The sequence below is a fragment of the Zingiber officinale genome, chromosome 2B, assembly GCF_018446385.1.
Source record: "Zingiber officinale cultivar Zhangliang chromosome 2B, Zo_v1.1, whole genome shotgun sequence".
Lineage (NCBI taxonomy): Eukaryota > Viridiplantae > Streptophyta > Magnoliopsida > Zingiberales > Zingiberaceae > Zingiber > Zingiber officinale.
Genome location: NC_055989.1, coordinates 114,257,375 through 114,329,463, shown reverse-complemented (window position 1 = coordinate 114,329,463; position 72,089 = coordinate 114,257,375). Strand labels below are relative to the sequence as shown.

The 72,089-nt window shown below is 39.4% G+C and overlaps 2 protein-coding genes across 6 annotated transcripts; one reads left to right on the top strand and one right to left on the bottom strand.

The window, feature by feature from the left end:
• The first annotated feature begins 16,086 nt into the window (after positions 1–16,086).
• LOC122046855 (actin-related protein 3) lies at positions 16,087–53,710 on the top strand. 4 transcript variants are annotated; one of them, XM_042607761.1, is made up of 10 exons: positions 16,087–16,398; positions 41,706–41,940; positions 42,018–42,242; positions 42,499–42,645; positions 44,270–44,362; positions 44,872–44,991; positions 51,748–51,858; positions 51,920–52,042; positions 52,113–52,211; positions 53,389–53,710. In XM_042607761.1, exons 1-10 carry the CDS (start codon positions 16,112–16,114, stop codon positions 53,467–53,469), a joined length of 1,521 nt encoding a protein of 506 aa, XP_042463695.1. In that variant the 5' UTR covers positions 16,087–16,111; the 3' UTR covers positions 53,470–53,710. The 4 variants fall into 4 exon arrangements, 3 of the variants coding, with proteins under 3 accessions (XP_042463695.1, XP_042463696.1, XP_042463697.1); XM_042607762.1 differs by having other exon boundaries at positions 16,302–16,408; XM_042607763.1 differs by lacking the exon at positions 16,087–16,398 and adding an exon at positions 41,126–41,266.
• On the bottom strand, positions 53,660–67,780 carry LOC122046856 (mitochondrial inner membrane protease ATP23-like). 2 transcript variants are annotated; one of them, XM_042607765.1, is made up of 6 exons: positions 67,595–67,780; positions 67,361–67,487; positions 67,133–67,257; positions 64,841–64,978; positions 64,556–64,639; positions 53,660–54,086 (listed from the first exon to the last, which is right to left on the bottom strand). In XM_042607765.1, exons 2-6 carry the CDS (start codon positions 67,452–67,454, stop codon positions 53,952–53,954), a joined length of 576 nt encoding a protein of 191 aa, XP_042463699.1. In that variant the 5' UTR covers positions 67,455–67,487; positions 67,595–67,780; the 3' UTR covers positions 53,660–53,951. The 2 variants fall into 2 exon arrangements, with proteins under 2 accessions (XP_042463699.1, XP_042463698.1); XM_042607764.1 differs by having other exon boundaries at positions 67,590–67,779.
• Positions 67,781–72,089: the final 4,309 nt, after the last annotated feature.

The following is a 72,089-nucleotide window of genomic DNA, read 5'->3' as shown; positions in this document are numbered from 1 at the left end:
CCTTTCTTCCACATAATAGCTCTATTGATGTCATTATCATCACATAATTCAGTCCCTACAACAAAGAAAAATCAAATAACAAATGTGAAATAATTTAATGTGAATCAATTAGAGGGTTCTTAGAGGAAATATATTTTAAAAATACTTACAGGAGGAAAGAAGGCACTACAAATTAGCTTAAGGGGATCACACTCTGGTTTAAATTAGCTCCTTATTTTATCATGTTAGAAGCAAGCTTATTAACTGAGCTTGATTAATGAGTATACCTATGCCCCTGACCCTGAATGAGGGGAATATTACAATATAGAGAAAGGATAGGCATGGAGTATGACAGGTTGTGTGGCTAGATTGATGCTTATTGAGCATGTGCATGCTTTAAATGTTTGTGCCACTAGCTAAAAGAGTAAATTTTATTGCTTAAAAGAATAACAAAATGTAAAATTGAATAGTAAAAATTCCTAGTACCAACCAAGAATAAAGGTATATATGAAGCATTAAATATAATCCTAAGTTAGGTTCAAATGCGCAAGAAATCACAAAGATTATGCTGAAAAACAGATCATTTTTAAGCAGGACATAATTTTGGAAGTCTAATTAAATCCGATATGTAATTATACACTAAAGCATTATATTTGCCCATGTAGAAAATCGCATGCAAAAATTGTAATCTGCAAACTAAATTGATAAGATTTTAACAACAAGATAAAACTTCATTATTGGAAAAAAGAAAGAAAGAAAGAAAGTTCGTTCTTTTGTTGTTAATTCCAACAAAGGAAAAATGAAATGAAAGGCAACGATGAGAACAACACTTGTTAGATGTTACCCCCAACCAGAACCAGCTAGCCAACCAGATGAGATCGTTGGAACATTAAAACTCTGGTCAACTCCAAGATCCAGCAGCTCTATTCTCTCTACAATGAAAGCAGGACCCTTTGCCGACCTAATATAACAACGAACAGAGGTAAGTAACTACTGCTTTCTAACATTACTTTCTGTCAAAAATTGACCAACCAGATCAGCAAGAAGGGTGTTGAAGAGAAGGAAATGGTTGAGAGGTTTACCTTGGCTTAGTTTACGAATTGGGATGGAAGTCTCTGCCCTGTGCAAAACCCTAGCAGGAAGGCCTGCACGGTACAAAATTATTTATGATAGATAGGTTACAAAATCGAAAATGGGGCCAGCACAAAAAGGTAGACCACGCTCGTCCCCCCGTGCGATCCCTTTACTACACCATAACTGATCCCATCTCTCTCGACTTGGAGGAGTTGGGCCGGCGTGAGGAGTTTTGCGTGAGGAGTTTGGGTCGAGATTAGGGTTCAGAGGAGATCACGCGGCAAGGAGAGGAGAAGGCGCTCGTGGAGAGGAGAAGGCGCTCGTGGAGAGGAGTGGAGAGGAGAAGGCGCTCGTGGAGAGGAGAAGGCGCTCGTGGAGAGGAGAAGGAGAGGAGAAGGCACTCGTGGAGAGGAGAACTCGTGGAGAGGAGTGGTGAGGAGAAGGCGCGCGCGCATTGAGGGTTTAGAGTTTAGCAAAGCGAGGGCTGCGAATTTATTTTAAGTGAGTTTAGGGGAAACATACACAACACTTTAAAAAACGTTTTTTAAAAAAATGTTGTCTTTGACCATAAACAACAACACTAAAGACAACACTTCATTAAAAACCGTTGTCTTTAGTAAAAAGTAAATACCATAGACAACGCTTTTCACTAAAAGCGTTGTAAAACAAAGAACGACAACGTTTTTATTAAAAAGCGTTGTCTATTGGGTGTTGTTGAATGCAAAAATTCTTGTAGCATGTTCTTAAGAGTCTTTTCCAAAGTATCAAGTCTTGACTTCAAGACTTGATTCTCCTTCTCTAATACCTCAATTTTTGATTTATCACTCTTCCTTGAGGTATTCTTAGGCATATGTCTAGTTGATTTAGGATTCCTACCTAGGTTATCCTTAGCCTTAGATGGGTTGATCCTAGGGTTAGCCTTTCTAGAATTATCCTTATCTAGACTCACATGTTTAGCTCCTAAGCACATGTATTGATTCCTAAGGTTAACATGCTTGTTATCATCGACAAGTGCAATAAAATTCCTAGCATGCATTTTATTAGAATTGCAAAAATGAACCTTAGAGGTTACCTTAGGGTTTGCCTTAACTCCCCCTATCGATGTGCCCGGTCTCTTGCCCTTGTGAGGTTGCCTCCCCCTCGGACAATGGCTCCTATAGTGTCCCCTTTGCTTGCATTGGAAGCACACGATGTGCTCCTTGCCCTTGCGTTTCGGGACTCCGGCTTCCTTGACCTTTGGCGCCGGTGGAGTCTTTCTTACCCTCTTCGGACACTTACTCTTGTAATGTCCATGTTCCCTACACTCAAAGCACATAATGTGTAATTTAATTGAACTTAAATTGCTTGAGTTACCTAGGGTTGAGGGTGGATGCGAGCTCTCTTCTTCATCCCTTTCGGAGGTAGAAGCTTCTTCTTCTTGCTCCGAACTTGAAGAAGAACTCTCCTTCTCTTCGTCCTTAGATGTTGAGTAACCCTCAACTTCTAATTCCTCTCCTCCATGATGTGAGCTACTTGATGACTCACTTGTCTCCTCTTCATGATTTGAAGTGGAGCTCTCCTCATGGTACTTGGCCAAGTTATCCCATAATTCCTTGGCATTGTTGTAACCTATCTTACACAAGATGTTAGTAGGCAATGAAAATTCAATTATTCTCGTTACCTCTTCGTTGATTTCGGATTTGTGAATTTGTTCTCTGGTCCACTCCTTCTTCTCAAGAGGTTTTCCTTCCTTATCCACCGGAGGAGTAAAACCTTCTTGTACACAAAACCAATTCATTATGTTAGTCATAAGAAAGTACTTCATCCTTACCTTCAAATACACGAAGTCACCGCATTCGTAGAAGGGTGGAATGGTGACATCTTCTCCGAGTAGATCAATCCTCTAGCTCGTGCTCCCCGGGTGTTAATCCGATGAAGAGCAAACCTTTGCTCTGATACCACTTGTTAGGATCTCTTCGTACGGCTAGAGAGGGGGGGGTGTGAATAGCCGACCCCAATTGCTCGCGTTTCTTTCTACAAACTAGGGTTAGCGCAGCGGAAACTAAATGCAGAAAGAAAACATGAGAAGAAATCAAACCTCTACGCAAGGATGTAACGAGGTTCGGAGATGAAACTCCTACTCCTCGGCGTGTCCGTAAGGTGGACGAAGCCTATCAATCCGTCGGTGGATGAGTCCCCGGAAAACCGGCTAAATCAAACTCCTTGTGGGTGGAGAAACCTCGCCACAATCACTTGCAACAGCAAGCTAAGAGTACAAGAGAATAGCAAGAACAAAATACAACAGGAATGTAAACACAGTAGCTTGCCTTCTCGTCGACTGGGGTCCCGGATGAAGTAGCAACTTCACGGACAGATGCAACAAGCAACTCAGCAGCAGCTGATCCAGTCGTGGAATGAAGCTCACGCGAAGCTTCGACAAGGAGGAGCTCAACAAAGCTCAAGCACAACAGCACTTCGCAACAGGAAGGAAGAAGAAGAAGTAGAAGGAGAGTGTTCACCGAAGTCCTGTAGCCCTCTTTTATACCTGCGAAGAAGAAGAGCAGAGAACTAGCCGTTGCGTCGCAACGGCTAGATTCCTGATCGGTCTGTGGACCGATCAGGGAACCTCCTGATCGGTCCATAGACCGATCAGGGACTTCCTGATCTTCTCGCGAGGTTGCGTTGCCTCCTGATCGGTCTCCAGACCGATCATATTACAATCAGTGAGCCACTGGTCTGATTCTGATCGGTCACCAGACCGATCAGGGCAAATGCAGTATCACTGGATCGGTCACCAGACCGATCAGGGCAAACGCAGTATCACTGGATCGGTCACCAGACCGATCCAAACTTCTCAGCCCTAAACCTATGGCTTCCACACCAGCATCCGGTCAACCTTGACCTGTTGGTACATCATCCCTAGCATCTGGTCACTCCCTTGACCTGCTAGCACTCCCCGCTAAGTGTCCGGTCAATCCCTTTGACCCACTTAGACTTTTCCACACCAGATGTCCAATCATCTCTGATCCATCTGGATTTTCCCTTGCCCGGCTTCACTCACCAGGACTTTCCACACTGCCTAACATCCCAGTTAGGACTTTCTCACTGCCTGGCTTCACTCACCAGGACTTTCCAACTGCCTAACATCCCAGTTAGGACTTTCCCTCGTGCCAAGCTCCCTGCTTGGACTTCTCCGTGCCAAGTCTCCATACTTGGACTTTTCCAGTGCCAAGTCTCCATACTTGGACTTTTCCAGTGCCAAGTCTCCATACTTGGACTTTTCCCGTGCCAAGTCTCCATACTTGGACTTTTCGCGTGCCAAGCTCCCTGCTTGGACTTTTCCAGTGCCAAGTCTCCATACTTGGACTTTTCCAAGGCCAAGCTTTTTTTTGCCAAGTCTCCATACTTGGACTTTTCCAGCAAGTCTCCATACTTGGACTTTTCGTGTCCAAGCTCCCTGCGACTTTTCCGTGCTAAGTCTCCATACTTGGACTTTTCCACAAGTCTCCATATTTGACTTTTCGCGCCAAGCTCCCTGCTTGACTTTTCCACCAAGTCTCCATACTTGGACTTTTCCAGTGCCAAGCTCCTTGCTTCGTTGCCAAGTCTCCATACTTGGACTTTTTCCCGAATCAGGTCAACCAGGTCAACCTTGACCTACGGTTGCACCAATAATCTCCCAAACATCTATTCTTGTCCCATATCAAGAATACAACTCTTCCACGAGTGTCAAACATCAAAATACAACTCAACTAGGTCAACCTTGACCTAAGGTTGCACCAACAATCTTCCTAAGTCAAACATCAAAATACAACTCGAGTCAGGTCAACTCGAGTCAGGTCAACCAGGTCAACCTTGACATAAGGTTGCACCGACAGTCTTCTGATGTGACATGGGGACTGACAGGCAGGATACTCCAAGCGACTCCATAAATAACCTGGTACCTGAAAAATATAGTGTCCACGGGGGTGAGTTCAACAACTCAGCAGATACCTAGTTGACATGTATAGTAAACTATAACAAATAGAAATAACTATGGAGTACAGTTTCCTAGACAAAAGCTGGAAATGCACAATAGGAAAGGGCTGAAGAGAACTGTACTCACCAGGGCCTCCTATCAGAATGGTCAGGTCGTCAGACCGAGAGTATCATAAATCCGGTATGCATGTCAAACATATGCATCCATCCAAATGCAGCATATAAGTGCAGCAAACACAATCAGTAAATGCATAAATGCATATGATGCCAATGACATGGTCACCTAACTCTAGTCAGCCATCTCACACACAACGGTGAGACCGAGTGGGTAGGGCTGTGACAACCGTGCACTCTGCCGTCCCTACTCCTGATGAGTGACCGAGTGGACGGGATGCTGTCGGAGTACACCTATCCTCCTATCCCAAATCATAAATGGGGGAGCTCAATGCTCTCATCTCCCGGTACACGATGACGGGGAGGAATATCTGCCGGCTACCACGCTACGTCACACTACCCATGAGCGGACCAACGGAGCCAAACAAAGTCCAACCGCCTGCCGACTACCACGCTGCTACACTAAACCAGCGGAGCCAAACAGAGCAGAACTGTCTGCCGGCTACCACGCTGAGCCACCAGACCAACGGAGCCAAACAGCAGAACTGCCACACACCTGTCTGATATACCACTAACCCATGAGTGGTGGTGTGTGCAGATACATGTAACTGGCGATGTGCTCGACAATAATGGAGCAAACTATCGCACAGCATGCAATCATGCGAGATGATGCATGACACTAAACATGTCAATATCCTGAACAACATAGCAACATCCATATATAAATATAAAATGTATACCATAAGACAATGAATCAAATCAAAGGTACACAGATCAGATAAGGTATCAAAAACCTAGGTCCTGAGCACAATAAGGCATGGTATGTCACTACCTCTATGAGCATATATACAATCATGTGGGTACTAACATAAAATGCATAACAGGGGAGCAAACAAGCATGTAACAGATCAGGTAGTGACCAATCGAAGCAAAGACAAACATAATCATTACTAAAGGTTATAACCTACTAAATATATCAACATAACTTTATCAAAGATAAGTCAAGGTACACGCCTCCAATAGGAAGGTCCAAATCCGACGTCGAGATGCTCGTCTCGTGTCAAAGTCCTGTGATACATGATATCTAGATTTAGCTAATTACATATAAATAAATTAGCTAAATCAAATCCTCGAGAAGCTAACATAAATCCAGATCCAATCATAAACCCTAATTGGATCACCTAACTCCTCCAAATCAACTCCAACGTATAAATGAAATCACCTCTAAACTTACCTAATTTACCCTCCTCTGTTGAATCACAGTCGGAGTAGTTGTTGCCAGAATGATGCCCGGAGCTAGGTGGAGCCGCTAACCTCCAAATCCACACCAAAATTCCCAAACCCTGCTGTATAGGTCAATATCCATCATATAGCTTACAATTCCAATACAGGTCACGAAATCAAATCCTGCTAATCCAATACCTTGCAAGCTTCACTCCAAATCCAGATTCACAGCTTTCTCTCAGGCGAACTCCACTTGCTACTGTGGGGGTGAACCAGCAGAGGACAACAATGGTATTAGGGCATCGGGTCAGAGGGGCGGCGACTGAGGAGGATTGCAAACTAGGGCACGAGAAAGACACTAGGACCTGATTCCTTTCTCCTGGCCGGAAGCAACCTTAGTAGAGATGCGCCGGCGAAGAACCTAGGGCACCGGCGGCGCGAGGAAGATGAGGATCAGTGAGGCGATGCCGCGAAAGGCTAGGGCACGGTGGGAGCTCGGCCGGGGAGTCTCGGTGGCTGGCACAGAGGAGATCGGAGAGGGTGTCGGCGTCGTCGGTACCTAGGGCAAAGGATCGCTCGACTGAGGAGAGGGAACCTAGAGCACCGGCAGGGGAGGAGAAGAAAGGGGAATAGGAGAAGGCACTGCGCGCCGCGTGAGGGAGAAGGAAGAGGAAGGGGAATCGGGCTCGGGAGTAAGGAGAAAGGGGGAGAGCTCGGCGTCGAGAGGAAGGGGAAGAGGCGTCGGGTTAGGGGAAGAATCGGGCGGGTGAGGAGAGAAAACGACGTTTAAGGGAGAAAGAAAAGAAAATAAAAATAAATAAGATAAATAAACTTTTCCTCACTTAAATGGGGTAGCCTAAACAGGCTTTCCCGGGGCCCAGTTTAATCCCCGTAAATTCGTCCATACGATCTTCGAAAAATTTCGGAAAAATTTCTAAAAATTTCAGAAAATTCCCTTATCACATCAATGACAACCAATCGTTTTCTCTAAGTTAGCACACTTGATAACCTCTTCCCATGAATTCTCAAATTCATTAAGTGTTAGCCCCAAAACTTAGCTAAGTTGGTCACCACATGGTAGAATTGTAAATCAAACAATAGTTGATTCTTGGCGAAGCCGGGAGAAATACCCTCCAATGTGATGGTATGCTTAGTTTTTTGATTTACGTCTCTACAGATGGTTGTGGGGCCAACCGTGTGGGGTCCCCGGGGTCAGCGTATGACTTTTTCCAAATCAAATTCATTATGTGTTGTAGAATTTCTAAAGCATGCCTTGGTAGTAGTCACAAAAATCAAATGGTTTAATTTATCTAGGAATTTATTCAGTATGTGCCATAAATAATATCGATACACTGTCTGAGGGAAAACTTGGGCAATGACTTTCGTCATAGCAGGATCCTGATATGTGATGATCATGTTTGATGCATCTTTAGGCATGATTTCTATGAACTTGTTAAGCAAACAAACAAAAGACTCAGTTTTCTCATCACTTATAAAGTCACAACCAAAAACAATGTTAATGATGATAATTAACTCTTACAAATGGTGCAAAGATCAACTCATATTTGTTGGTGATATATGTCTTATCAAATACAACTACATCGTCAAATACACTATATGCCATCCTTGATACATGATCCACTCAAAAACATTATATGAATCAATCTTGTAATTACAAAAAAAAAATTAAATTCTTCTCTTTCTCAGATGTAAATAACTCGACGGTATCGATATCCTTTTGTTAATCTCTTAGCTCTTTCTCAAAATTTCTAATCTTTTTTTGTGCGACCTATCCGCTCAGGTCATCCATACTCTATCTCCAATAATCGCATTTGTTGACAAGTTGACACATTGGCCTATGAAAATAATTGAGTCAATGCTTTCTTTGCTGCCGAAACATTATGATATGAGAGCGCCAAATGCACTTTTGAAGGAGTGAGAGTGGATGATTATGACTTTCCATAAAGTTAGGAACAACCCAATTAGGTTCAGTTTGTTCTTTGACAAGTGAAATCTTTGACATACAATCAGTTCTAACTTTGTTATATGCTCTTTCCCTTATCCATTGATTAGCTTTTGCATGTTTATTCCATTGCATTTGATATGTATGTCTTTTTTTAAAATACGATATTTTTATGTTGCAGACTTACGTTCGCGATAGAGAGGTTAGCTTTTTTTTTATTTTTTTTATTTATTTTTTTACATTGCAATTATGTCATTTAGAATTTTACTTTTAAAGTTTAGAGATTGGGTTAAAGTATAAAGCGAAAAAAAAACATTTTCAAATTAAAAAAAAAATTAAGCAGGCAAGGTATATATATATATATATATATATATATATATATATATATATAATAAACCTACATTATAGTTGATCATCCATATATTATTTTAAATTAACATAAAACTTAACTTATATATTTTTTATAAATAAAATCAAAGTCATTTTTTTCCAAAAAGATGTTGCTAGAAATTAAACAGAAGTCAATCCTAGACAAAGTAAATTATTAAATTTGTAACTTGACACTATGAGTTGTAGAACTGATATAGCATTTTATGTACTCATTCTATTATTTGTTATTATCTAAACCTTCCATCAACTATTATATTTGAAAATGAATTTTTTTTCATATAAATCAAATAAATAAAAATTTAATTTATAGAATAATTAAATTTTATAGCAAACTCTAAGTTTAAATTATTAAAGCATTGGTATTAGAATCCTCATTCAAAATTTAAAATTTAGGGTATAAGAACTATTTTATTAAATTTAGATATCTATTTTTTACTGCATAATACATAGATTCCTTAAAATTTATCGTATATTTATTTATTTTTTATTATTTGTTCTCTTTCCTTCCTATGTTTTATTATTAAAGGGAGGAAAGTGAACTTTTTTTATTATCAAGAGAGGAGAGAGAAATATTATTTAATATTTAGGAATGAAATTTATTTTTTAAATTCAGAGAACTATTATTTATAAAATATATTCAAAGAATTGGTACGACAATTGATGTAGATTTTTTTTATACAAAATATAAATTTTAAATAAAAATTTTGTTTTGAATAATTAATATGGACACTCTTACACCTTCAATTCATTATAAGTTGTTAACACTCTAAATAGAAACTTTATCCCTTTGTTTAAAAGGTTCATTTTAATAAAATTAATTTGGTCAAAGAGTATTTAATAAATTAGTATGTAATAACAAATCAGATCTTCTGTCCAAGATTCTCGTATCTCCGTATTTTCTCGTCAATCAGATGATCATAACATCCTCGTGATATGTACTGCATCTTTGAGATATGATTTAATTCGTCTGATCAATGAGGAAATACGGAGATACAGGAATCTTGGGACAGATGATCTAATCTTTACATGTGTCAATTTTTAAAATATATAAATTGATTTACAAATTATATTTTGCATTCAAATTTTTTTTAAAAAATAACCAACTACAAAAATGTCCTAACTTAAATATCAAAATTTTTAGCCCAAAAGAGTTTATTTTACTTAAAATATGATGGTAACCTATTTTATAAATTAATTAGTGATAATTTATTCTTATTTTTAAATTGCAATTTAATTTATAAATTGACACGCTAATTACTCTTTCAAAAAAAAAAAAACAAAAGAATTTGACCATTATAAATTCCTGAACACATTAAGTGATGTTGATATTTTTTAAGCCTAAAAGAATTATTTTAATAAAAAATTACCTCTAGCAGTTACGATTATTTATAAATTATAAAATATTTTGATCATGTCCGAATCGATGAATCAACGGACGCTGGGCACGTGGCGCTCTCCTTCTCGCTGACGTAGATCTCCGACCGGACGTATGGAGTTCCGGCGAACCTGCACAGAAGTCGGACCGGGAAGTGGTTCCCGGCGACGACCCTCCGACGCTCAAGTCAGGCAAGTGGATAGCAAAGAAATGGCTCCGAATATGCCAGAGTGCGTACCTCCGGTGAAGTGTGAGGCTCCTTATATAGAGCTGGGAAGGAGCTCATGCACATATACCGAGGCGAATACGTGTCCCTAGCCCATACCTCAGTAAGGGTTTGTCAGAAAGCTTACCTAACACCATACTGCTACAGTCCAAGCACGTCTTCGATGGGACAGCGGAACCCCTTGTCGTAAGATTTGAAGTATGGCCTGGTCATAGAGCATGCCCGCTGTCAGAAGATGTTCCTTGTCCTTTTCTCTGCTTACTCCATGCCGGGCGTTCGGCCGGCCAGCACTCGCCTTACGTCCGGCCGGTCATATATAGTGGTCTACTTGGGAGATTCTCGGTAATGTGCTCTGTGGAGACTGTTCGCAGTATTCTACCTTATGTCTTCGGCCGAGCGTGTCATCCGCTCGGCCCTACGATCCTGTTCAACGAGCGCCGGAACCCCGACTCCCGTCGGGGCGCCTTTTGCCATCAGTTAGACACCGGTCGGCCGGCCGGGCGGTCGGCCGGCCCACCCTTCCCCGGTCGGTCCACGTATCCAACCTTTTCTCGATCGTTCGGTCGGTCCATCCTTGTCCGATCGACCACCTGGCCCTTTGACTTCCACGTGGCGTTGACTCCCCGGAACGTCGGCGTCTATAAACCCCCCGAGCGGAAGACCGTCGAGCTCCGACGTTAAAAATCGAGAGACGAGCCGGCGTCTATAAACCCTCCGAGCGGAAGACCGTCGAGCTCCGACGTTAAAAATCGAGAGACGAGCCGGCGTCTATAAACCCCCGAGCGGAAGACCGTCGAGCTCCGACGTTAAAAATCGAGAGACGAGCCGGCGTCTATAAACCCCCCGAGCGGAAGACCGTCGAGCTCCGACGTTAAAAATCGAGAGACGAGCCGGCGTCTATAAACCCCCCGAGCGGAAGACCGTCGAGCTCCGACGTTAAAAATCGAGAGACGAGCCGGCGTCTATAAACCCTCCGAGCGGAAGACCGTCGAGCTCCGACGTTAAAAATCGAGAGACGAGCCGGCGTCTATAAACCCTCCGAGCGGAAGACCGTCGAGCTCCGACGTTAAAAATCGAGAGACGAGCCGGCGTCTATAAACCCTCCGAGCGGAAGAAGGCGATCGAGAGGACTTGTACTCGCCGTCAATATCGTTTGACCACCTATGCGTTCTGCTCAGCCCAGTACCCAAAGGTACTTCATCAATATCCAGTGAATAACCTCTTTTGTCGAATCAGAATATATTCGTCCGAGCGGAACTGGTACGCAAAATACTTTGTAAAAATACCTTTCGAGCACGAGAGGTGTGATAAGAGGCGAGCGGACAACACACATATTAACTAGCGAAAGGACAAAACAAGCGAAAGGATAGCATATTAAAAAGACTGGCCGAGTGGCCAAATTACAAAAAAGGAGTGTCTTTTGCCGAGCGGCCAAATTACATGTAAAACTTCTACTCTAGGTAATCATAGAGGTCCTTCGGGATGTTGTCGAGGAGCGCCACCTGATCTGCGGCCGGGATGACGGCGACTCGGGAAGTTGCCCCTTGGACTTCAAGTATGTGGTGGTGGCGGTCATGGCGAGGTCGAAAGCAGTGTACATCCGCTCGCAAACTTTCTCCGAAAATTCGGGTGAGCGAATGTAATTCTGTCTCAGGGCGGTGACTCGGCTTGGCTCGACCTCTTGGTATTCTTTGAAGGCCAATTGGGACGTGGCAAGGGACTCCTGCAGAGTTTTCAGCTCGTCTATATACTTGAGTGAGTCAGCCGAGCGGCCCGCTTTCTCGCCATCGAGCTGCTCCATCAGCTCCTTTACTTTTTGCTCTAGGCCCCGAGCCTCCACATTCTTTTTCTCCAGGTCAGAGATAGCCGTGTTCTTCCGCTCGGTCGCCAAGCTTATCTTGTGATCCAGAGATTTATTCACTCGCTCGAGCTCGGCCAGATTGTGAGCCTGGTCGGCTGTCTTCTTTTGCTTGGCCGCCAGTAAATCCTGAGCCTTTTTAAGCTCTTTCTTCAGCTCGGCATATGAAGGGCCTTGAGAGCCGGACGGACCGCTTGCAGCCTTTAGTTGCCTCAATTCTGCGTCCACCATCGCCAGACGATTGCAAACGGCAATCTCCTCCACCCATCTCTGTCACGAGCAAGGTGTTAGAAGCCGATCGGAAATATTGCGTAATGGACTATATGAAATAAACTTACCCCCGTAGCCTGTTGTATATGACTGTCAGCCAGATTACTGAGGGGGATCAGGGCGACGCGAGCCCGAGCGTCGGCCCACATTTCGGCTAAGGGCCCTTTCATGGTAATCAGGTGCTCGGGCGTTGTTGGCCGATCGGTTTCAGGCATTAATTCCTCAGTCGGGAGATGTAGGGAGACCCGGATGGTTCGGCGCCGATCGAGAGTTGTCTGAGCAGAGGTCGGAGAAGGATCAGAGGCCGGTGCCGAGAATTGGGATAAGATGGTTGAACGCTGGACTCGTTGGGGAGCGGGCGGAAGGATGCTGACGGGAACAACCTCAATAGGGTCTGCCGACGCGTCCAAGTGAGAGGGGGTCCGGTCGGACGAAATGGCCTCGACCTCTGGAGCCTTGCCGTGGGCGCTTGCAGTGGCCCGGGCGGAAGGCTGAACCACAGATGTGGCTGATCGGAGTGGAGTCTCCACTTGGCGCCTCTTTTGTTGGAGGGGCCGCTCTCCTTCCGGAGCGGAGCCTTCATCCCGAGCGGAAGGCTCTTGGCTAACCGTTGCTCCAGCCGCGGGCTCTGGGAGAGAAGCCTGAGCGGCCGACTCCCCAGCATTTGTCCCGCTCTCTTCTTCATTAGAGCCGACCGGCTGGATGCCAAGCGTCTCCATTTCTCAGGCAGCCGCGGCCTCGAGCGCCGCCGCTCTCTTCTTGAGAATGCCAGCCATCACCGACTCCATGATAATATTCGCTGCAAAGGGAAAAAGGACAAAATCAATTAGCAAGCAAGGCAAATGTACAAAGTGAAAATCTTACCGAAGCCGCTCGGAAGAGGTGTTCTGATCGGACTCAGCCCGAATATGTACATAACACCTTCTAGGAGAAATTTGTTGATATCAAAACGGGTCTTGAACCTTTTGAGCTCTGGGGAGAGAGGAAGGCCGACCTGCCACTGGGTTCGGAAGGTAGGCCGTTCGGGAAGGCGAATGTAGAAGTAGAATTCCTTCCAATGCTTATTGGAGGAAGGCGGTTTATTGAAGAAGACCAAGCCGGGCCGAGCTTGGAACATATAGGTGCCCGGCTCAGATTGCTTGGGGTAATAGAAGTAATAGAAGACCTCCGGCCAGAGGGGAATGTTATGGATTTTGAAGAGGACGACTACACCGCATAAAAGGCGGAAAGTATTGGGGACTAGGCTTCCGAGCGGAATGCCGAAAAAGTTGCAAACTTCTACAAAGAAGGGATGAATGGGGAGTCGCAGACCGGCTGTGAACTGGTCACGGAAAACACAAAACGCTCCGCGCGGCGGTTTGTGTGGCCGAGCAGAGTCTGTGGGTATGATGATTTCAAGGTTGGAGGGGATCTCAAAAGTATTAATCAGAAGGTCGGCGTCGCGCCGATCGAAGCGCGACTCCATGGTAGTATACCATGGGCCGAGGGTTTGGTCTTGGGATTGAGAAGATTGGGCCATTTGTCCGAGCGGAAGAAAACAAAAAAGACGATAAAAGAGGATGACAACGAAATAGTACCCCAAGGATGAAAACTTGGGAAAGAAATGCAAAGAAAACACCGGAAATAAAGAAGGAAAGAAATAGAACCTTACAACGAAGAGGAGGATCGAAAAAGGAGCACCGGGGATCGCCGAAACCAGAGGAGCGAGATCGCCGGAAAGCTGGAACGCGAGAAACTGGAAGGAACGCAAGAGTAAGGGTGCATCGAAGGAAGAAAACGGAGCTTTTATAGGGGGGAGCCCGAGCGGCCTCCACCGTTGGATCCAGGTCGCGAGAATCGGAGTGCGCATCGCGCCATTCATTTCGAACCACCTCGATCCCATCAGAGCACCATGCCGCCGCCGTACAATGACGGCAGCATCGCCACGTGGTAGCCAGCCACTGGAACGCATTTAATGGGCGCATGCTCGACCTTAATGATAGAGATTTGGCGAGAACTTCGAAGAGATGCTGAGGAATGTGGCCGTTGACTGGCGTTTTGGCTACCCCCTTTGATTCCGAGCGGATGTTAGCTGAAGGACGCCGTTCGGCTAAACAATCGTCCAGTCAGTCGGACTAAGCGCCTCCTTCGACTAGACTTGAAGGGGAGGCAAGTGATCCGGCGGTAAGAACAGGGGAACCCCGTTCCGGGAAGTCAACGCCACGTGGAAGTCAAAGGGCTAGGTGGTCGATCGGACAAGGATGGACCGACCGAGAAAAGGTTGGATACGTGGACCGACCGGGGAAGGGTGGGCCGACCGACCGGGGAAGGGTGGGCCGACCGCCCGGCCGACCGACCGGTGTCTAACTGATGGCAAAAGGCGCCCCGGCGGGAGTCGGGGTTCCGGCGCTCGTTGAACAGGATCGTAGGGCCGAGCGAATGGCACGCTCGGTCGAAGACATAAGATAGAATACTGCGAACAGTCTCCACAGAGCACATTACCGAGAATCTCCCAAGTAGATCACTATATATGACCGGCCGGACGTAAGGCGAGTGCTGGCCGGCCGGACTCCCGGCATGGAGTAAGCAGAGAAAAGGACAAGGAACATCTTCTGACAGCGGGCATGCTCTATGACCAGGCCATACTTCAAATCTTACGACAAGGGGTTCCGCTGTCCCATCGAAGACGTGCTTGGACTGTAGCAGTATGGTGTTAGGTAAGCTTTCTGATAAGCCCTTACTGAGGTATGGGCTGGGGACACGTATTCGCCTCGGTATGTGTGCATGAGCTCCTTCCCAGCTCTATATAAGGAGCCTCGCACTTCACCGGAGGTACGCACTCTGACATATTCGGAGCCATTTCTTTGTTATCCACTTGCCTGACTTGAGCGTCGGAGGGTCGTCGCAGGGAACTACTTCCCGGCCCTGACTTCTATGCAGGTTCGCCGGAACTCCGTACGTCCGGCCGGAGATCTACGTCAGTGAGAAGGAGAGCGCCACGTGCCTAGCGTCTGTTGATTCATCGATTCGGACAAGATCATATTTTATACCTTGTAAATAATAATTAGAATATAGTAGATTTAGTAAAAAATAATTAGAATCATCTTAATTAATTTTAATTACTAAAATTATATATTTGTCCAACTATCTTATATGTATAAAAATTATTTATTAATAATTTAATTAATTATTCAAATTCTAATAAATGATCAAATTAATAAACTTGTAATTTATCAATGACTTTTTATTTTGTGATAATATATTCATGTGCTCATAAATGTGCAACATCTTTCATGTTCAATCTTATTCATTTAATTTATTTAATTATTTAAATTTATTTATTTATTTAATTGATGAATATAAATAAGTTTCTAGTAAATTAAACATCAAACCTATTTATGATGATACAAGATGAATATATTCTTCCCAACGTTCTATTAATTTGTCACAAAATTAACACGGAGAATATAAATTACAGATGACTATTAATCTTTAAAATAATGATTAATACATTTTGAAGATATTTGTTTAAATCTCAAAATTCATAAGGATAACATTACTAATCATTAAATCGTCCGAGAAGACATCAAATTTATTTATGAATTTGTGATTCATTTACCGGCCTAGTTAAATCAAATGCCATATTTTGCTGACGTTGTTTGTTTTTATCCGTAGCGTCTAGATTCAACCGACCAGGGAAGAATGGAAGATGCGACAAAACGACGCAAGAGAAAGCGAGAGAAGTGTGAGTCAAGTAGTGGACTGTCGGTGAGGCGGTGCCCACCTTTGTCGGTAATTCTGCACCTCCGCCTCCCAAGGCAGCTCGGCCACGGCGAAGCACAAACCCAGGGCTCTTCCACTGTTCCGGCCGATGGCGCCACTACTGTGAGCGATCTCCCTCTCGCCGAATCCCCACGGCTGATTCTTTGTCCCCCTTCCTCCATGGACGCTGCTTCTCGGCCCGCAGTGATCGTTGACAACGGCACCGGGTATGGGCATGTACAGCTGTATCCCTTTCATCTCCGTTCTCGCATGATTTATATTCTCTGTCAGTTTTGTGTCGCCTTGCATCGGTTTGGTTATTTAGTTCCCTCGGATGCGTCACATGGAGTTGAGTTTTGCAGTTGAAAATTCAGAGAATTTTAATTAGTTTTTTCGATCGTAGATTCATCGAGGGGCTAGAAAGATGTGGAATTTACGAAGTGATTACTCGCAATAAGAAGCCCACTGCTGATATGCTAGACAAAAGACGACTTTAGTTATATAAAGAATATTGGATGATTGTTCTGCTAAAAGAGAAATTTGTCACTCTACTTGACTATGGCTGGTAACCCCACAACCATGAATCATGAAGCCCAAGATTCAAACTCCTCTGTCCGCCCACCATCTAATTATCCACTATTTGGAAATTTGGGGAATATTGTCCCTCCTGCGAGTAGTAGGTTAATTGACACAGTTGCTTAATATTTATAAGTATCGTTTATTGCTAATTGATGCGGCAACAGGAGGCCCACTTGGCACGGGGTCAACCGTCAAGGTGGAGGTCAAAGTCAAGATGGTCAACGCCCAAGTGTCAAAGGGCCGAACGGAGGATAAACACAATGGCCGGTTGGGACAGGTAGGACTCGATCGGCGGGAGACATGTTTGAGCGGACAATCCTTCTAACTCGGAGAATGGCATACGTAGACGCTCAAGTCATATTATCAAGACGCTGTGGGAGACCGGATATTTTGTTCGTACAGAGGAGGGCAGGTTACTACATAGACACCGCACGGAAAGACAACTGAAGTTAACAGAGCGGAGGACTCTTAGCTAAGCGGCTACTCGTCCAACCAAGCAGCGGGACCTGACCGCGAGCAGAGCGGAGTCTTGGCTGAGCGACTGATCCGCTCGGCCAAACAGCAGGACTGTGGTCCTCGCGACATCCTTTCATAGGACATAGTGGAGGACATGGCCCCGAACATGTTGGAGAACGTGGTCACGAATGTGTTGGAAAACATGGCCACAAATATATCGAAGAACGTGCCCACGCCTCAAGGAGTGTGTTCGTCGCCCACCAGGGCTCTATATAAAGGGAGATCCATCACTAGCGGAGGTACACGTAATCTACTGTTTGAGCATAATTCTGCTACTGTTATACTTCTCTGCATTTCGATGACTGACTTGAGCGTCGGAGGGCCAACGCCGAGCGTACCCTTCCCTGGCTCGACACTGACGCCATTTGTTTTGCAGAGCGGAGAGGAATCCACATCCGATCAGCGAAATCTCCACCTCCCAGCTTTCCACTCGCTCGCTTTCAGACAGGATTAGTAATGTTCAAATAATAATAAACAAATTAGACTAATATTAAAGCAATAATAAATTTTACATCCCTATTTGAAGATGTGGACAACCCATGTAATCTATCAATTTCCCTAAAAATCAGTTCATCTTTGAAAACTAACATACCCTATTAAAATAGAGTTAATGTTTGACAATAATAACAGCAGCAAATAAGTCTTATCCAACTAGGTGGGGTTGGTTATATGGATCCTCCTAGATTATTGGGATCTATCCCCTATTCTATCATTATTTATATTTAAATAAATTTTATCATATTTTATTATTGCTAATCAAGTTTTTTTAGTCTCTCGTTCTCGACTAATATGCGTATTTATCATAGTTACATATTGCCTAACTGTGACATTTATTGGTCACTTAAGTGTATGTTCATATCATCTTAAACGCATATTGGAGCTTTCCCCTCAATAGGCGTCACCCCTGACTTTCTATCTAATGATCTCATTTTCTATCTTGTCCATCCTCGTATAATTGAACATTCATCTTAACATCTTCATCTTTGCGACTCTCATCTTCTATTTGTGTACTCAATTCATAATCTAACATTCAACTTCATATAACATAGCATATCTTAATGTCGTTTTATAAAATTTTCCTTTAAGCTTTAGAAATACCTTATGAGTAATAAAACACTTAACGCTCTCTTCTATTTTAACTATCTTGCTTTTATGTTATGTAAAACATCTTTATCAACTCCGTCCTTTTGAAAAAATGATCCTAGATGCTTAAAACTCTTAGATTCATCATCTCCTATCCTAACAATTTTCCTAGTATGTTAATGCTACTAAATGTAAACTCTATATATTTAGTGTTTACTAAGTCTAAAAACTTCTACTATTTTTCACCAATATTTGAGTTTGACATTTATTCCTTAACATGTCTTAGCGACCATAATAATATCATTTGTAAACAACACGCACTATGGTAATGTGTCTTGAATGTGTCTATAGAGTTCTATGATTAATGTAAAAAGATATGAACTTATAGTTGATCCTGGATTAACTTTATCTTTATAGGAAACGCTTTGGTTAATTCATCTAGAGTCTTTACTCTTATTGTTACATCTTCATATACTTAGTTGTTTCAATATACACTATGCTAATACCTTTCTTTTTAAATTTTTTTATATAATTTCCCTCAAGATTCTATTATAAACTTTTTCTAGGTTAATGAATACTATGTAAGTCTTGCTTCTTTCTAAATACTTTTCAATCAATTATTTGAGAATAAGTATAACTTCTATTATTGACGTTTCGTCATAAATTCAATTTGATTTTCGGTCACCTCAGTCACCTTCTTTAATTTTATTCTCTTTTTTAAAATTTCATGATATAGCTCATTAGCATAATGTTCATATAATTTACATAATTGTGTACATCTCTTTTGTTTATATAGAGAATACTAGAGTTCTTAATCGTTATTGAAAATACATTTTCTATGTTTTCAATATCGATTTGAATAACTTTATAAGTCATTCAATACTATGCTTCCCTAAGCAATTCTATACCTTTGTTGGAATATCATTCGGTCTAATTGTTTTTCCATTTACATCTCATTTAATACATGTTCTACTTCTGAAGTTTGAATTTTTTAATAAAAATTTAAATTTATATACTCGATCTACTTAAATTATCTAATCTAAGTTAGTCATCTAAACTTTCATTAAAAAATTAATGAAAATATTTTTTTCAATTGTTCCTTTATTTCCTCATCCTCTATTGAATCCAGCTTTAATGCATCCTATTTGGATAAAATCTTTTATTTTCTTCTCTTTCACTTTAGTTATTATATGAATCTTTTTTCCCCGTTCTTTTGCATCCAATATAAACGTTTCAAAGCTTCATTTTTAGCTTCACGCACTACTTTTTTGATCTCTTTCTTGGATACTATATATTTAAAGAATTGTTCATTTTTATAAGCGTACAATAACTTATAGGATTTCACATATACTTTTTCATTCTGCCACTAATATTCTTTATTTGGCGGTTGTCGTTCCTCTTGACTCATTAAATACGCTCTTGGCTATTGTTTTCAAATTTAATGTTATATTATCCTGTCATATTCGAGCCACCATGTACTTCTTCTAATATTTGTACTTCTTCTACCCTCTCTTCTGAAAACTAGTCTACCCTATTAGAATGGAGTTGTTAGTTCAATTAGTCTTGTTAGTCCCTCATGGATTTTTTATGCTTGATAAACATGTTTATGTTTAAAATATTTAATGCTTGTGTGAATTGTATTTTACAAGTTCATTTAAGTTTGTGAGTTAACCTAGTTGAGCATTAGTTAGAAAGTATTTTAACTAGTAAAGAATGCCAAAATGTTTATATGTTTGGGTAGAATACATTGTAATATATAAACATGTGTGTAAAATCAAAGTGAATTACTTAAAAAGCCTAAAAAATGATTTTAACGTTTATTCTTCACGAGTGGTCAAACAAATAGCTTTGTTTTGTCAACTAAGTACCATTAGGTGACCATTAATTGACCAAACTAATAGATAATGATCATCAAGTGATTGGTATCGTTGTGCCCAAAGGATATTCACATATTTCTACAATGGCATGATATTGTCTACTTTGGGTCTGAGCCCTCATGGCTTTATTCTTGAGCTCTACCTAAAAGACCTCATGTGAGATATCTTATATCCTTTTAAACCCATGATCTTTACCAAATCTTTCCAATGTGGGACTTTGATTGAAGGATCATCATTACTCTCATGTCTGGGCCTCCTCGCGAGCATCCGGTTATCCTGACCTGCTCTTGACCTCCCCACAAGCATCTGGATCTGGTCACTTTTAACCTGCATCAGGCCTCCCCGTAAGTATTCGGTCATCCTGACCTGCTCCGGGCCTTCCCGCTAGCATCCGGTCTCCTTGACCTACTCCGGGCCTTCCCCCGAGCATCCGGTCACCCTGACCTGCTCCGGGCCTTCCCGCGAGCATCTGCTCACCCTGACCTGCTCTGGGTCTCTCCGCAAACATCCGATCACATTGATCTGCTCCGGGTCTCCCCGCGAGCATCCGATCACACTAACCTGCTCTGGGTCTCTCCGCAAACATCCGATCACATTGATCTGCTCCGGGTCTCCCCGCGAGCATCCGATCACCTTGACTTGTTCTGGACCTCCCCGCAAGCATCCGGTCACCCTGATTTGCTTCGGGCCTCCCCATAAGTATCCGGTTAACCTGACCTACTTCGGGCCTCCCCGCGAGCATCTAGTCATCTTGACCTGTTCCAAGGCCTCCTTGCAAGCATCTGGTCAACCTGACCTGTTCCGGGCCTACTCTCAACATTGTTCAAGGCCACCCCACATGACATCTGGTCTAGACCATGACTCTGATACCATTTGTTGTGCCCAACGGATGTTCACATATCTCTACAATGACATGATATTATCTACTTTGGGCCTAGGCTCTCATGGCTTTGCTCTTAGGTTCTACCCAAAAGGCCTCATGCTAATGGAGATATCTTACATCCTTTTAAATCCATGATCTTTACCAAATCTTTTTAATGTGAGATTTTAATTAAATCTCAACATGTATAAACAAGTTTTTTTTAATCAGCCAAATTAATGGATAATGATCGGCTAGTGATCGTTATAAAATAGTTATCCATTAGCAGTTTTGATGGTGATATGATTGAATAAATAGTTTTCAACCAAAGGTTGCAACATAGCTTGAATTTGAACTAACTTCATATTTTAAAGAAGTCATGGATTGGATCTAAATTTGAATTTTCAATATTCTAAATCATTTACAAATAGTCCCTTGAGGATTCTTGCTCAGAACACACAACATACACAAGTGGTGTAGCACAACGGATGAGCAAAGTCACGATCCTCACCTAAAGGAATGGTTGCCGATTCTCACACAGAGAAGAAAATTACAAATTGTGTTAACTCAAAACTTATCCATTACATGTGATCTTGATCCTTTTTTATAATTTGATAGCATGACTTATTCTTTACAAAATAAAAAACCTTTTGTAATAAAACTTTAATTATCCTAATAAAATTTCACTAACTCTTTCAAAGAGAAATAAAATAACTTTCCAAAAATTCAAACAAATTATAAAAATTAGCAATTTAGAAAACTTTTAATAAAATTAAATTATTGACTGTGTTATTCTCCCTAATCGAAGAAAACTTGTCGAGCGGGGAGATAGATTGACAAATTCAAGTCTATCAGCACAACATATTGGTGTGAGGAGGTTCCTCTCTAGTTGAATCAAGTAGTTGTTGCTCCATTTCTTCTAGAAGTTTAGGGGAGAGGCTTCAAAGTTCATCTTCGGTGATCTGCAGGTCATCAATCTTAGAAAGTCCTTTCCAACAAATTAGATATCGATCAGTGTTTCCATATGAAGAGACCACTATTTAATGGTCTATAATGATTTTACTCTGATGAGAAGATTGCGTTACAGATAGGAATGTCGGAATTGGCGTTGTAGATATATGACTTGTAGGCAAATCAATAGACAAAGAAGAAAGCTCTAATGTCCCCAATATAGTAGTAAGTCCTCAGTATTGAAATCTTTAGTCGTAATTATTCTCACAATTTGAAATGAACTAGAAGAGCAAGTATGGAACTTTTTAAAAGAATTTTTAGGAAAGAGTCATGGGCGAATGTGGATAAGCATATAGTCCCCTATGTTGTACTCAAACTCATGATGTGAAAGCTTGAATTTTATAAGCCTCATTTCTCGGTGTGATTTTCCTCCTGACATCAGCATGTATAAGTTAATTCAGAAGAATGAGAAAGGATAGGCAATGGAATCAAGTCAATTGGTTGATGAGCTTTCGACCCCGTAAATGATTTCAAATGGACATCTACCTATAGATCGGTTTACTAAATTGTTTTAAGCAAATTTAGTGAGTGGCAAGATTGAGGCCCAAATACTTGTTTCACCCATTAGACACCTTAACAAGTTTCCTAACCTACAATTAACAACCTCAGTCTGACCACTAGTTTGCGGAAGAAAGACGGAATAGAATTTAAGTTGGATCTCAAATAACTTCTATAGGGTTTTTTCAAAAATAGGTAACAAATTTTACATCCCTATCTAACACTATAGTCATGGGTAGCCTGTGCAATTAGACGATTTCCTTAAAGAACGATTTATCTATATGTGATGCATCATTTGTTTTATTGTATGGAATACAATGTGCATTTTAGAAAATCGGTCTACTACTAGTCAAATTGAGTCATGGCTTCAGTTGGAACTAGGTAATCCTAAGACAAAGTCTGCTAACGTCTTTCCAAGGTTCATGGGATATACATAGTGGCGTCCTATATTTTGCTTACTTGTCTTTGTCATTTGACATGTGTGACATTGTGAAATGATTCAGGCAACATCTCGAATTGAGGGTGAGTAATTTCCAAATAAGAAAATCTCTAAGTAATGTTCTAGGGATGCATAGGAGTGTTCCTTTAAATAGGTATTCATCGTTTATCACAAAATCTATCAATCATGATGATTTCCATTTTGAACATCTTGAAAAATTATTTCAATGTGGTGACAATACGACTTAGTGCATCGCCTGGTTTGTTGACCAGGCAAGAATGATGTTTTAGAACAAAAGTGTACTCTTGGAAGAATTCAACCCACCTAGCATGTTTAACATTTAATTTCTTCCGAGACTGATTGAAACTTGATGCTTTATGGTCTGAATGGAGAATGGATTCATAGGGTAGTAGATAATACCACCAATGTCTTAGGGCTCAAATAATAGCATAACTCTGTCATAGGTGGAATAGTGCTGTTGAGTATCATTGAGTTTTTCGCTAAAGAATGCAACCATCTTGACTTAGTGTCCCCCCTATACCTACTCCCGATGCGTCACAAGCTACCTCAAATGGTTTGGAGAGGTCAGGATGTCTAAGACTAGGAGCTTTAGTCATCCTTTCCTTGATCTTCCTAAAGCCATGTGGATTTTGTCCAATGAAACTCTTCTTTTTTAGGCAGTTTGTTACAGGAGTCATAATGGTGCTAAAGTTCTTAATAAAGCGACAATAGAAAGTCACAAATCCACGAAAGCTTCGAGCCTCTTGAAGGGTTCATGGCTCGGGCCATTCCTGGATTACCATAATCTTTTCTAGATTTGTCGAAATGCCTTCTACAAAAATGATAAACACAAGGAAGAGAATCTAAGGTTGTAGGAAAGAATACTTTTGTAGATTGATAATTTTTTTTCTCTCCTAAGGGTCTCCAGACAAGGCGAATATGCTCCACGTTGTCATCGTGTGTTATGTTATAAATCAGAATGTCATAAAATAGACCACTATAAATTTTCCTATGAAAGGTTTTTGGACTTGGTTCATCAACCTCATGAAAGTACTAGGAGCACTAGAAACTCCAAAGGGCATGACTAACCACTCATACGGTCTATCTTGTTTCTCAAAGGTAGTTTTCCACTCATTGCTAATCCTTGTTCTAATATCCACTATGTAAGTCAATCTTGGAGAACCAACGAGCTCTTGCCATCAAGTCAAGCATGTCATAAAGTCTTGGTATGGGAAACCTATACTTAATTGTAATCTTGTTGATGGCATGACTATCTATGCACATTCTCCAAGGGCCATCTTTTTTGGGGACCAATAAGGCGTGAACGACGCATGAACTCATTCTTCCTTTAATAAAATATTTTCATAAGAGTTCTTCAACTTGCCTATGTAATTCAACACGCTCTGAAGATAATGTGGTAGGTTGGGTAATTGTGACCCTAGGATTAGATCAATGGAGTGTTGGATCATGCGCATAGGTGGGAGTTCATTGGGCAATTCATCACTAGTTGTATCTTGGAACTCATGTAATATCTCTTTGACTTCAAGGAAAATATCTTTTAGTGAATCTCTAGTGCCAACTGTGAGATTTTGGGTTACTAATGCTACCGCCACTCCTAATTCCTTTCCTTCTTTCTCAACTTGAGACTGTGTGAGTAGGTGGAGGGGTTTGTGTTGAAGGTTGAGTTGGTGATCACAATCTTACAAGTCTTACTCTCGCATTTTGCATAGGTGTAAAAGATGCTAGTACGTTTTTATGTGTCATTTGACATGGGTATTGAAAGGAAACAATGCACTATATTAAGTCCTATGATTTGTTCTTCAATTTCCTTGTTTCATAGTGTAGATCAAGAGAGTCAACTTCCTCATCAATAGCTTGGATTGAAACATAAGCCACTTCTTCCTCTAAATTGTGTTCTTGTTCTAAGGCTAAGACCCTATGTGGGCACTTGATGCTACATGACCCTTATTATGACAATTAAAACATTGAATGTTAGGATTTTTTTTCTTAAGTGCTTGTGTATTCATTTCTACTTGTATGATAGATCCAGGGCAGGTTGAGCTAGTGGGTTTACCTATTATACTGATACCCTTTAAGAAAGAGTACTACCGGGTTGCAAGGTAGGGGTTTTTATATGTTGTTCAATCTCTTCAGTCTTTTGACACACTTCTTCAATTGAGGGGCAACTAATTTTACTTGTCTTCCATTAATACAGTGGATAAGGGTTTCCCTAGGGTCTAATTTGGGTTTGTGATACATTTTTTATGTTTTCAAATTTGCTTAGATACTCATTTGCATTCATCTTTAATTGCTTTAGATTGATCCCCATAGTGTACTGTTGGTTTCTAAAGTATGTTAGAACATATTTTCTATTTAGAATTCATCTTATCTCTACCCAACGTGTGATTAGTTCTTCCCCATTCATAATGTATTGATCTTGAATATTCTGCTAGTATTTCTTTGCCAAACCTACGAGTTTGACTTTTGCAAATTGTACTCGTTCAATTTGGATCATACTATTGCAGTCAAAATAATTCTCAATCTCAATGACCTAGCAATGGAATGTGTTTGGGTTTAGTCGTCCATCAAAACTAGAGGCATCTAATTTGACTTGATGGATAGCATCTATTTTTGACCTAATTTTAAATCAATGTTCAGGTCTTGACCTAGGTCGGGTTTAGATGTCTCAGAAGTGGTCTCCTTCATCGATAATGAATGATGGTCCTAATGTGACTAATGTCTATGTGATTGTTGGGCTACGTGAGATGTGCGATCTATAGGTTCAAGACTTGTGTCCTTTGCCAACTTGTTGATCATGCTTTCAGAAGAAACTTTAAACCGTTCTAGGTCTTCCACTTTAGCTTGGAGGATTTTAAGTTCATCTTCCAAAAGGTCACACCTAGTATCTACCTCTCTAATTGTGGGGGTTTTCGTCATAGTCAATGTGGAGGTTCGACAAGTAATGAAATTTATAATTTAAGCAACACAATAATTTAAAGTAAAGAAGTAGGAACTAGGAAAATAGTGACAAAATAGGTAGGTCACTAAAAAATGAGGATAAGAATTGATAATTGATAAAATTAGATGATATATGAGTCAAATAGGGAATGCACGAAAATTAATTAGCCTACTAAATTTAAACAAAAGTTATTTTCAAATGATAACGATGCTACTGGGTTGATGCGAGCCTTTTCAATTGAATATTTGCACGAAGTAGATTGCTGATGCACAATGAATGTGGGGAGACGAATTGTGAGGTAATTCAAGCCGGAGGAGGAAGAGTGCATTAGTGGTGAGAAGCAAAAAATAATGAGAAAGATGGATGGGTGGTATTGAATACCAAATTAAGAATTTGGCTCTGATACTAATTGTCCGAGTACAACAGATGAACAAAGTCACGATCTTCACCTAGAGGAAGGGTTGTCAATTCTCACCCAAAGAAAATGATAAATTGTATTAACACAAAACTTGTATATTATAGTGATATTGATCAAGGTTTAAAATTTCGACCCGTGCTGAGGTTTCGGTCTCAAACTGGAACGATACGATTTCGGTATTGTATTGTGTTGTGCCGATACGGATTTGATATTTTTTTATTTATAATTTTATATATAGTAATTATAAGATAAATATGTTTATGGTGTATATAAACAGGAGTTGTATATTGATCTTGTATAAGTTCTTAATTATTGAACAACTTAGTATTGTTAGAAAAAATAATTAAAAATAGTTTTATTTAAATAAAATTGATATATCAATAATTCGAATTAAAATGGATCTATGTATAATAATAATAATAATAAAAGTAGGCCGGTGCACGGAGCTCCCGCCATGCGGGGTCTCGAGGAAGGATCCATTGTACATGGTCTTAGCTTGTTTTTTGCAAGAGGTTGTTTCCAGAAAATATATAAATAAGTATATAAATTAATACGAGATATTACTTTATATATAATAATTATATCAATTAACTATTTATTCATTTAATTAATTATTAATTAAATAATATATATTTTAAATAGTAAAAAAATATCAAGTAAAAAAGATACAAAATAATAAAAAAAATATCAGAATATAAATCTAATTTATTAGATTTTTTTTAGAATTTTTAAAGATTTTTTTAAATTTTAAATGAAATTTAAAATAATGCAATATATATATTAGAATATAAATAAAAATTATTATATTTTTTAAAATTTTTAAATAAAATTTAAAACATTAAAAAATAATTTTTTAGAATATTAATTTATTAAATTTATTTTAATTTTAAATATATTTTTATATATTCTATTAACATAATTTAATTAGGGTTTATAAAAGGCTGTTCGAAATATCACACTTCCTTAGGAATTGTTTAAATTAATTAAATTAAATAATTAATTTCTATCGAGAAAAGAAACTACGGCCTTTGATTTCCCGGAAGCGTCGCCGGACACATCTAGAGGCCCCGGAAGGTCGCCGGATGCGTCCGACGACCCCCAGAAGGTCGCCGAAGGCATCCCGCGACTCCTTCGACGCCATCGGAGGCATCTATGACTCCTCCAGTGCCTCGATACGAGGACGCCTCTTGTGTGAGTTTCACCCGCCCAGTGGAACGGTAAAAAACATTCTTGCTAGTGACACAGAATGATATTTTATACACTAATCCTGATCTCTTTTTATAATTTGATAACATGACTTATTTTTTACAAAATAAAAGACCTTTTCTAATAAAACTCCAATTATCCTAATAAAATTTGACTAACTCTTTTAAAAAAAAATAAATTAATTTTTTAAAAAATTCTAGTAATTTCTAAAAATGAACGATTTTGACAACTTTTAATAAAATTATATTATTGATTGCGTTAACAAGAGATTTTCTCCATGAGTTTTTTTTTTCGAGCTCTTGAGCCAACCTCTTTGCAAGTTTTGTGTCCGTCTTTTATAATACACCAAGTTCAGTTTTTCTAACTTTTTTCCTATATGCTTTATTTATATATGCTGTAGGATGGGTGAGATTGAGTTGCCTTCTTTTTCTTCTCTCTTTTCTACTTATATTCTACAATCATTTTCAAAGCATATATAGTATTGAAGTTTTGTTATCCTCTTAGATCAGATCTGAGATTTGTCATACTTGTTTACAAGATTAATTGTTTTTTCGTTAGCATAGTGTCACACCAAAATGACATGAGCCATGTTCAATATAGTGTTAGCATTGTCTCTCTCTTGTCCTAGTTTTCTCATTGCAAATAATTAATGTTTCTTTAATTATTTATTTTTCCACTATAGTTTACTTTTAGAGTTTGATTACATATTGACACTCTAACTTTTGATTGAGTTGTGAGATTTGCTAGAATTTAGTGAATTTTTTGTTAGACCTCCATCCAGTCGGTTTTAACAATTATTTAAATCCAAAGGAATTGTTTTGTTAATGTTGTTGCTGATTTTTTTATTTCTTTTTTTGCTTAACTAAGTGAATCCTTATTTGATATTTGAATCTTCGTGGATGGGGGTGTGTTGACAACAATGTCAAATTGAATTGGAGTGGTAGAAACCATAGGAATTTCAGACAATAGAAGAAGATGACAGGGGCATGGGCGCTAGGCCAACCGTACGAGATTGCAATGATGGCAAGAGGCAGCAAGATGAAGATGCATGTTGCAGCATGGTTCGAGATGGTGTGGCAAGGCAATGATTGACTTCAGGGAACTTGTAGTGGTGGTCGGAAGATGCCACTATGACTCTGGTTACAAAAGAGAGTAAGGAGGGAAAGTCAAAGAAGCAACAACAATGGGCCTCGACTATGTTGCTTGGAGGTGTATAGTCGATGATTACTTTGGGCGGAAGGTGGATGATGTGCATGAATCAAAATAGGTTCTGTGTGGGTGGAGCAATAGTGGAAGGGTGGCTTTATCTTTAGATCTCTTAACGACAGAGTACCAGGAGAAAAAAGAACTCGTATAGAGACTGAACCTGACTTTGATAACAATTCGCATAACACAAACAGAATCAAGCATCACACAAAGGAAATCACACAGAGAACTAAAAAGTAAAATTCTTATTGATCGAAAATTGAGGTTACTACTTTTAGAAACTCAATTCCAATGAAATCTTGGAAATATGTTAAAAAAAAATAAAAAACTACTATTACCCTCATTAATTAATTGACTACCTAATTGAAAGCTGTCAAACTAAACTAGATTTATTACCTGACCAACCATAGTTACTACCAAACAACTCAAATTGCGAGGACCTCAACCCGTATGTTTGTGCTGGTGACAAAGTTGCAGATTTTGAAAAGAGAGTTGTAGTTGTGGTCGCGTGACATCAAGAGAGGTAATGACCACCAGACTGCTACTGTGAAATTGAAGCTAGAAGAAGTACAAAAAGCCTTGCTGACTAATATAATTTTGCAACAGAAAGAATTGAGTTTGCACAGGGAAACCATGGTGCTGCTTGAATTGGAGGACGTGCAGTTAAGACAAACATCTAGAGATACCACAATAGCATTAGGTGACTCTAACATGAGGTATGCTTATAGATCTTTGCAGGCTAGAATGCATAAGAATTCTATAAACTCTGCATTGGATAGAAATGTGTTGCAAGGAGGACAATTGTGAAGAAGAGGCTTTACCTCCCTTCTAGGTGCTACTGGGGTGGATTGGCATGAAGATGAAATTGTTAACCTCGTACCCATGTTAAATAGAGTTCTCTTACCCATGTTGAATAGAGTTCTTGAAGCTGAAAACCTGTCTTATAAGGACTTTTCTGATAAAGAAATTGAGTATGTTATACTCAAGGAACCATTGGATTAAGCCCCAGAGGTGGATTTCTATAATGTAGAGTTCTATGAAGATGTTATAAAAGCTATACAATCTTTTTTGGTCATGAGCAGGTGCTTGATGAGGCTGATGGTCGATGAGGTAAATGTTACCACTATAACCTTGATGAAGAAAACTTCAGCCTTTTGCATTTTAGCCCTCTGTCAATATGTAAGGTTTTGTACAGATTTATTGCAAAAATTATTGTTAATAGGATAAAGCCTATGTTATTAAAAATCAATGCTGGGATCAGCATGCTTTCATAAATGGAAGACTAATCTAGAATAGTATGGTTATTTATTAGGACTTGCGGAAAGGGTATCACCTAGAACTAGGGCTTCCCAGAATGTGTATTAAGGTTGACTATAAAAGGCATTTGACACCTTAAACCACAAATATTTTTTTGCCTTGATGAGAAAGATGAGGTCTCCCGATTGCTTTATTAATTGGATTAGAGCCTGTATTTACTCTCCTAGTTTAGTATTTATATGAATATCACACGAGTTTGACTTATTTTGATAAATCTGCTACCATATTGTAAGATTGTTACTAGAATCAACTAGGAAAATTGGAGTCCAAGTTACTGAAAATTCTTAAATTTTATAAGGAGCTATTTGAAAAAAAAATATATAGACCAGCTACATTAACGGCCCCTTAGTACCGATCCCACGGATATAGAGGGAGGTAAATGCAGGTTCACAAGCATTAGGAAGGAGCTATTTGAAACTATGTTGATATGTGTGTCTTTTAAAATAAAGAAATAAATAAATAACTAGTAGCAAACTGTCATCATTATTGGACCTCTTTTAGATTAACTTTGGAAAAGTTGCAAGCTAGAAAATCTTGAAATAGTTATTGGTGGACCTAGACATGGAGGATAGTTGTTAAATTGTGATTGTGACTTGGTGATTGAGATATATCAGTTATAAGCCAAGATTTAAAATTGTTAGCCAATAGCGTGATGATATTCAGAGTTCTGAGTGGTGAATCCAAATGATGTATAAAAATGATCTAGAATTCTCAAGGCATAGTCTTTGTGTGAAATTTAAAGACTAGAACAGTGTTGTGTGAAATTTGAAGATTAGAAGAGCAGAGATCCTTGTGAATAAGGGAAGGCAGTGTTTTGAGTATACTTCTAGTTTTTTTTTTTTTTTAAATATTATTTTAATAAAATTTGAGTTTAAGATCGTGGTTTGATATGAAGAATATTCACTTTCAGGGCGTTTGAGTTTTTGGCCTCAAATTGGAGCTAAGTTAATCTAGTTAAATTTGAACGAAAATAAATGTTACCTTAGATAAGTCTCTAATTGAACTATTGTGAGAACTATGAAAGTATAATACTGAGATTTAGTGTTTGTAGTCTAGGTTCAATTCAGATTAACTTTAAATGCTATTTTAACAATACATTAAAATGCGATCAGGGGTTCCGACGCTCATGTTGAACAGGGTCGTATGGCCGAGCAGGTAGCCCGCTCGGCCAAAGACATAAAGTAGCAACACTGCGAACAGTTTACAGAGCACACGACCGGGAATCTCCCGAGTGGACCGGCGCATACGACCGGCCGGACGTGAGGGAATTGCCGACCGGCCGGACGCTCGGTATGGGGTAAAAGGAGAAAAGGACAAGGGAACATCTTCTGACAGCGGGTATGTTCGACGATCAGGCCATACGCAGGATCTTATGACAGAGGGTTCCGCTGTCCCATCAGAGATGTGCTCGGACTGTAGCAGTATGGTGTCAGGTAAGCTTTTCTGACAAGCCCATACTGAGGTATGGGCTGAGGACACGTATTCGCCTCGGTATGTGTGCTTGAGCCCTTTCACAGCTCTATATAAGGAGCCTCACACTTCGCCGGAGGTATGCATTCTCTAATATTGGGAGCCACTTCTTCGTTGTCCACTTGCCTGACTTGAGCGTCGAAGGGTCGTCGCCGGGAACCCCTTCCCGGCCCGACTTCCTTGCAGGTTCGCCGAAGGTCCGTACGACCAGTCGGAGATCCACGTCAGCAGTTCGGAGAGCGCCACGTGCCCAGCGTCCGTTGATTCAGCGTTCGGACAGGATCAATTTGGCGCCGTATGTGGGAACGCTCCTGCATCCGATCAGAAGCAATGGACGAAGTTGGACGACCGCACTCGGTGATGCTCTCCACAGAAGAGCTCGACGCTCTGATCGAGACAAGAGCAGCTAAGCTTGTGGAACAACAGAGACAGAAGTCACAAGCCGAGCGGATTGAGCAGCAAGCGACATCAGTATCAGGGGACCGAGCGGAAGCACCTCAAGCCACGGTTCCATTTCATCGGGCCCTATTCCGCACGCCTCCGGAAGCCGCAGCAATTAATCGTGATCGAGGATCTTCATCAGGCGAAGTGCCAATACGAGACAACAGAAAAGGCAAGGCCCCTCGAGCGGACGCTTCTCCCGAGCGGATCAATCGACAATTCTCAGAGGCCATTCTACGAGACCCTCTACCAAAGCACTATGTGCCCCCGGCGATCGGTGAATACAACGGAACCACCGACCCGGACGATCATTTGGGTAAGTTCGACAACACAGCTACCCTTCATCAATACACTGATGGAGTGAAGTGTCGGGTTTTCCTTATCACCCTCTCGGGATCGGCTCAACGGTGGTTTCGGAGGTTGTCGGACGGATCCATCACAAGTTTCAAAGACTTCCGCACGACCTTCCTCCACCACTTTGCAAGCAGTCGGCGTTATCAGAAGACAAGTGTCAGCCTGTTCGCCATCAAGCAAGAGCCCAGAGAGCCGCTCAGAGCTTATATCCAGCGATTCAACAAGGTGGCCATGGACATTCCAACGGCCACCTCAGAAACGATGATGAATGCGTTCACGCAAGGCCTCGTGGACGGTGACTTCTTCCGATCGCTCATTCGGAAGCCGCCCCGAGACTACGATCATATGTTACACCGGGCCAATGAATACATCAATGTGGAGGAAGCCCAGGCGGCTCGAAGGAAAGAAGTTCCAACTGCCGAGCGGAAGCCTGTCACTCGCCCGGAGCCGCCCGGAGGACTGCGGGCCGAAGCAATCCGCTCTTACCATGTGAGGTCCTATGTCCAAGAGGTAGTTGCCGAGCGGCCCAAGCCAAAGAAGAAGGTATAGACCCCTATGTTCTGCTCATTCCACCGGACCAACACGCATAACACAAGAGATTGCCGAAGTCTTCCCCTGATCGCTCACCCCGTTCCCCGGAGTGGCGGCCGTCGATCGCCATCATCCGACAGGCGACAGAGACCTCGTGAAGCCGATCGGATGATACCCGACATGCAACAAAGACAGACTCCCGAGCGGCATCATACTCCGAGGCGTGAGAATCCCCGGATGTCTAGGGAGCGGCCTAGACCGTCCGCTCAGGAAGAAGAAAATAGAAACAACACTTCCCGAGACGAAATCAACATTATAGCTGGCGGGCCGACTGGAGGAGACTCCAACAGAGCAAGGAAGGCGAGCGTCAGCCAGCTTCAGATCCATGCTGTCGGCTGCAGCCAAGAACGGGCGAGCGGACCCGAAATCAGTTTCGGGCCTAGGGACTTGGAGGGAGTCGAAGTGCTGCATGACGACGCTCTCCTCATCAAAGCGGTAATAGCTAACTACACTATTCACCACGTTTTCATTGATACAGGAAGCTCGGTCAATATTATATTCAAAAAGGCCTTCAACCAACTGCAAATTGATCGAGCCGAGCTACTGCCCATGACAACCCCCCTCTACGGGTTTACGGGCAATGAAGTTCTGCCGGTCGGACAGATCCGGCTGGCCATTTCGCTGGGAGAGGAGCTGCTCAGAAGGACGCGGACTGCAAACTTCGTCATGGTCGACTCTCCCTCAGCATACAACGTTATCCTGGGGCGACCGGCGTTCAGCGAGTTCCGAGCGGCCGTCTCGACTTTCCACCAGAAAATCAAGTTCCCAGTGGGAGATAAAGTGGGAGAAGTACGAGGAGATCAACTGGCGGCTCGGCGATGCTACGTCGAGATGGTCCGAGCTGAACTAAATTCCGCTCGGAAGACGCCACGGATCGAGGTGAACGCTATAACCGAAAAATCACCCTCTTTGGTTTATGAAGATAAAGAGGAAGTGCAGATTCACCCGACCCGATCGGAGGCCACCACATTCATTGCGGCCGATCTGGAGGCAAGCCAGAAAGAGGAAGTGATCAAATGCCTCGAGAGAAACTGTGATGTCTTCGTTTGGTCGACGCATGAGCTGCCCGGAATTTCGCCGAGTATAGCGCAGCACGAGCTCCACGTCCGACTGGACGCTCGGCCGGTGAAGCAGAGGAAGAGGGACTTCAGCGCCGAACAAAATGCCATCATCCGAGCGGAGGTCGAGAGGCTCCTGGAGGCCGGCCACATACGCGAGGTCCAGTTCCCGAGCTGGCTGGCGAATGTGGTACTAGTCTCCAAGCCGGGCAACAAGTGGAGAGTGTGCATCGATTTTCGGGATCTCAACAAAGCGTGCCCGAAGGATTTTTATCCTGCCCCGGATCGATCAACTGGTGGACTCCACAGCCGGCTGCGAGTTGATATGCATACTCGACGCTTATCGGATACCATCGCGCCGCCGAGAGGATCAAGAGAAGGTCAGTTTTGTGACATCTGACGATACTTATTGCTATAACGTGATCAAGAACGCGGAGCAACTTAATGAACAAACTGCTCAAGGAGCAGATCGGACAAAATTGGAAGTGTACGTGGATGATATTCTCATCAAGTCCGTCCGAGCGGCCGATCTCTTGAAAGACATGGAGGAGACTTTCCAACGCCGAGGGTATGGAGTTGTGAACCTCGTAAGTGTCTGTCGAGCAAAAGACGGCATTTCTTGGCTACATAGTGACCGGGCATCGAGGCAAATCCAGCAAGGTGAAAGCATTACAAGATACGCCTCCAAGAAATTGAGGAAGTACAACGCTGACCGGATACACAAGATTGTCGATTCATCTCAAGATCGCGATCGAGTCCTGCCAAAATTCATGAGGCTACCAAGTTCCATTGGATGAAGAATGCGATCGGGCGGCAAGAGTCAAGACGATTGAACTCTCTTGCCTGTAAGCTAAGCCATGGGTGAGCCACTCAGATTTGCTTGTCTTCAATCGATCAAGCGAGGGCTCGGCATTAGTGAGGGCGAGCGGAGAAGAACCAAATGTCTTAGCCATATTTTAAAAGATGCTGAATCTCGCTACACTGGGCTCAAGAAGCTGGCTTTTGCTTTGGTCCTCGCCGCTCGGAGACTTCGCCCCTATTTCTTGGCACATACTATCATCGTCCGGACAAATAGCCCTTTGGGAAGAGTGCTGTTGAACCCAGAAGCGTCCGGACGGCTCATCAAATGGACCACGGAGTTGAGCGAATTCGACATTCAGTATCAACCCCGTTCGGCGATAAAGGCGCAGTCCTTGGTAGATTTTGTCACAGAAGTGCAAAAGCCAGAGCCCGAAGCTATGTGGAAAATATTTGTGGATGGATCGTCCACTCGGCTCGGGAGCGGAATTGGCGTGTTATTACTCTCTCCACAAGAAGAACGGATGCATCTATCCGTCCGGCTGGATTACAGAGCCACAAATAATGAGGCAGAGTATGAGGCCCTTATAGCCGGCTTACAGGCCGCTCGGCATGTTGGGGCCGGTCGGGTGACGCTCCATTCAGATTCTCAGCTGGCCGCTCAGCAGCTCTCTGACACTTTTGAGATTAACAACGCTCGGCTCAAACTCTATGCTGAAGCCTTCGAAAAGCTCAAGGCCAACTTCAGAGAAGTCATTATCCAGAAGATACCTCGAGCGGAAAACCAGGCAGCAGATGAGTTAGCCAAACTTGCAAGTTCAATATCACCGGTCGTCATCCAACAGCCAATTGAACAAGTATCTTTGGTGGCGCACGTCGACCGGATGGAAGGCCTCGCGTTTCCGAGCGATTGGAGGACAACCATCATAGAGTTTCTGCGCTCGGGTGCGACACCGTCCGATCGGGAGGCTGCCCAACTATTAAGAAGGAGAGCTGGTCGGTTCACACTCATTGGAGACCAACTCTACAAGAAGGCTTACTCCCGTCCGCTTTTGAAATACGTGAGCTCGGAAGACGCGGCGTACATCCTCCAAGAAGTGCATCAAGGATCGTGCGGAGGGCGTCCAGGCGGACGATCGCTGGCTAAGAAGATCCTGCTGGCCGGATACTTTTGGCCAACCCTGCAAGCAGACGCCGCTCGGACCGTCGCGACGTGCCTTTCCTGCCAGAAGTATCACAACTTCTCCCACCGACCGGCGGAGGAAATGAAAGCAGCTACCGTGTCCTGTCCGTTCGACCAATGGGGAATGGATATTGTGGGTCCGTTTCCTATGGCGACCGGGCAGCGGAAGTTTCTACTAGTGACGGTTGACTATTTTTCCAAATGGGTGGAGGCCGAGCCGCTAGCCAAGATCACCGAGCAGATGGTCAAGAAATTTATCTGGCAGCATATAATCTGTCGGTTCGGCATCCCTCGCCAGCTCGTATCTGATAACGGACGACAGTTCGTAGGGAAGCAGCTCGAAGAATGGTGCGAAAATTATGGCATCGAGCAACACTTTACTTCCGTGGCGTATCCCCAGAGCAACGGGCAAGCGGAAGTAGCCAATCGGGAGATTCTTCGCATTCTTCGGGCTCGGCTCGACCACATGGGAGGAAGCTTGGTGGACGAGCTGCCGGACGTCTTATGGGCTATCCGCACGACCCCAAAGGAAGGAACGGGCGTCACGCCATTTCATTTGGTGTATGGCTGCGAAGCGGTGATCCCGGTTGAAGTTGGTGTCGAGTCCGTCCAGATCCAGAATTATGATGATGATAACGCCGAGCGGAGGAACATGGAGCTGGATTTGGTCGACGAGGAGCGAGCCAAGGCGTCCATCCGGCTGATGGCGTACCGGCAAAGAATGAAGCAGAACTACAACCGGCGCGTGATCCCTAGAGCATTCCAAGTTGGCGACCTAGTCTCGAAGAAAGTAAAGCCGGTCGGGGACGTTGGAAAGCTGGAGGCTCCTTGGGCGGGCCCCTTCAGAGTCATTGAAAAGCTCCGCTCGGGTGCTTATTACTTGGCGGATGAAGACGGACGGCGGTTGGATAGACCATGGAGCGCAAATCATCTCCAGCCGTACCGAGCTGGGTGAGAGATGTGCTGATGTAATTCACTTTGTGTATTTATTGGTCGTCTGTGTTCCTTTAATGCAGGAGGCAAAATGATAAACGCATTTAGCAATCTTCTCCGAACGGCAGTGTTGAAATTAGCCTTAAAGATCGTAAACCCTCCGGCCGGAAGAAGACATAAAGAGGGACTTTGTAAGTCAATTTGGCCGATCGGTCAACTAACCAAAAGCACTTCGTAAATGTCCGGCGGAAATCCCGTTTGCAAAACAGGATATATTCAGCCGAGCGGACTAGCTATCCAAAAGACTTCGTAAAAATCCCTTTCGAACACAAGAAAGGTGGGAGGAAAGGCGAATGACAAGGAGAATTAAGGGAATACGAACAACGGTAGTTGGCAATCCGAGCGGCTAGCACACATACTGATTAATAAATGAAAAAGCAAGCGAAAGGATAGCATTTAAAACCTTAAGGCCGAGCGCCTGAATTACAAAAAAGTGACTGTTTTTAGCCGAGCGGCCGAATTACATATAAACTTCTATTCTAGATAATCGTAAAGATCCTTCGGGATGTTGTCAAGGAGCGCCACTTGATCTGCGGCCGGGATGAGAGCAGAGTCGGGAAGAAGACCCTTGGACTTCAAATATGTTGTGGTGGCGGTCATAGCAAGGTCAAAGGCAGTGTACATCCGTTCGCAGACTTTCTCTGAAAATTCGGCCGAACGGATGTAGTTTAGCCTCAGGGCTGCGACTCGGCCAGGCTCAGCCTCTTGATATTCTTTGAAGGCCGCTTGGGAGGCGGCGAGGGACTCCTGCAGAGTTTTCAGTTCGTCCTTATGCTTAATTGCATCGGCCGAGCGGCCCGCCTTCTCCTCATCGGGCTGCTCCATCAGCTCTTTAACTTTTTGCTCCAGCCCCCGAGCCTCTACATTCTTCTTCTCCAGATCGGAGATAGCCGTGTTCTTCCGTTCGGTCGCCAGGCTTATCTTGCGATCCAGTGATTTATTCACGCGATCAAGTTCGGCCAGATTGTGAGCCTGGTCGGCCGTCTTCTTCCGTTCGGCCTCCAACAGATCTTGGGTCTTTTTGAGCTCCTTCTGAAGCTCGGCATATGAAGGGCCTTGGGAAGGAGCGCCGCCCGAACTCCGTAGCCTTTTGAGCTCCTCGTCCACCATGCAAGCCGATTGGAGACAGCAATCTCCTCCACCCATCTCTGACAAAAGAAAAATTGTTAGTAGCCGATCGGAAAGAATGTGTAAAGGACTTAAGAAAATGCACTTACCCCGGTGGCCTGTTGCATGTGGCTATTGGCCAAGTTGCTGAGTGGAATCATCGCCACACGTGCCCGAGCGTCGGCCCACATTTCGGCTAAGGGCCCCTTCATTGTGATCATGTGCTCGGGCGCGGTTGGTCGATCGGCCTCGGGCAGCAATTCTTCGGTCGGGAGGTGAAGTGAGACTCGGACGGTGCGGCGCCGACCGGGGGTCGTCTGGGCGGAAGCCGGAGAAGGAGCGGAAGCCGGCGTAGAAAACTGGGACAAAATTGTAGAACGATGGACTTGGCGGGGAGTGGGCGGAAGGACGCTGACTGGAACGGCCTCAAGAGGGTCCGCAGACGCGTCAAGTTGGGAGGGAGTCCGATCGGACGAAATCGCCTCGATCTCTGGAGCTTTGCCACGAGCGGCTGCGGTGGCCTGTTCGGACGGCTGGACAGCGGATGTGGCCGACCGAAGGGGAGTCTCCACTCGGCGCCTCTTTTGTCGAAGAGGCCGCTCTTCTTCTGGAGCAGAGCCTTCCTCCCGGATGGAAGGCTCTTGGCTAACAGTTGCTCCCGCTGCCTGCCCCGGGAGAGAAGCCTGAGCGGCCGACCCTTGTTGAGTGGCACTCTCTCCCTCATGCGAGCCGACCGGCTCAATGCCGAGCGCTTCCATCTCCTTAGCAGCTGCGGCCTCGAGCGCCGCCGCCTTTCTCTTCAAAATACCAGCCATCACCGACTCCATGACAATATTAGCTGTAAGGGAAAAAGGAGAAAATCAGTTAGCAATCAAGGCGAAAGTACGAGTAAAATTCTTACCGAAGCCGCTCGGGAGGGGGGTTCTGATCGGGCTCAAGCCGAATATGTACATAACCCCTTCCGGAAGGAATTTGTTGATGTCGACCTTCAGACCGGCTAACATGTTGGCGGCGTGAAGATAGTCCGGCCGGGTCTTGAACCTTTTGAGTTCTGGGGAGAGAGGATGTCCGACCTGCCATTGCGTTCGGAAGGTGGCCCGCTCGGGAAGGCGAATATAAAAGTAGAATTCTTTCCAATGCTTATTGGAAGAAGGTAGTTTATTGAAGAAAACTAAACCGGGCCGAGGCTGGAACATGTAAGTGCCCGGCTCAGATTGTTTAGGGTAGTAGAAATAGTAGAAAACCTCCGGCCGGAGGGGAATGTTATGGATTTTGAATAGGACAACAACACCGCATAGAAGGCGGAAAGTGTTGGGAACTAGGCTTCCGAGCGGAACACCGAAAAAATTGCAGACGTCAATGATAAAGGGATGAATTGGAAATCGCAGACCGGCTGTGAATTGGTCGCGGAAAACACAAAAAGCTCCGCGCGGCGGTTTGTGTGGCCGAGCGGAAGGAGTGGGTAAGATAAGTTCGAGGTCGGAAGGAATCTCAAAATTATCTATCAGAATATCGACTTCGCGCCGATCGAAGCGAGACTCCATGATAGTATACCATGGGCCTAGGGCTTGGTCTTGAGGTTGGGAAGAGCTAGCCATTGTCCGAGCGGACGAAACCAAAAAAGACGAAAGAGGGTAAAAGGAAGAAGATGGTAACAAAACAGTACCCCGAGGACCAAAACTTGGGAAAGAAATGCAAAAAAAAACCACAGGAACCAAAGATAGAGCAGAGGAAGGGCCTTACAGAGAAGAAGGAGGATCGAAGAAAGAACGCCGGAGATCGTCGGAGAACAGAAGAACAGGGTCGCCGGAGCACTGAAACGCTGAAGCTTCTGGGCACGCGAGAGCATAAATGCGGCGAAGACGGAGAAAGCGAAGGCCTTATAGGGATGAGCCCGAGCGGCCTCCACCGTTGGATGCAGGTCACAAGAACCAAAGCACGCATCGGGCCGTCAGTTTCAAATCGCCTCGGTCTCGTCGCCTGCGACGCCGTCGCCGTACGCTGACGGCAGCAATGCCACGTGGCATTCCGCCACGAGAGAGCATTTAATAAGCGCCTTATCGAGGCGCAGAGCACGTGCTTGGCCTTAATGACGAAGATTGGCGCAACTTCCGAGGAGATCCGGGGGATGGTGGCGTTGACTGAGGCCGTAGTCACTGCCACATATGCCGAGCGGAGGATGGTTTCTTGGAAGAGTCGCTCGGCGAAATAATCGTCCAGTCAGTCGGACTAATCGCCTCCTTCGACTAGACTTGAAGGGGCGGCAAGTGATCCGGCGGTAAGAACAGGGGACCCCCGTTCCGGGAAGTCAACGCCACGTGGAAGTCAAAAGGTCAAAAGGCCGATCGGAAAAGGGTGGACCTACCGGCCGACCGGGGTCTAAATGAAAGCAAAGACACCCCGGCGGGGAGTCGGGGTTCCGACGCTCATGTTGAACATGGTCGTATGGCCGAGCGGGTAGCCCGCTCGGCCAAAGACATAAAGTAGCAACACTGCGAACAGTTTACAGAGCACACGACCGGGAATCTCCCGAGTGGACCGGCGCATACGACCGGCCGGACGTGAGGGAACTGCCGACCGGCCGGACGCTCGGTATGGGGTAAAAGGAGAAAAGGACAAGGGAACATCTTCTGACAGCGGGTATGTTCGACGATCAGGCCATACGCAGGATCTTATGACAGAGGGTTCCGCTGTCCCATCAGAGATGTGCTCGGACTATAGCAGTATGGTGTCAGGTAAGCTTTTCTGACAAGCCCATACTGAGGTATGGGCTGAGGACACGTATTCGCCTCGGTATGTGTGCTTGAGCCCCTTCACAGCTCTATATAAGGAGCCTCACACTTCGCCGGAGGTATGCATTCTCTAATATTGGGAGTCACTTCTTTGTTGTCCACTTGCCTGACTTGAGCGTCGGAGGGTCGTCGCCGGGAACCCCTTCCCGGCCCGACTTTCTTGCAGGTTCGCCGAAGGTCCGTACGACCAGTCGGAGATCCACGTCAGCAGTTCGGAGAGCGCCACGTGCCCAGCGTCCGTTGATTCAGCGTTCGGACAGGATCACTATATTTTCTCCTTGAGCTGCTATGAGTTTAAGGCTGCTATAAAATTTCATGTTTAAAAGGTTTTATTATGAAGGTAATTGGTTACCCAGTTTGTTTTTCCTTTAGGAAATTAGCAACATGCAGATAGTTTTGTCAGAGTTTTTCCCCTTGCATATGAGATAGTAGTAACAGATAGCAGAGATGTGAGAGTTTCTTCTTGCATGACAAGTTTTTGGTCTGAAATGTACATGTACATATCTTTTAATATCAATATATATACTCACTTGTCTTGTGCAATAAAAAGAAAAAAAACTCAAATCAGAATTCAAACTTCAAATATTGGTTGATTAGATTCCTTTTCTGCATCATGCTTTCTTAGTCATTTTCATGTCAACCTTTGTATGAAACTAGAAAGTCTACACATGCCCCATACTTCCAGTGGTCACAAAGCTTGCACATGGCACATGCTCCATGTATTCTTTGTATATTTTTATCTGTTGTTTTCTTCACTGACAAATCTGTTTTATGCTTAGGTATACCAAGTTGGGATTTGCTGGCAATGTAGAACCTTGCTTCACCATACCCACTGTTGTTGCTACCAATGAATCCTTTTCAAATCAATCTAGAGGCCCTACTAAAGGAAATTGGATGGCACAGCATAATGCAAGTGTAATGGCAGATCTTGATTATTTAATTGGGGAAGATGCTTTACAGCGTTTTCGTGTTAGTAACACGTACAGTCTTAGTTACCCTGTTCGGAATGGTCAGGTATGAACCGTGAAGAATTGACAATTCATTATTGCATAGCCCTCATCATGTACAGAAGTTAAAATACCCTTTTGCAGGTGGAGAATTGGGATGCAATGGAAAGATTTTGGCAGCAATGTATTTTCAATTACTTGCGCTGTGATCCAGAAGATCATTATTTCCTCCTAACTGAAAGCCCACTTACTGCACCTGAGAATCGAGAATATGCAGGAGAAATCATGTTCGAGACGTTTAATGTCCCTGGGTTATATATTGCTGTTCAACCTGTCCTTGCCCTTGCAGCCGGGTACACTACTTCAAAGGTTAGATTTTAAATGTGGTATGGTTGATGATTCCAATTTATATTATCTTAGTCTCCTGAAATTCTCATCATGAGATATTGCTCAAAATCAATTCTAATAGAAGCTCAAAATCAATTCTGATTTCTATCAGAAATATTTTATCAGATTTAATTATTAGCTAGTGTAAGTTTCTGATAGTGGGGATTTTTGTTGTAAGTTTATTTTGAGTGATGTAGCTATAAACTCTTTGTTTTGAAAGTTGGCTTCCACTTTTCAGTGCGAAATGACAGGCGTTGTTGTAGATGTTGGAGATGGAGCTACTCATGTAGTGCCAGTGGCTGATGGTTATGTGATTGGAGGTAGCATCAAATCCATTCCTATTGCTGGCAAGGATGTTACTCAATTTGTTCAACAGCTTATGAAGGTAGAACATCTTCTATGTTAAAACTTTTTTCACCCTGTATTATATCAGCTAATTTGGAGGGGAGCCTCAGCGCAATAGTAAAGTTGTTGTCATGTGATCTTGAGGTCACGGGTTCGAGTTGTGGAAATAATCTCTTGCAAAAATGCAAGGTAAGGTTATGTATAAGAGACTCAATGTGGTTTGAGCCTTCCCCAGACCCCGCACAGGCTGACCTATTATTATACCAACTAATTTGGTCGATCATACAAGTGGAACTTTCTCACTGCAATATATGCGATTAATTTTGTTTAGTTTTCAACACATTGTTTGAAAGATTTTTGTTGAACAGAAAAAAAATTTAGCATCTGAAATGTCATAAAATATGGCTTGAATTTTAGAAGATTTTTAATCAATATTTTCATGATAGTCAATAGGCATATATGGAAACCAAATGAACTATTGATCATATTAGTCAATCTATATGGATTAAGAAACTATGTTGAAGCTTAATATTTTCTATGTTTTGGTTTCAGTGTATATTCTTATAGGCAATCACTTTTGTTGGCAGGTGAATCTAAATGTATGAAGGAACTATGTCGAAGCTAAATCCTTCTATATCTTGGTTTCAGTCTATATATTGTAAACACTAATATCTTTGTTACATGTAGTTGCATGAATTTCTGAGTTAGAAATAGTCAATGGAAGTTTTTCAGCTAGTTAATTGTACTGAAAGAGATAGGAAGTGCCAACCACCAACCTTCTGATCTTTGTTGTCATGAATTATTTCAATTTCCAGAAAATATATATAGTTGGAATGTAACCGGAACTCTGCAAGATTTTTGAAAATTAGTGTTAATGAGAATCTTGAGTTCAGCATCAGGGCTGCAACATTTTTTGACTTTGAAGATATAAAGTTATAGTCTGAATGCATTAAATGGTAGTCTAGTAAAATAATTAATTTGTTTGATTGCAGATTCAGTTCAAACCAAATTTAATCAGTCCGAACTGATCATTTTGATTTAGTTTCAATTTGGTTTATATGTTAATTCAGTTTTGTTCGATTTGAACTTAATGAACACCCTTACTTAAAAGAGTGGCTTCTCCTTGATTTTGTTGTTATCCTAGTTTATCTCTTCAGATAATGATTTTAATTATTGGCAAGCATTAAATGTGGGTTGAGATTCTTATCAGTGTCAATATAGTCAGATAAACCCCTTATAAAGATGTAAATTACAACAACGACAACAACCAAGGTTTATCCCACTAGGTGGGGTCGGCTATCCATTCATTGAACATTTGACATAGTTTAACGTTGGCCGGCAACCTAACGCAACCCTCCTCCATTATCCGGACTTGGGATTGGCCATGACTGGTTTGTCATGGGTGGACTTCCTTATAAAATGTAAATTAAGTGCATAATATTGGTTACTCACTTTTTGGATCCTCCAGTAGTAGTACTATTTCTGTATTTTTATCAGGTTTCAGATTTGTACTTTTCTGCACATTAGCACAACATACGCCAGTGTTTTTCTTGATAAACTAACTCCTATGATACTCCCAGTTATGACCTATTGTAATTGTCAACTTCTACGAGTTAGCTATATTGTGCTCGTAATTACCTATTAACACTTATCTTATCATATAGGAGAGAGGAGAACATATACCACCAGAAGATTCATTGGAAGTAGCAAGGAAGGTCAAAGAACTGTATTGTTACACTTGTTCAGATATTGTGAAGGTTAGTTAAAGATATGATTTCTGGGAAAGGAGGATGCATAAGCTCCTCTGCATCATATATTTCTGCATTTTGCATGGCTTCAAGCTCCTTATGCAAAAGATGTATCAATGATACTAGATAAAGGGACAAACTGTCACATGCCAAATAAGAGTGATCAGTTCATACCACTTTCTAACTCACAAAAGCTTAAAGTGCTCAATTTTAAGTTTGTCCTCAGTTATACATAACAAAATGCTGACCTTGCTATCAAACTCACATTACCAGTAAGTATTTAATTATTTTATGTTTAGAGCAATTTGATTACTTTAAGTTTAGAGTCTAATGGATGATCAAGTCACTTTTGGGTGTGTTGTATTCTTTCCCACTAGAGAATGGATGCTGATTGTTGTATACACAATTATTAAGCCAAATTGCACTTATGATTATGATAAAGAATCACAAAAAGAACTTTGATGATGAATTTTGTTACTTGTTCAATATCATTACCTAATATTTTTCACTACTGTTAGGAGTTCAATAAACATGATAAGGACCCTCGTAAGTATACTAAGCAGTGGACTGGTATTAAACCAAAGACTGGAGTATCATATACCTGTGATATTGGATATGAGCGCTTTCTTGGTCCTGAGGTGAGTTTTCAATCTAATGTTGCAACTAACCTATGCTGCATGTTCATTCTAATATAATTCTTTTAACAAAGATCAACAAGCCTTCTTTATGAACCTTGAGGTGGTCATTGTGAATTTTTCTCCTTTATTTTTGATAGAAATTTTTTTTTTTTCAAAGTGCTAGAAGTGGATTGTTTGTTGAGCATGGTTTGATAACTTGATGAGTTTCGGTTAGAACAAGCAATATCTATTTCTTCCCGTGTACTAAAATTGAAATTGATTAGGTGAAGATTTGTAGCCTGTCACCCATATCCATTTCTCTTTGGGTATTAAATTAAACCAAACCAAATTTCTATTTAGTACTAAATAATTCTTCAATTAAACAATGAGTTAATTAAAGATTTAAAATATGATAGTAACTGTAAGTATTGCATTAAGTGAGAATAAATCCATGAAAACTTATTCAATTATTTCAAACACTCATACTCACAATCTTCTGCTTTGTGTCCATAACTCCATATCATGTACATGCATCTATTCCAATTTTCGTTGTGTCAACCATCTTTTTGTTGTCAACTGGACTTGTTGATCAACCAATACTAATATTAGATATCCTAGAAGTATTACGAAATCTGTGTGATCATAAATTTTGAGGTTGATCTCATGTAGAAGTTGTAAGAACTAATACTCTCATTCAATGCAACAAAACTCATTTTGGTATCAGTAGATGCTCTCACTAATAAGATTTAGTAAACATATGTTATGATTTAGAAGTTTAAATTTTTTATGATTTATGTCTACTAAATTTTGATTTAATTGATTATGGTGTTGGGACTTTCGGGCCGCAAAAATCGTTTTTTGCGTTGCGGAAACCCCGAAGTCTTGCCACGGATCAGTGCGAAGACATATAAAATAAATCATGTACATGTTTTATCCTAGGTCTACACTAGATCTACATGAAAAAGGGAAGTATACCTTTGAAGCGAAGCCCTTCGCAAATCCCGCTCGTCCAAGGTCCGTCGGATCTCAAGTGTGTTCAAGTGTACACACCTCTAGAAGTATCCACACGAACAAGAGATGGAGAGGAAACCGTAGAGTGTGCTAGCACCCCAAGGAGTCTCGGCCAAGGAGGAGAGGGAGAGAAGAGAAGAAGAGAGGAAGGAAGAAGATAGATTGAATGAGCACACAATGCTATTCAAGCACCATTATGTGGCCGGCCACATTTAAAGGGTTTTAAACCTCCATGGGATACCAAGAGTCATGGCTCTTGGTCTCCCTTATGAGGCGGCACTTGGTCAAGTCAATCTTGACCAAGTAAAGAAGCCTTGATGATGTGGAACACCATCATTGGTCGTCCCCATGCCATGTCACAATGAGGTGGCATTTGGTCAAGTCAAACTTGACCCTTCATCTTCCCTTCTCAAATCAAGTCAAACTTGACCTCTTATCTCCCATGGTTGATCAAATCTAACCATTTGATTCGAACCAATTTAATTTAATGAATCTATATTCATTGAATTAAATTGACTCAATGAATCATAATCTAATTAGACTCATTGGAAACATGAATCAAATTGAGTCCAACTCAATTAGTCTAATTTGGATTACTCTTAATCCAATTTGGTTCATCACATGAACCTAATCCTCTTGGTCCATCATATGAATCTAATTGCCCTTTGTGTGTGACCCTATAGGTTCTTGTAACGTTGACAATGTTCCTAAACCCATTTAGAAACATAAGTAATGAGCGGTACCTAGCAACACATCATTACTACCCAAGTTACAAGAATGTTGAGATCCAACATCACCTTTGTGACTACTAATTGTGACTCTCACAATATGTGACAATGTCCTTCTATCTTTGACATCTAGATTGATCAATTTGAGGCATAGACCGTGCCATCCTCTAATCAATCTATATCTTGAACTCCAAGTAGACTCACTCTAATCAAATGAGCTCAATATCTCATATTGACTCATTTGGGCATGGCCATGCACTTAGTGATCTCACTCTATCAAGAATAATGATGTCACTCCCGTCATATAGGAGGGATAGATCTCATCTACATCACTCACATCCCTCCGCATAATTTGTTACATACCCAGTAATCGCCTTTATAGTCCACCCAGTTACGGGTGACGTTTGACGAAGCCAAAGTATGCAACTCCTTATGTAGAGAACCATGATGACTTCAGGTGTAAGGACTAATAGTCATACTAATAGTCACATGAGAAAGTATATGATACTCATATAACGATCCATGATACTTTCTCACGGCGGGTCATTCAGCATACATTCTCCAATGCATACCCATGTGTCAACTTGATATCTCTATATCCATGACTTGTGAGATCAAGTCATCGAGTTGACCTACATGCTAGTCTCGTCGCATTAACATTGCCCCTGAATGTTAATACTTGACTAGAATGATTAAGAGTAGTGTTCTCTATATCATCTCACTATCGATTCAACCAATCGATTGATATAGATAAGAACCTTCTACTCAAGGACGCTATTATACTTAGTTATTTGGCACCAATACAAGTATAATAACCATAAAGAAAATGTCTTTATAAATATATAGGAATATGATACATCGAGTCCATATAACAATCATCATATAATCGCTCTAGGGCTCTAACTAACATATGGAAGCATTGCTTCTTTTTTTTTTTTTTAGAACTCAATAATGATTGTGATAAATGCTTTGCATTTTATGATTTGTTTGCAAGCATGTAAAGGTTGTTGAACTCATGTTTATTGAAAAAATTATTTAAAAGGTAATCAAGATTGATAGGCATTCAAGAGTGAGTTTTGAGCTGCGTCAAGTGTCTACCTTAATGGACAAGCTTGTGAAGCACCGAGTTATCTAAGTTGGGTTTATTTAGAGAGCTTATTTTGATGACCTATAGAGATGATAGCAAATTTATGCTTGTAACTAGGATTTGGGTGATCAAACTTTGTGTTAGTTTTCTGAAAATGGTGTTCTAAGTTAAACTTAAAGGTTTGCAAGTTTGATCGGCCAAAACATTTTTTAGTCAACAAAATCTGCTTAGATGACAAAATTTTGGAAGTCAATCAAGTGTTGAATGTTGACATTTAAGGATCATAACGGCTTTTAGCCAACCAAACATTAAAAATATTATTGTTGGATCTCAGCTTAAAGTCCATTTTGGTGGTTCTCTTAGCGCAAGAAGTACGAAAACATTTCAATTGTTCCTTTATCTTTGTTGAAGTGCCAAAGAATTGCCTAGGGGCTACGAAAGGCTTGTTCAAGATTTCATCCTTGCATTAAAAGCTCTCTTCAATAATATTTCTCCTCACCTAGGATTAATTTCTATCTTGTAGGGTGAGATGCAAGTTTTTCTCTATAGATTTGTTTATTCTATTGTTGTAAAGAGAGCTGGGTGGAAATTTGTGTTAAGGTTTTATTTTCGTGAGTTTTTATCTTAAACTATCGAGGCCAACCCTACTGCTTCGTGACTAGGAGCAATATAGTGATTTTTATTTTGGGATTATTGCACCAGATCGATAGGCTATAAATGTAAGAACTTAGTGTTCCAAAACTACATTATATCTCTTGTTAGCGTTATGTTATTTATTTATCTTTATTTATATTTCACTTTACATCTCAGTTGCACTCAACTCTGATCTTTATACACACTCATCGTCTATTTACTCTTTTTTTTTTTTGTCTAGTTAATTGCATTCAAGGTTATCCTTATTACTTAAATTTTAAAAAAAACTTAACATCCTAGAGCAATGAGTGACAATCAAGGAGATTACTTCACCAATTGTTCTCCATTGTATGAAGGAATTAACTTCGCCTATTGGAGGATGCAAATGGAGATTTATTTTCGCTTGAACTTTGGTATGAATATATGATGATAGTCTTGAAAGAGGAATATAAAAAGCCATGAGACAAAAATGGAAATCTTATTAAGATGCTCAAATAGACTAAAAATCATAAAGATGAATATATATAGCTTGCAAAAAAGACACTTATACATTGATTTGTGACCTTTCAAAAGAATTGAATAAAAAAGTCACTACAAGAATGCTCAATATGTATAGGACAAGCTTATTGAATTAAAGGTTTTTCTTTTTAAATTTCCATTGAATTAAGAAAAGAAAGAAGGAATCTCCTAAGAAATTAACTCAATGCCTTCATGAAGAATGGAGAATGGAGAATGGAGAAACCGTGGCAAAATGCATATTTAATACAAGCAAATCATCAAGGAATTTGATATAGAATGCACTCAAAAAAATTCTTAGAACTTCTATGTCGAGTTCAATGGTGGACCTTTATTGAGTATTAAAGGATCTAAGCACATGCAAGCTTGAAGACATTTTGCATTGTGGAGCTTTATGAAAACTTGAAAGTAAATATGAAGAGATAAAGAAAAGAGATATTTACAGATAGAGAAGGCAAGGCATCATCATCATTATCATCCTCTTTATCAAATACTAGTGAAAATGAAGCTACACAAATTGCCAATATGGTGAAGAAAAAGATTGGACAAAAAAAATTGAGCAAGGAAGACATATATAGAAGATGATGCGCACAAGATGAGAAAATAAAATAAGATGGAAGCAAAGAATCACATGTTACAAGTGTAATAAGAAATGACATATCAAAAGTGAATGCCTAAAATTGAATAGGAAAGAAAAGTAAGAAAAGGGAAAGAGAAAAAGTTACAACTACTTGGGATGATAACAAACATCAAGTCATCTGTTGATGAAGCCACCATAAAATTTTTCTCAGCAATTACACATGAAAAAGAAATCCTACTTGAAGGGGAAGATACTAGTGACGGTGAAAACGACTTCAATGTAAATGCCTTATCTAATGATGAATTTCTAGCTTAAGGAACTAACAAAGTTTGAGAATAAGATCAAGGCATATAGGAAGTATTGAAAGACTAAGGTAGATTCCTTTTATCTGACATGTGAACATGTTGAACAACTTGAACTTAAAAATGAAAATTGGAATTTTCAACTTTATGAGATGAAGACTATTCTAGAAAGGATTAACAAATGCTCCAAATATCTTGATATAATGTTACAAGGCTAAACGGTAGCAAATAATAAGGTTGGGTTAAAAACTAAAATAACAAGAAAGGACGACACATCTCTCATTATTAGGAGTTAACCAAAATGTCAAAAACACATCTTATACACCTTTCATGCATAGGGATGTCACTAGAGGAATTAAAGGTAGAACAATAGCTAAGGTATGGTTCCTTCCCATAGCTACCTCAATCTCACATATTGTATTATTCATGTTTCCTTCCCATAGCTACCTCAATCTCACATATTGTATTATTCATGTTTCCTTCCCATAGCTACCTCAATCTAATTATCTCAATATGAATATTACTGGTGGAATAGAAAAAAAAACCTTGTATCTTGAGTTTGATAATAATGATGATAATGACAATTAGCATCAAAACCTTGTTTTCTTAGAGTTGCATTACCATTCCACCTCGATGGTTAAAAATACCGATACACAGAAGTCATTTGGGCAACTTCTTAACATTCTATCGATTCTCAGCTTTTTAAATCAAATTAATTAATTTTCAAGTTTAAGTATCTCTAGCATGTAAATAAATAAATCTGAAATCCTATATTATGAAAAATTATTTGTTTCTCTATATTTTTAGGCTGAGGATGTGACCCATGAATTTGTTCTCAGACTAACTTGCATGTTGGAATGTCATAGTCCAGTAATGAAATGTATTTTGTCATTGAAAGACTAAAGCAAAAAAAAATGTAATTAGAAAATGGTGAAACTAATACAAGTTGTATAATAATCATCTGCATTATATCAACTGAAAGTTCGCATTATATTTGCTTCATGTATTCCTTTACATGGGTAGAGGCACAATGGGATGAATATTAGTGGACACCCAAGATTTTCAACCCATTTAATTTGGCATTTGCACTAATTAAATTGGCTCGGGACAAATTAGGGAGAATAGTTAAAACCCAGATGAGTGTTGATGGGTTTGAGTTCAAAGAATCGAGTAAAGAATACCTAAAAAAAATAGAAAATATGTAAATTAAAATTCCCAACCATTCATTTTTCTATTTGATAACTAGTGAAATTTTGGCAAGTACTCATAGGTATTCTACTCATTTATTCAGATATGGTTACCCCGATCTTTATATTATGGAACGGGTATGAGTTATCATAGGATAGATACAAATATAAAACATCTCAGTAGGTACGAGTAGGTAAAATTTTGTGGGTACTCTATCGGTTTCTCTTTACATAGAAGGGTCGATATGGGTATAGTATCCACTGCAAACTTTGTGGGTACCCTATTGATTGATATTTACATAGAAGGGTAGAGGCTAGTATCCATTGCTTGCAAACGCTTTCTCACAAGTCATCCATCCCAAGATGTGGAGCCCTCTTTGATTGTCTCTTCATATTGGGAACAGCCCAATGCATCTAAAAATAACTGCTTACCTGGTCGAGAAATGCCTACTTCACATAAGCCTTCAAAGGTTCCTACTCTCCCATATGAGACTAAGGATGGATGGAATTGATACTTCAACACAGTGCACAATTGCATAACAGCCATGCTTCAACACAAATACCTTTTAATATGTTATATAACACTCTATGTTGTGCATATGAGAATTCGCAGCAGCCTTGAGTAATACTGGTATCAGTATGTTTTAGTGCTCATTACACATTGTTATACGTAATGTTTGACATTTTCCTCTTTACAATGTGTTGATCTTCCTCTTATACTCGTATTTTGTAGATATTTTTTCATCCTGAGATTTATAGTAGTGATTTTATCAGTCCTTTACCTTCTGTCATTGACAAGTGCATCCAGTCGGCTCCAATTGACACTAGAAGAGCTTTGTACAAGGTTAGAATTGTCTTATCCATCTGTTCAAGCCTCTTCTTCCTGTAACTTCTTCTGTCCTCAGAATGTGGTGCTGTCAGGAGGATCAACCATGTTTAAGGACTTCAACAGGAGATTGCAACGAGATTTGAAAAAGATTGTCGACACTAGGATTTTAGCCTCTGCTGCCCAGCTTGAAGTTGTAAAAGTAGATATTTTTACATTCTTTTTCAAATACCTGTTCTCAAAACTGACTGCGCTTTATTATTCGTCTGCAGTCTCAGCCTATTCAAGTTAATGTTGTGAGCCATCCGATCCAGAGACATGCAGTTTGGTTTGGAGGTTCTATACTTGCCTCTACTCCTGAATTCTATGGGGTACTTATTTCTCCACCTCATTGTCTGGACTCTACTGCTGAATTTGGAGGCAATTTTTCAATGCTTCATAATTTCCTTTAATCCTAACCACAATATGGTCGCCCCCGGGGTTAGGGATAACGGTGCAGCGGTTAAGTCCTCCAAGTGGTTAATCAAACATCTAAGGATTAAATTTCAACTGCGGCGCACTGCAAAAATTTTCTTTGAGTGAGACAACCCTAAGATAGCTGGTCACTTGAATAGACCTCCGTGAGCGCTTTATCTGGTAGAAAATTTCTGTGAGAACAAACCGGTCACCTCTAAGATGTCACCTCTAAGATTAGTTAGTTCAAAGAATTGGATACTTAGATTTATATTTATTTAATCATCAAGCGTTGTCCTTTACTATATCATTATTTATATTTAAATAAATTTTATTTTATTTTATTATTATTATCAAGTCTTCGGTCTTTTTTTTCTCGTTTGATGTGTATATTTACTATAATTTCATATCATTTTACTGAAAAAAAAATGTGGAACCGCCACATCAGCGGCCCCCCTAGAGCCGGTCCCACGGATATGGAGGGAGGTAAATGCAGGTACACAGGTGGAAAGTGCATGGCGGAGACGTTAACCCCAGGCAGTGACACCCCGGGGATCGACCCCTGGACCTTTCAGCCACAGAACCATGCACTCCCCATCTGTGCTACGCCCTGGGGACAACTCATATCATTTTACTGAAGCATTTATTGATCGTATATCATCCTAACTTTCTCTGCTCAAGTCATAATCCAACATTTAGTTTTATATAACTTACTCGATTGGTATTTTATAAAAATCTCCTTTTAGCTTTTAGTTTGAGTTACTTCACAAAAATACCTCTCCTCTGCAATATGAAATATGAATAATAATAATAATAATAATAATAATAATAATAATAATAAATTCGTTACAAATCTCTAAAGAATTTTGACCGTTTTCTGTTTTGGTAGTTAATTTAGTGCAAGTGCATCAACAGGTGGAGATTTTTTTTATTTTATTTTTAAGCTTCCGTAAGGATCCTCTCTTTTCTGTTTTCATTTAAGCCTACCTGCGAGCCACAAATCAAAACGTAAAAGCCAAATTTCTTTGCTGCAAATTACATGCTTTGCTCGGTTGCAATCAAAGCTTTTTAATGGTACTTCGACCGATTGTGCAGGCTTGCCACACCAAAGCAGAATATGAAGAGTATGGAGCCAGCATTTGCAGAACTAATCCCGTCTTCAAAGGAATGTATTGAAATAAGAAAATTGTCACATTGATCAAAGTTAAAGCTGGCTTCTCGCTGCTAAGCAACTAGCGACGGCAAAATCACATCGCACGGTGTTTCTGTTCGAGTACCTCACATTTAAGGGCAATTTATCAATCATTTTCTTGCCAAATTCAAATAGTAGAGCAATTTCTTATCAAATTATACTGAAACAGTTGTATGAAGTATTGAGACTCAGTCACCTCCATTGCAAATAACAATTTCAATCCAACAGCTACATCCCAATTGATTAAAAGATTACATGAAAAATTACCATTCTCTTGCTTCTTATTCAGATGCTGAAGATGAAAAAAATGTGATTTGCAAAGAAGCAAAGGAAAATTCTGATGTAATTAAATAACCAAAACAAGGGAAACAACTCTTCATGTAAATGTAGTATCATCAACCTGCCCTCGTTGAGAAAAAAAAGGGAGGAAATAAATCTTCGCGCGCTGAAGTGAATCGCAGGTGAATTAAGGTGCCCTGTCAAATGGGGTAGTGTCATTGTAGCAGATGCCCCAAATTGCCTCAATGGCATCTTTTGCAGTGACATCCGAGCAGTGGGGATTGCTCTGAACCGACTTCAGAGACCGCCTTCGAACGCACTCCTTTAGCAAGACAAGAAAGCAAATATCAATATTACAATAGCCAGTCTGGAGCATATTGAAATTATCATTGAAGCAAATACAGCTTACGCATTTGGATGTGGTTTCAAGAATAGAATCGGCAGTTGACATACAAAACAGGTTTGTAGCACAAGAAAACAGAATTGCATACAAACACTATAATTTAGAGTCGGTTACTACCGAAGTATCTGGAGACTCTTGAAAGAATCAAGGGCAATACTACAAGTCTGCCATAGGAAGGGGTACCTCCAGTTTTAATGATCCTTCAAGCCCTTGTTTTTCTTCCTATATTCCCTACACGCTAGGAGCGCTTATAGACATGTGCTCTAGGTTCGACAAACGAAATACAGACATGTAACATCACTCAAATCCACATGTGAGAACCATTGTTGGGGCAAATTGAAAAGATACAACCATGCAGCATTCCAACATTGGCCCATAAAAAAGGGTCTAGCTACTACATGAAAGGGGACATTTTGGTTGGGTTAGCAGACTAGGGATGGTGAATCACCAAAGCTCTAGGTAATTCAAGGGCAAAAGTTAACCGCCAACACAGATCCTTCAATAGTTGTTTCCTCATTTCTCGCTACCTTGGCATGATCTATCGACTCTCCCTAAACTCTACATCAATCCTAAAATCCCATATCAACCTAAATTCTCAATCACTTTCTTTGTTACCTGAACAGCCTCTCAACCTCACTTTGGACCAATCACAGTTCAAACAAGCACAATCATTTTGACAGACTTCAAACTAACTTGACTGAGTTCCAAGCAGTTCGGCCAATTACAACTCACCTAGCTAATGTTTCCCCCAACTGAGGTCGAAGGTAGACCAAGAGTCTAGCATAAGTTTACTACACGAGTAATGGGGAGGGTGTTTTCTGGATAGATGGAGGCGGAAGAGGAAGGGCCAAAAGTTGATGCTAATGTGACGGATGATCTGAGAGTACGAAACTGATGGGTAACAAGAAGAATTCAAGCGCCTAAGGAAGAAAGAAAAGAAGGTTCCGAGATTGAGATAGAGGTGGTTTAAGGAACCGATGTGAAGAGAAAAGTCCAAGGTGATCAAAAGTGAAGAGCTTGGAGATTAGAACAACTTTCATCTTGGAAATCAAAAGGTGCAAGCCCCAAAGAACTTGAAGAATTCACTGAGTTTCTGAAGCTTAGTTTACGGGCAGTAGTCAGATAGCCCAAAGTGCAGATAGTTTGATGATGCTGAAGCAAGAGGGTGATAAAAATGCTTTTAAAATTTTTAAAGATTTTTATAAAGACGATTCTAATTCTACCGTCCTAATGACTGCCTTAAGTTATTTTAAGAATACATGGTCTTTTCATTATTTATAAGAGAAACACCATGGACTATGCTAGGATCTTAGAAACACAAGTGGATATGTTATTATGGACGATGTAATGCAAAATATGACAGTAGAGATGAAACCTCAAAGGGCCAGAGTCGAGGAGCATTCAGTAGCAGCAGAAACGTCCAAGAGAGTTTGATAAGCACCAACCTAAATGAGGACAAAAGGAATACCTTTGAATGTCCCATGGAATGAGGAACTTATGGAAACCAAGAATCGAATAGACCATTGCCTAAGATGCAACAGTTCAATGTGTTCCATAAGGATTGAACAAAATATTCTCAATATCATTGGGACCATGAGAATGATACACTTAAGATTTCAGATTAACGAGTCAATCAAGAGGAGGCATTTGCACAACTTTGCTAGTTCAAAGGAGGATGAAGCAACAAATATTTGATAATTAGAGAGCATCACTTAGAAGGGAAAAGCATAATGAGTCAAACTCCCATGCCCTGAAGAAGCATAGGATGAAGGAAAGCAGTAATGTTTTCCTTTTAGAGGGAAGGTCTTTACCGTCATCAAAGTGACACATCACTTCCTGGATCAATTCTTCCCGTAGTTTTCTTAGACAGGGAAGGCACAAGTTAGCTCAGCAAACTCCCTCCTTTCTCTCTCTATGTATCCCCCTCTCCCTTTTGATTCTTCTTCCCATGCGTTCATGATGTCACTGCTGATACCCCTCTCCGCACATAGTCAGCATCGGCCTCCCCTCTTCTACCTGCTCTCTCAATTTCCCTCTCGCTTTTGTCCTTTGGCAGGTAGCCATCGTCACTCAAAGTCAGCACAACCATCGCCACTGGAGAGCAATTATCATTGCAACTGTTTCCCCTTTTCCCTCTCTTTCCTTCTTTGCACACTGCGCTAACGCTTGTGTGCCGTATCATCATTGTATATACATTCTAGCACTGTCACCCACGCCTACAAGCCTTGTGTGTCGCCGTTGGATTGGTGCAAGTGTTTCGTATTATCAAATAGCATATTATGTTCTATCCATTAAGAAAATTGCAAGGTAAAAATTTGCTTTTATTATATTTCTATTTTAGGTTTATTTGAGTAATTATATTGGTATATTTAGTTTAGGATGAGAAATTAATAGTTGTTTATTAGTAGTAGGAATTGGATTCTTTAATTTATGTTTTAGGTAATTAGGCCAAGATTGGATCTATTATTGACCTTGAGTTTTAATAAATCATAGTTTTAATTAATTCTTAGATTTTTGTGTGATTATTGTACCTAGTAAAATTATTCCTTGGTTTGAGTTTTAGATGTTTACCTATTGTATGTTTGAAATGGCTAAAGTTATCCTTTGGTTTTTTGTTTCTTTTTATAATCCAGGCTCAACTAATCCTAGAGGTGGACGGTCTTCCCCCGGTTCGCCTACCAATAAATCCAGAAGCACAAGCGAATTCACGCCCAACACCCAACTTTCCAGATTTTGCTAAAGTTATCCTTTGTGCACTATATACCTCTTGTGCATGAATTAATAAGTAAAAAATATTATTTATACTGCTAATGATATTCTTTTTTTATTATATACATATCGGTGATCAATCAACATGGGGAGGGATTATTTTCATAGGATTAAGTTGATACTACAATTGCTCCTTGTTTGGTGTATATATATATATATATATATATATATATATATATATATTTATATATATATTTTGCTTTCCCTTCTATGCTATATGTGATTACGTGTATGCTTATATCATGCATATATTGACATTTGTATACTTGTGTTATAAACCTTTATCTAACCATTGCTGAAATATGGTTAAATTAATGCGACTTAAATGATGATTTACGATAGTCTCTCAAACTAACCATTGCTCAAATAACATAATTACATAATATGTGAACCCAAGGAGGATAATATTGAGTAGAAAGTCAAAGTGAAACGACAACAATTATAAATACTAAAAATAAATATTAAAAAATAAACCCTCTAAACTAGTGTTTACCCGTGTAGCTACACTCCCGCAACAACATGGCGCCATGGGTTGCCCTCATGATGGCAAAAGACGAATACGCTCGCCTCCAGCGCCCCTGCCAACCCGTCCAAGAGTCAACACAGAGGAGGTAAATCACAGGCGGCTACTAGCCTTTGGAATAGTGACTAGCACATAAGGGAGATATTTATCTCGACTTTGCTGAGATTCGAACCTCATATCTCATGGTGGCAACACCTCATGCGCTAGCCGCTAACAACAATAGTGTCATTTGATACTCAAAGTTGCCCTCATGCACTACTATATTGTTGTTTATCACTTATTAAGCCTTTAATCCATGTATGTATCAAATGACACTATCTTGAAGGGTGACTTTAATATTTATTTCTTAGTGGATTTATTAGTGAAAATAAAAGGTGATAGTGTAAAATGCATTTAATTGTGATAAAAGATGATGAAATTGAGTGAAATGACTTGTGATAAATAAATGGCGATAATTAAATGGATTTATTTGTGGAGAATAACTCATTAAGTAGTGTCAGCTATATGGATCCTTTTACGTCATTGATTTTTATCTCATATTATATCATTATTTATATTTAAATAAATTTTATTTTATTTTATTGTTGCAAATCAAGTCTTCTCTAGTTTTCATCTTTCTCATTTGATGTGCACATTTATCATAGTTTCACATAACCTAACTGGAGCATCTATTGGTCGTCTCCCACAATAAGTGCAACTCCGACTTTCTCTCTAATATTTTTATTTCTTATCTTGTTCATCATTGTATGTTCGCACATCCATCTTAGCATCCTGTTCTCTACAACTCTCATATTCTACTCATGTGCTCGAGTCAAAACCCAATATTTAACTCCATATAACATAGCAGATTTAATCGTCATTTTATAAAACTTTCTTTTTAATCTTAGAGGTACTTTACAACACTATCATTTCGGCATGCCTACTATTGTTTCACTGTCACTACAGCAACAATAAGATGCCATTGTGGTTACCACCATTGCCTCCTATTGTTGCTAATGCTTCTCTTCTCCAATAACATTAGGTTTTGAGTTTCAGGTAAGCTACTCGATCAATTTTCATCAAATCATATCAATTAGAGTCTTATTGCCTTTAATCATGTTGAAATTAGAAATGTATGAGAAGACTAGCAAGTTATTCACGTGCATTCACTTTGATCTCCTTTATAAAGATGTTCCATTTTTGCATAATATAATCATCATTATTTTCCCTTCTTTCATTATGTTCAAATGTATTTCCTTCTCTTTAATGTATGATATTTGTAAAGATGATAGTGGATGATAAATAGTTTAGGGTTTTTTCTTAAATATGAAAATGAGAAATTGTTGAAGGGGGTTTCTTGAGTTTGTTTCCTTCTCTTCTAGAGCATTGCAATTTAAATTTCTATTTTAAACCTCTTTGTTAGTGTTGGGTAACCCATAACTTATATATAAGGCATCACCTTAGTTGAATACCTAGTCAACTCGTATAAAAAAAATTGATTTAGTGCCCGTAGTTTATCTTCTTACCTTATCTTTGATATTATATCTGAATGTTGAGCTATGTTATATGGCGTTGAATGTTAGGCTATGACTCGAACACATGAGTAGATAAGTTGTAGAGATGAGGATATTAAGGTGGATGTGTGAACATACAAGGATGGGCAGACTAAGAAATAAGAGTATTAGAGAGAAAGTTGAAGTTGCATCTATTGAGGAAAAACTCCGAGAGACATTTAAAATAGTGTGAATATATACTTAGACGGTCAATAAATGCTCACTTTGGCGATGTGAAATTATAACAAATACACATGGAAGAGGAGGACCAAACAAAGATTTGGTTAGCAATAATAAAATAAGATAAAAATTTATTTAGGTATAGATGATAATATAGTAAGAGATATAGTCTAATGGCACAGAACGATCCACATAGCCAACCCCATCTAATGAGATAAGATTTGATTGTTGTTGTTGTTTGATATTATATCTGAGTTGTGACATATTTTCTCTTGATGTGTCCTAATAGATCTACCAATTAGAGGAGTCTAGAGTTGTCTTACAGCGAGCCGATTTGGATGTGCCTACTTGTTTCCAAAATTTATCTGGTGAATGATTTAATTTGATGAAATGGGCCAATGTGGATGTGCCTACTTGTTTCCAAAATTTATCTGGTGAATGATTTAATTTGATGAAATGGATACCATGAGTTTAGCTGTAACTTTATTAGAAGGGAAAAATTAGTTATATACCTTGTCTCCTTTTATCGCTTGACAGCTTCTCCTATATTGCTACTCTTTTATATTCTAGTTGTTTATCTATTTTGTTTATTCTCTATTAAAACTTATTGGTGAAAAGATAATTACCAAGAAATAACTCTAAACACACAAAACATGGAAATATAGGGTGGTCCCTTTAAGAGAATTTGAACTACCATGATCAATTAAATTACATGAGTAATTATGCTAAACTAATCAAATGATAGACAAATTATACAATAGAGTTTTGACTCTACATTCTGAAAGAGCTCCATGATAAACAAAATTAAGAAGATAGTGAATGCAGCTTTATACCATAGGGCTTCAGCTCCACACTCTATAACAGTTGCATAACTATTTACGATGAATTAAGAATCAAATAAATTTAGAGCATTAACTCTACAATAAAGATGGGCTCTTGGATCTTTTTGAGTGCTTGTAGGCTTTGGTTATTTTACATAAGATCTTTTCTCGCTAAATGGATTGCAGGTCATTCACTCCTTCTTAAGTAAAGTGCATTTCTAGTAGATTACGGGTGGTTCACTATACACAGCCACACACACATGATGCACTTTGTTGTGAGTGGATTGCAAATCATTCACTCCTATATACGATGTATTCTTATCAAGTGGATTATGAGTGATTCACCATCTATTTTATATTTATATATGATGTAGTCTCATATTAGGTGGATTGTAAATCGTTCACCTATATATATGATACATCTTTTGATGGGTAGATTATAGTTCATCAAGCCTCTTTATAAATTATGTTAATTCTTATGTAAAATAAAATAACTCTGTCCATGACGAACCAATTATAGCAGGTCTTAAGCCTGGATAAAAGAGGAGGATTGCGTTAAGTTGTCAACCAACGATAAAACTATGACAAATGTCCAATGAATTGATCTATTAAACTATTTTGCTAATGCTAGGTTGCTCTTCGGAAGGAACGCATTGCAGGGTTCGACTGTAACATCTTAGCAAGGACCGCTACATCTCCAAAACTCAGGTATAGTACTAAATATGCAAGAATTCGCATTGCAGGGTCCGACTGTAATGTATCAGCAATGACCGCTACATCTCCATGAGAACTTGGATGTAGTGTTAAATAGACAAGAGTTCTCACACCATATGTTGGATAAAAACAAATATGATAAGAAAACTAATAGTCTAAGATTTGGAACATGGAATATAAGAACCCTGTAAATCAATAGAGGTAGTAGATATGATGATTAGGAGAATAATTAGTATTTTGTAGGTACAAGACACAAAATGGGTAGGCGAGAAGACAAAGATAATAGAGAACTCGGGTTTTAAGTTATGATACACAGGAAAAAGCAAAGCAAAAATAGAGTGGGCATTATTGTAGATAGTTCGTTAAAGGATGAAATCGTAAGAGTAGTTAAAAAAGAAGATAGAATTATAACTCTTAAGATAATAGTAGCAAAAAAAACTATAAACATAATTAGCATATATGCACCGCAAGTATGATTAAATGAAGCTACTAAATCAAGGTTTTGGGACGACTTGGATGAAGTAATGCAAAATATTCTGTCAAATGAAATGATTTTAATATGAGGTGATCTAAATGAGCATGTCGGAGTAAAAAATGAGAAATTTGAGGGTACATGGGGATTATGGGTTTGGAATGAGAAATGAAGAAGGGAAAACTATATTAGATTTTGCAATAGCATATAACCTTATATTAGCTAATACATTTTTTAAGAAAAGAAAAGAACACTTAGTCATGTTCAAAAGTGGGAATAATAAATCGCAAATTGACTTTCTTATAGTTAGGAAAAAGAATACAAAAATTTATAAAGATTGTAAGGTCATCCCTTGAGAAAGCTTAACTATCCAACATAGGTTAGTAATGTTGGATATACGTTTCAAGTTTAGTATCAATAGAAAGAAAATATATACTATTCCTAGAATTAAGGGGTGGAAGTTAAAGGATGAGAAACAAAGTATATTTAAGAAAAAGTTAGGAGTATAAACATTAGGTGAAATATATAGTGACTCTAATATGAAATGAGATAAGATAGTATCAAAGTTGAACATAGTAGCTAAGAGTGTACTTGTTGAATCTTGGTGAGTCAAAGAGACATGCATCACTAAGTAAGAAATCTTGATGGTGAAATGAGAAAGTATAAGAGAAAGTGAATAAAAAAACGAACAGCTTATAAAGAATTATATATTTGTAAGAACGAGGAAAACTTAAAAATAATACACAATAGCCCAGAAACAGACTAAAAAGTAATGAATGAAGCAAAGAATGAAACTTTTGAACGATTATATCAAAAATTATATAAAAAAAAAAAAGGAAGAGACATTTATAAAATAGCTAAAGTGAGGAAAGGAAGACAATAAATCTTATCCAAATAAAATGTATTAAAAATGAATATAATAGGGTACTAAGTAAACGATGGAGAAATAAAAGAGCGATAGAAGAGGCATTTTCATCAACTTTTTAATGAAAGTTTAGGTGACCAACTTAACTTATGTAATTTAAGTAGGTCAAATGAATATAGAAATATAAATTTTTATCGTAGAATTCAAACTTTAGAAGTAGAACAATCTTTAAATGAGATGCATAATGAAAAAATCATTAGACCAGATGATATTCCGATAAAGGTATAAAAGTGCCTAGGAAAACAAGGTATTGAATGACTTACAAAATTATTTAACATAATATTGAAAATGAAAAAATGTCTGATCAATAGAGGGTAAGTACTCTAGTTTCCTTATATAAGAATAAGAGAGATGTACAAAATTGTACAAACTATAGGGGTATTAAACTAATGAGTCATACATGAAACTTTGAAAAAAAAAATAATAGAAAATAGATTAAAGAAGGAGACAACGATGATCGAAAATTAATTTAAGTTCATGCATGGAAGGTCGACAATAGAAGATATACATCTTCTTAAGTAATTAATTGAAAAATATTGAGAACAAAAATAAGATCTACACATGGTATTCATTGACTTATAAAAAGTTTATGATAGAGTCTCAAAAGAAATTATATGTAGAATTCTAGAAAAGACAGGTGTTAGCATCATATATTGAACTAATTAAGGATATGTACGAGAATGTAATAACCAAAGTAAAGACTCCAGGTGGAGTAACTAAAGCATTTCCAATAAAGAAAGAGTTATATCAAGAATCAGCTCTAAGTCCCTATCTTTTTACACTAATTATGGACGAACTCACTGCGCGCATTCAAGACACAGTTCCGTGGTGCATGTTGTTTGCAGATAATATTGTTTCAGTGGATGAAACACATGAAGGTGTAAATGCTAAACTAGAATCTTGGCGGGAAATACTAGAAGGGAAAGATTTTAGGCTTAGTAGAATAAAAATAGAATATATGAAATTTAAGTTTAGCAATATTAGACGAAATGAGACAATTGTTAACATAGGAGTTAACGAGTTGTCCGGAACCGAGAGGTTTAAATATTTAGGATCATTTTTACAAAATAATGAAGGATTGAGAGAGATGTCTTACATAGAATACAAATGGAGGAGAGCATCGAATGTTTTAGGACCGTAAAGTATCTCTAAAACTTAAAGGAAAGTTCTACAAAATCGCAATTAGACATGTTATGTTATATGAAAAGCTGAATGTTCAAGCACATAAGTAGAAGATGAAACTCGCAGAGACGAGGATGTTAAGGTGGATGTGTAGGCATACGAGGATGAACAGAATAAGAAATGAGAGCATTAGAGAGACTATTGAGGAAAAACTCTAAGAGACGCGTTTAAGATAGTATGGGTATGTACTTAGATGACCAATAAATGCTCCAGTTAGGTGAAGTGAAACTATGACAAACACATGTATCAAATGAGGAAGAAGAAGACAAAAATAGACTTAGTTAGCAACAATAAAATAAGATAAAATTTATTTAAATATAGACAATGATATAGTAGGAGATAGAGCTCAATGGTGAAAAAGGATCCATATAGCCGACCCACCTAGTGGGATAATGCTTGGTTGTTGTTGTGTATCATTGTAAACAAGGAAACATAGGGGACATAATGAAACTATTAAAAAAAAGAAATAAAAGAAGGATAATGAAAAATAATTACTAAAAAAATAAAAAGATTCAATGCACATCTTTTCTCACCCCACTTTATACTTATGTGATCACACCTTTTTCTTTTTCCTTTGACCTTCAGATTTGCATACTTGACGTGACCTTTAATGTTTGATAATATTTCAGGACGATCTTACAAAGATACTTGACGGCAATATTGGAAATGGTTCTTTTATTGTCTATTCATTTTATTTTCATAGATTGATGCTTTTGTGCATTTTGGTTTTGTTTTTTTTTTGTATTTCCTCATATGTACATGAGTCTAATTATGTCATCTTGTCCACATGGGTCTAGTTAAGTCGTGAGTCAAATATTAAATCAACATATTTTTATATTATTTAATAAATTTCAACGTTTACTATTGTTATAACCTTGTGCACCCTTAATAGTGTCATTCTGTGGGTATGATGCAGGGATGAATGTTGTCTTGAGCAAGGAGGCTTATCCCTTATATAGAAAGGGAACCTTTTGGGTTGTGACAACTTTAACAACTAAGCCATGTTGAAATAATTGACAAAGGTTGTCGTGTTTTAGAAATGTATGCATCTACAGATTGGTTTCCTTAGAATAATAAAAAGGTCGATGGAGAAAAAGGACAACATTGATTTTAGAAAGTCATTGCTTAATATCCCAGCATCCAAGCGACTGCAGTATACAGATGCGCAATTTCACAATATTCAAAAACAAATAGATCCTGTAAAATCCACTATAGTAGCTGTAATGACATATAACTATTTTTTGCAAGTTCTAGCGTAAGATAAACTCACTTGTTCATGACCTCGTATTTTTAAAAATCCACGTAACAACTCTCGCTTGTAATGGCAATCTCCACTCAGGTGATTAGCACGAATCTAGAAAAAAGAAGAATATCAATCACATGCAATATTTTAAGAAAACGCAGATCCTGAAAACTTGATGTAGAGATATTATTCATGTTGCAAAACAAACATTGTAAGAAATTGTGCTCTCACATTCTGATGCTCAGCAACTGATCAAATCTCATGAAGTTCACAAGTACAAGTCAGTAATTTTAGCACCCAGTAATATTGTACCTCAGAACAAGCATGATGAGCACAATTTGTCCAGTCCAAGTTTTTTGCCCGGCAATCATCATAGGCATGGATTAACTCGTGAATAATAACTTGATCTATCTCATTTTGGAAAGACATATGATTACAACAAATTGTTATCTGCAATACAAAAATAACAAAGATTAAATTAAGGTGGCACATGTAATACAGCTAAAAGTAAAAAGAATGTTGAGACAAAGTTATTAATTAATGTATAACTCATGCCATCCATTTAAATTACAAAGAAAAAGTGTAAGGATTTAAAGGAAAATTGTAAGTTCAAAAAGTACAACTTGGAATATCACCCAGTCAACCAAGATAATTATTAGAGCACATGTTTAATGAGTAAAATAACTACAGGTGGATATTTGGAAGATCTGCAGTATTTGCAAAAAAATAAAAAATCTTTCTACAAATCAAGTCCCAGCAACCATTACCAACACTAAAACAAAACAAGAACATCAAACGCAAAGTCAAGAATGAACTACTCTAGGAATTTTCACCAAGAGCACTGCATAAAATCTAAGAGCCATACTCCATTCTTACCAAATCATAGTGGTCCAGAACAAAAAGGCAATCAGTACACATTTCAATCTATCATATTTGCTAATTTTGTTACAAAACCTTGTATTACAGTTGGAATATTGGATGCAGAATGAATAGTCTTGTAGGATAGCTCCTACTAAACAACCTTTTTTATCATTCAGATAACAAAGAGAAGATGTTCTTCCATGCATTCACACCTTTGACGAATTTATATGTATACAATCCTACAGCCCAATTTGCATAAGAAATTTAAACCTTAGCTTTATTACCATTCTTGAATTTCTTGATCACAACTCGGAACAGAAGTGTATTGAAGACAACTAATACCAAGACCAATACAAGTTGGCAACAACAATTTGATCATGTCATCCAACATTTTTGCATGACTTTATATTGTATACATTCCCATAGATGTAATATATTAACTTTGGTATCAATTAGACTCTTAACACTCAAAAAGATATTCTTCAATGACTTGCTACAATAAGCTTATGGAATTAAAATTCATTATTTTAGCCTACCAAATTATGACAGTCTTCTAACAAGTGTTACTAAAACTCATCCAACTTTCCATAAGAAGTCTTCAACTTCGATGATTTTAGAATTTATCTTACTGAAGTTGTATATATATTAAAGTGAAAGGGAATACAATCATAATTCATTTTATTATTGTTGTCAATAAAGTTGCTGAAGGAGAGCATTGTCGTAACGGTAAAGTTATTACTTTGTAACTTAAAGGTCACGGGTTCGAATCCTGGAAACAGTCTCTTGCAAAAGCAAGATAACGCTGCTTATAATGGATCCTTCCCCGAGACTCCGCATGATGGGAGCTTCCTTTCAATAAAGTTGTTGTCGTGTGACCTTATGGTCACAGGTAAGTCGTGGAAACATCTTACAATGTAGGGTAAGACTGTGTACAATAGATCCAATGCAGTTCAACCCTTCCTCGGGACCCCATATTAACGGGAGCTTAATGCACTGGGCTAAAATGTTAAATGTCAATAAAGATGTATTTTTTTTTTGTAGCCTACAGTGAAGCCTCTCCAGCATTAAATATTTATCTAAATAAAATTTTGAGGATTTTCCACAACCAAAATAAGCTTTATTTTGGCATTTATATCAACCACGCATAACTAATGCACAATGAGAACTTTACTTTTGCTAGTTTTCCCTTTGTGAAATGACAATCATAGACTTCCAATGCTGGAAATAAAATTGAGTTCACAATGTAACCTCAACAAGAAATAAAATCAAGGCATGAGAAATACAACTGATATGACTCTACAATTGGGGGGAAAAATTGTGATTGTGTTTAAGGGGGAGGCATTGATCCAATAAATAGGTCATCATAAGCACAAAAAAGGTTTCTGGCGTCTAGCAGTGAGTGTAAACAAAATATTCTCCTCACTCAAATGAGTACAAATTTCCATGACTTATGATATCAGCCAAAAATTGGCTCATGCAACTCTAAAAGCCAAAGGCCTTCCCTTAGAAATTGGAAGTGAGTGACAGTAAATTGACCAGTAGCATTCAGGACTAGAACCCAAGATTAAACAATGCACTTAATAGAAATCAGTTAATTTGCACATCATAGCAATGCAGAATAATGCAATTTAGTATCATGAATACCAAAACACATCAATTGATGACGAAAAGTGCATGATATCTAGTGTCGCTGAAGAATGAAACGAAGTAAAAAATTCAAATTTTGTTTTAAATATAAGCTACCCCGCGGCCTCTGGAATAGCCACCTGCGGAGGTCTGTCCTTTGCATGTGATCCCCATGAGAAGGCGCCCCCACACGGGGCACCCAGCCTGTTCCATCTTCTCCCTCAGAAACCTCACCGTAGGATCTGATTGCAACGCCCACAAAAATTAACAATGAAACAAATTAACCCATTTGACCTTTGAATCACGAGATGAGCTTTCGCAATCGCTAGAGTGTGAAGAACTTACGTTGGAGGCTTTTGTTGATGCCATCGACGCATGCCTTGTACGACATGCTGCTTCCGGCGCCAGTGGAAGGCATGCCCTCCTCGGCACCGTCCATTACGCCTGATCACCGCCCTCCGATAACTTTCACCTGTTCAAGGAGACTCTGCGCTGTGAGCCACTGGCAGAACCAGGGGAAGGGGGGGAAAAACTCTTCTTTTTAAGTTTCTTAGAGCTGATAGATAAGAAGTACTTGACTGGCCCCGACTGCAACAACTATGGAAGGCTGGAGTGGCGCCGCTGCCCACCGGAGAGACGCCGCTGCCAACCGGAGAGATCCGAACATGCGCCGCCCGCTGGATGAAATTCCCTCGTTACTTTTTAAGGATTCTAAAAAATTAAATGAATAAATAAATAAACCCTAAGACCAACTCCAACCATGCCCTTTTACACTAAAATGATATAAAAGAGACACCAAGCTTATTCCAATGGAGACCCCAAATTTTACACCAAAATTATATTTAAAATATTTTTAAATATTATAAATTAATATTATTTAATTTAATTAAATTTATTAGGTAAATTTTATATATTATAAATTTATATTAGTTATTAACTTAAATAATTAATATTTAAAATATTTGTTATATTACTAAGATTATAAATATATTAAAATTTATAATATTAGTAATTTCATAACAAACACACAATTAAACATTTAAAATTTCAAAATACATCCATCATACAATTTAAAGATGCCACAAACACTAAACACACAATGTTTTGTGAAAATATTTTAAAAAATTATCTAAATTGTGTATGATGGTGTATTATCTTTAAATATTAAATATTAGTATGTTTATTAAATTATTTCTAACAAAATTACAAAATACTAATTTTAATTTTCTTATAACTAAAAACATAATATCATAAAAATTAGTTATCATGTACAATAAAATTTTTAATTTTAATAGTAAGTATTATCATAATAAAAATATTTAATAAATTAATATATATGTTAAATAATAAATTATAAGATGGAAAAATAGAATATTCTAAAAAATATTCCTTTTGGTGTAGGAATAGTGTGTATTGGTTGGAGTTGGAAACATTTTTGGTGCTCCAATGACACTAAAATGGTGTTAAAAGTGCACCAAAATGATGTTTGTGGTTGGAGTTGGTCTCTTGGGTTTATAATACATAAAAATATATATAATAATTATTATTATATTTTTTAAAAATGAGTCAAAATTTAAGTAAGTTCTGAATATAAATAAGTCGATGTTTATGGAGAATAAAAACATGAATTAAGTTAAATAATAAATAAGTTTATTAATCTGAAATAGGCTTAATATTTAATTTTTAAAATACATTTTAAAATTATTAATGGTATAACATGATGCAAACCCTAATTTTTATTGTAGCCTATGATTTTTTAAAATCTTCAATATTTTCTCCTTACACTAAATCAGAGATGGAGAAACTTCTTGCTCTTTGATTGCAAAGAGTGCGAGAGGTTTACAATAGAATGTTAGAGATTTACAATAAAGTTTAAGAAAAATAATATAAGATGTTAGTGTCGATCATTTTGTTGTTGTTGTTCATAGCATTTCAAAACCTTTTAGAGCCTTCTCCTTGTAATAATTGCTTGACACGGTCTTGATGTGTTAGCAACCATCAGTAGTCGATTGATGGTTGGCATAGATGAAAAGCTTTATACATTCATTCCATTACACTATGGTCGAATATGTCTTTAATATTTGATTGATTCCTTTAGATCGCGACTATTTTTCACTAGTAATTTCTTCATCTAGCCTATTTCAATCGATTGATCATAGACATCAGTTAATTATTCACTAGAGAGCACTTTTGGAATTAGTTTCTAAATCAATTACCTAGACGATTCAATCGAGTCTATTAAAAGACTCTTCAATTGACTAGTGTGTCAATTACAATCGATCATTATCTAAGTTGAAAATTATCCTCACTCAAATATTTGCTCTCTACTTTTAGTTTACCATGCATCTTCTTCCATGAGACCATTTTTCATTATGTTTCTCATCTCTTGAATACATGAAGTCATTAATTCTCTTCATGTGTCATCTTTTTTCTCCTCTTATGAAGTCCACCCCCTACCATCTTCTATCAAGCTTCTATCCTTGGAATGCACTAATCATCATCTCTCTCCTTGTGTCATTCTTTACGCTCTGCTTGCCCCCAGGGAAAGGTTGAGTTGGTTAGTACGAAATAAAGTTGCTATAATAGAGCAAGGGTTCGAATCTCAGCAATGTCGAGGAAAAGGTCCTCCCCCGCACTAGCCAACTACAACTTCCCGATTTACCTCCTCACAAATAGTCGTGGGGGCGACCATGTAGGGTCGCTGGAGTGGCGGATTCCACCTTTTTGCTACAATTCTTTACGCGCCGCTTGTATAGTCCACTTCCCAAGCAAAGTTGTACTCAAATTATCCTCTTTCCATAATTCCTCCGGTGTCCATACCACCCATCTCCAATCTACATGGTTTTAAGTCATTAGGTAACCATCACCTTGGTTGCATCAAGTCATCTCAATGTGTGTGTCCATTGAGTCTTTATACACTTAAACACACATATTAACTTACAAGGCAAGACCTAACTTAACTCCTTTATCCAAATACAATTAACAAATAAAAGACATCATTTCATTGAAAAATGTGTAAAGCAAAAAGTCAATAAGACAGTAAGTTGTTCAAGTTTGTTCGAGTGCGTTTGTTCATGTCAAGTAGATGAGTACATAGCAAAAATTAAAAAATATAAATAACAACTCAGCTAAAATGGGCATATAATATGTTTCAAAGGCCATTGTTAATTTTATAAACTACTCCTTCCATAAGAGATATTACAATCTCAACCTTAGAATGTTTACAATGTTGGATCAATGTGACAAGTAGGGAGGGCGTGAATAGTCATAATTAAAAATTATGTAATCTCTAGTAGATCTGATGCGAGCTAGAGAGGCCAGGATGAATAGCTCTGATTCACGACAACTTTGAGATTGCACAGCAAATATACTTTGACAAGCAAGGACAAGAGCAACACAATGCTAACTCAGTTAGTACACTTGGTTAACAGTCCCTCGGGATTACTACATCCAAGGCATATTCCTAACAAACTACTATCATTAACCTTCTCCTTCTTGGATACCTTACGGAAATAGAGAAGTCGTTTATAACTTGTTTCTTAAAATAATACAATAAGAAGCTAAAATACAAATACAAATAAAAGTAAAACAACTTTACTAATGAAAATTTGGCTTTGGATGCTTTCGCTTTAGATTGTCTCTTAATGGTAGAAAATGCAGTAGCACTTTATCTTCAACCCCTCAAGAACTAACATCTTCAACTTCCTCAATTATAGGGTTGTTGTCGGGCTGATTTTCACCTATCGATCAACTAATCTTACCTATCGATTGACTGCTTCATTGAATTCGATCGTTGCACATGCATAATGGCTCTTTCCAACTCAATTTAATCACCATTAGTTGACTGCTAAACCTCATCAATTAAATGATAGGCAACCAATCGAGTTTTTAATAAATTTCTAAATCTTATATTCGCTGCTATAGTGTCATTAGTCGATTGCTTAAACTCATCGATCGACTGATAGACAACTAGTTGAGTTTCAATTGATTTTTAAATCTTTTGTTCATTGTTATAGTATTAACACTCGATTGATCAAACTCATCAGTTGACTAGTACCATAAAAAAATACTATAGTAGAAACTCTAAACTCTTACACTATAGCAAACATCGTTACTATATCAATCCTAATTAATATAGAAACTCTAATTACCATAGCAACCCTAGTAACTATAGCAAACCCTAAAAAACCTAAATCTCAAATTCAAGATGTAAAATCCATTGGTTAATCGATACACCCTATCAATAGACTGATACTCCTATTTCAATGTTACCAAAGCTGAATTCTCATCTTGCTTAGTATCTATTTTATCTCAACCTACGAAGACTTTCTTTGTCCGACATCCGATCAACATTGATATGCTCAAACTTCTCATTGCCTAGATACAATCAACCTTGACCCATCAAGACTTCCCGTTTCCTAACATCTAGTAAACCTTGATCTGCCGAGACTTCCCATTTTGTGTCAAGTATCTGATCCTTCTTACCCCACTTGAACTTCACTTCTCATGTCAACTTCCCATTGGACTTCGAACCACCAAGTATCCGGTCAACTATGATCCACTTAAACTTTTCACTTGTCAACTTCCTATTAGACTTCCAACCGCCAAGTATCTGATCAACTATGATATACTTGTCAACTCCTTGTTGGACTTCTGGCTGCTAAGTGTTTAGTCAACTGTAACTCACTTAGACTTTTAACTTATTAACTTCATATTGGACTTCCAACTGTCAAGTGCCTGAATTAATCATCATCCACTTGGACTTTTCACTTGTCAACTCCATGTTGGACTTTCTGACCACCAAGTGTCTGATCAACTATAACTCACTTAAATTTTCCTCATCATCAAGTATCCAATCGACCTTGACATACTTAACGTCTCATTTAATCAACTAATATATTGGTCAAATATAGAAACTCAACTTGAGTCAATTCGAGCTTGGTCAACCTGGTCAATATTGACTAGAGGTCAATTGTTCCCATTTTTTATGTTTGACAATATGTTCAAGTTAAATTAACTCATTAGCCCACCATCCTATGTTCTCATGCTAAGGCCTAAATGAAGATTTCCTAAC

Excerpts from the sequence above, each read along its gene's own strand:
- LOC122046856 (XM_042607765.1), bottom strand. The coding sequence starts at position 67,454 with ATGGACGGTGCCGAGGAGGGCATGCCTTCCACTGGCGCCGGAAGCAGC. Across the intron at positions 67,258-67,360 it reads CATCAACAAAAGCCTCCAAC|ATCCTACGGTGAGGTTTCTG; the intron begins GTAAGTTCTTCA and ends CGTTGCAATCAG. Across the intron at positions 64,640-64,840 it reads CTCATCATGCTTGTTCTGAG|ATTCGTGCTAATCACCTGAG; the intron begins GTACAATATTAC and ends TCTTTTTTCTAG.
- LOC122046855 (XM_042607761.1), top strand. The coding sequence starts at position 16,112 with ATGGAAGATGCGACAAAACGACGCAAGAGAAAGCGAGAGAAGTGTGAG. Across the intron at positions 16,399-41,705 it reads ATCGTTGACAACGGCACCGG|GTATACCAAGTTGGGATTTG; the intron begins GTATGGGCATGT and ends TTTTATGCTTAG. Across the intron at positions 52,212-53,388 it reads CTACTCCTGAATTCTATGGG|GCTTGCCACACCAAAGCAGA; the intron begins GTACTTATTTCT and ends CCGATTGTGCAG.